This window comes from Mobula hypostoma, chromosome 3 (assembly GCF_963921235.1).
Source record: "Mobula hypostoma chromosome 3, sMobHyp1.1, whole genome shotgun sequence".
Taxonomy (NCBI): domain Eukaryota; kingdom Metazoa; phylum Chordata; class Chondrichthyes; order Myliobatiformes; family Myliobatidae; genus Mobula; species Mobula hypostoma.
In genome coordinates, this window is record NC_086099.1 from 44,350,641 (window position 1) to 44,422,729 (window position 72,089).

At 40.4% G+C, this 72,089-nt stretch overlaps 1 protein-coding gene across 2 annotated transcripts; it reads left to right on the forward strand.

Moving 5' to 3' along the window:
- The first annotated feature begins 502 nt into the window (after positions 1-502).
- On the forward strand, positions 503-50,276 carry LOC134343399 (uncharacterized). 2 transcript variants are annotated; one of them, XM_063042104.1, is made up of 6 exons: positions 503-634; positions 16,884-17,037; positions 29,039-29,151; positions 31,935-32,037; positions 40,624-40,737; positions 49,569-50,276. In XM_063042104.1, the coding sequence occupies exons 1-6, from the start codon at positions 580-582 to the stop codon at positions 49,633-49,635; spliced, it is 606 nt and encodes a 201-aa protein (XP_062898174.1). In that variant the 5' UTR covers positions 503-579; the 3' UTR covers positions 49,636-50,276. The 2 variants fall into 2 exon arrangements, with proteins under 2 accessions (XP_062898174.1, XP_062898173.1); XM_063042103.1 differs by lacking the exon at positions 503-634 and adding an exon at positions 2,440-3,122.
- The last annotated feature ends 21,813 nt before the right edge of the window (positions 50,277-72,089 follow it).

The following is a 72,089-nucleotide window of genomic DNA, read 5'->3' on the forward strand; positions in this document are numbered from 1 at the left end:
ATTTCTACGTGACTGATTCTATGATATTCTCAGTACAGTATAAGCTAGTGCTGAAGATGGTATGCAATAGTTTTCCATTTCTGGCGCACTTTGCAGGAAGAGCAGATTTTGTACTCAGATGAAGAATTTTGTTTGTATCTTCATTGTAATTACTGTAAAACTTAAGTTCGAATTACTGATGTAAAACAATTTGCGGAACTTGTAATGAAAAGCCAGCTGTTACTCAGTGCCTGGAATGCATAATTACAAAGTACTAAGTTTTGGCATTATTATGATAGGCTATTGGATTTAATATGGAGAAGGGGCTTTACCACCTGATGCGGAAACATCGGAGAAAGATTCCACCCCCCCCCCCCACACACACACACACACACACACACACACACACTGCCTTCTCTATTGAAAGCTAAGGTGATGGAGTGAAGGCCCAACTCCGCCTCGTACGCTGTCAGTAGTGATGCCCTGCGAGCGCACGTCGCTGGCTTTCTGCCTAGAGGACGGTCAGTAAGCGAGGCCGCGCGATGGAGAGGCAGTCAAACTCCCGGCAGCAATAAGACTTTGCACCGAGTCCCGGGCAAGATGAGCCTTCGCGTCTTGCTCCTGGCATCCTTGGCACCCATCATGCGCACTGCAGGTAAGTTTCACAACATCAAAATATTAAGTCTCCGAACAAAAAACAACAAGAACTGCGGTAGGGTCCCGTGAAAACAAAAGGGTCGTTTGCCTTTGATTGATGCGCTCTGTGTCTAATTAAACAACGGGCTGCAATGCCATTCGTCACAGCGGACGAATGAGTGTCCAGTAGGCGGATCTTCCTGTAAATGGATGATTTTGAATAGTAATAGCAGATTTTTCAGCGCTATTCGTTTTCAGGAGGATGGTGATAACATTTAGTGGTACGATGGAGGTCATTGTCCATTAATTTTGTCACAGGCTGTAGCTAGAGGGAAAACACGACCTGATCATTGGCCAAGCATTGATTTGTGTGATGGAATTAACTTCTACTGTAATTCTTCATCCAACCTCACCTCACTTGCTCACTTTAGATATATTGTTTCAATATGAAGGTAACTTCAAGTATTTTAAAATAGCGTGGAACCTCCCGTGTGTCGCTGTATTTTAAGACTTTGTAATTAAATTGGCTGATTAAAATGCGACCTACTGCAGCCACCTTCCGAATTCCCAATCCCACCACTCCCCTGAGGCTTCAGTTTCGGGGTACAGGGGGGAGAATACTGCGAATTGAATCAAATAGTTAGGGAAGTAAATGAGTTTAAAATACTGCGGGTTGGTGTTCAGTTATCGATATATTAGGGCAGTAGGGCAAAGTCATGTACGTAGAACTGACGCAACTGGGATAAAAACCAAACATGGGGTTTACGAGTGGTAATGCAGCACTAGCTACTGAAACCTCCGAGCTTTTATCTGTGCTGGTATAAGTAAGGCAAGTAACATCGAACCTTGCCTCTTTTATTGATGACAAGCAAAACTCAACTACTTGCGGTGTACTAAAAGTCATCACTTTAGTTCTACAACGTATACCAACATATTATCTAACACTATCAATGAATTACTTACGTGTATCTGATTGTACACCAAGATTATTTCCCTCTCTGGCTATCCATCCCATAGGATGATGATGGCTCCTTTCAGTCAGTTAGTGGGGTGGTACCCCACTCCTCAAAGGAACAGTGCGTGGCACAGGTCCAGACCCACCCTCTCGACATCCCCTCCCGGATCCAGCCGCATGGTGGGGTCCAAGACGGCTGAAGGAAGTTCTGTTGCAGTGAATGGCCAGATCAAGCTTCGATGCAAGGGATGCCCTTTCCGCGCTTCCCGGCACGTGTTTGCTAGATGGCCGTTGAGCCAGAGGGTTCATCCGCCCTCTGACAGGTCTTGTTTATCGTCCTGCAGGGTGTCTAGCCACTCTCTTCACCAGGCAAGCCTGGTGGGGTAGCCGGGTTACATGGTACCAGTAGGACTCAGACGAGTGACCTGACCATAATAGATTATTTACAGATAAATACTCTGGATGGTCTTGAATTCCACTGATCTTCAGAATTCTTTAATATGTACATAATGACGACAGAACAGCAATGGCTGGAGTTTCTGGGAGCACTTCGAAAGTTGCAGGATAGATGCATCTGAAAAATGAAATATTCTGAAGGGAGGATAATGCAACAGTAGCTGACAAGGGAAGTTAGATGTTTGGGAAGCTTTTAAAACTCACAGAGGGCAACTAAAAAGGAGAGAATAATGAAAGAAGAGGTATAAGGAGAGAAAAGATGAAATATGAAGGTGAGATAGCCAATTATATAAAGGAAGGTGCCAATTTTTTCATATATATAATTAAATATGATGAGAGTGCATATCAACCATTGGGAAAAGACACTGGAGAGTTTGGAAAGGGGAGCAAGGAAATGGCGGACAAACTGAATAAGTATTTTGTCAGTCTTCACTGTGGAAGACACCAGCAGTATGCCAGAAATTCGAGAAGGTCAGAGGGCAGAAGTGAAAGCAGTTGCTATTACTAAGGAGAAAATGCTTGGTAAGCTGAAAGGTCCCAAGTCACCAGGACCAGTGGTTCCAAATGTCACTCCACTCTTCAAGAAAGGAGGGAGGCACAAGAAAGGAAATTATAGGCAAATTTGGTTGATCTTTTGGGAAGATGTTGGAGTCCATCATTAAGGATAAGATGTCCGAGTACTTGGAGGCACATGATTAAATAGGCCAAAGGCAGCATGGTTTCCCTTAAGGGAAGTCTTGCCTGACAAATCTGTTGGAGTTCTTTGACAAAAATAACAGGCAGGATAGACAAAGCAGACAAATGGATGTTGTTTACTTCAATTTTCAGAAGGCCTTTGACCAAGTGCTGCTTGAGATGAGAGCCCATGGTATTTCAGGAAGGATGGTAGAGTGGATAGAAGATTGGCTGACGGGCAGTAGGCAAAGAGGGGATAAAGTGAGCCTTAAACACGAGGAATTCTGCAGATGCTGTAAATTCAAGCAACACACATCAAATTTGCTGGTGAATGCAGCAGGCCAGGCAGCATCTCTAGGAAGAGGTACAGTCGACGTTTCGGGCAGAGACCCTTCGTCAGGACTAACTGAAGGAAGAGCCGGTAAGAGATCTCTTACTAGAATGGACAAAGAAGTGGTAGATGGAATATACTGTAGGGAAGTGTATGGTCATGCATTTTGATAGAAGGAATAAAGGTGTGACCATTTTCTAAATGGGGAGGAAAAATCAGAGGTGCAAAAGGACTTAGCAGTCATTGTGCAATATTCCCTAAAGATTAACTTGCAGGTTGAGTTAGTCGTAAGGAAGGCAAATGCAATATTAGTATTCATTTCGAGGGGACTAACATACAAGAGCAAGGCCATAATGTAAAGGATTTGCAAGGCACTGTTGAGATCTCATTTGGGGTATTGTGAGCAGTTTTGAGCCTCTTAACCTAAGAAAAGATGTGATGGCATTGGAAAGGTTGCAGAGGCGGTTCACAGGAATGATTCTGGGAATGAAAGGGTTAATGTATGAGGAGTGTTTGGGCCTGTATTGCTGGAGTTCAGAAGAATGAAGGGGAATCTCCTTGAAACCTATCAAATATTGAAAGACTGAGATAGAGTAGATGTGAAGAGAATGTTTCCTATAGTGGGGGAGTGTAGGTAGAGAGAGCTTTAGAATAGAGGGGTGCCCATTTAGAACAGAAATGATGAGAAGAAATTTCTTTAGCTAGAGGGTAGTGAATTTATAGAATTCATTGCCACAGGCAGTTGTGGAGCCCAAGTCATGGGGCAACCTGAGGTTGAGAGGTTCTTGATTAATCAGGGCATCAAAGGTTATGGGGGGAAAAGCAGGAGAATTGGGGTCGAGAGGGACAATAAATCAGCAACAATGGAATGATTGACAGATTCAGTGAACCGAATAACCTAATTCTACTCCTACACGTCTTGTCTCCTCCAGGATTTCTATCAACACAGGTGCACCACAGTGCTGTGTTCTTAGCTCCTCTGCTCAACTCGCTTTACACCTGTGACTGTGTGGCTGAGCACAGCTCCAATGCCACATTCTTGTCTGCTGATGACACCACTGTCATAAGCCGAATCAAAGGTAGTGAGAAATCAGCATACAGAAGGGAGAATGAAAATTTGACTGAGTGGTATCATAACAACAACCTCTCATTCAATGTCAGCAAGACCAGGGAACTGATTATAGACTTCAGGAGAGGGAAAACAGGTGTCCATGAGCCAGTCCTCATTGGAGGGTCAGAGGTGGAAAGGGTTAGCAACTTTAAATTCCTGGGCGTTACTATTTCAGAGCACCTGTCCTCGGCCCCGTATGTAAATGCAATTGTGAAGAAAGCACGGCAGTGCCTCCACTTCCTTAGGAGTCTGCCGAGATTCAACATGACATCTAACACTTCACCACACATCTGTAAAAGTTTGTTAGAGAGTATATTGTCTGGCTGCATCATGGCCTCATATGTCAGCACAGATGCCTTTGAAAGTCCTACCAAAGGTGGTGGCTTCAGCCCAGAATGGGTAAAGCCCTCCCAACCATTGAGCACATCTACCTGAAATGCTGTTGTAGAAAAGCAGCATCCATGATCAGAGGTTCTCACTACCCAGGTGATGCTCTCTTCTCACAGCTGTCATCAGGTAAAAGGTGTAAGAGCCTCAGGACTTGCACCACTGGCTTCAAAAACAGTTATTACCCCTGAACCATCAGGCTCTTGAATAGAAGGAGATAACTATACTCACTTGCCCCATCATCGAAATGTTCCTACAGCCAATGGTCTCACATTACGGACTCTTTATCTCATTATATCATGTTCTCATTATTTACTGCTATTTATTTATATTTGTATTTGTACAGTTTGTTGTCGTTTGCACTCTGGCTGATCTGTCATTGATCCTGTTATAGATTTGCTGAGAATGCCCACAGGAAAATTGAATCTGAGGGATGTATATGGTGACATGTGTCCTTTGCTAATAAAATTTACTTTGAAGATGCTTTCTCTTAAGCATCTCAAGGCACCCACTTTGCTTGATTCGCAAGGAGTCATCTCCTCCTGTCTATATGCTTTCTATCTAGTTTTGGGTTTCCACTATTTCAACGTGTAGTACTAAACAGACTAATTCAGCTACAACAGCGGATGGCTCCATTTATTGGTTTTGCAGAGCAATCTTTGAAGTAGCTGGCGCTGGACTGGTTAGCTTCACAGCACAAACAGTCTGTTTGGCTCATGTAGTCCATGCCAAACTGTTATTCAGTGTTGTCCCATTGATCTGCACCTGGACCATAGCTCTCCATACCCCTTCTGCCTCTTAAATGTTGAAACAAGCCATCCGCCACTTCCACTGGCAGCTCATTCCATGCCCGCACCTTCTACTGAGTGAAGATATCCTCCTCAGCTTCCCTTTAAAAATGTTACCTTTTACCCAGCCTTGGAGGAAAAGGTCTGTTTGTATTAACCCTATCTATGCACCTCATAATTTTGTATACCTCAGTCAACCTCATTCTCCTATGCTCCAGGGAATAAATTTCTATCAATCCAACCTTTCCCTATAATTTGGGTCCACAAGGTCTGGTAACATCCTTGTAAACTTCACCTGTACTCTTGCAATCTTATTCATATCTTTCCTGTAGCTAAGTGACAAGAATTGCATGCAATACTCCAAATTGGACCTCACCAACGTCTCGTACAGAGCACCCCAACAACTTTACTCAGTACTTTGATCTATGAAGGAAGTGCACTAAGAATTTTCTTCAGGACCCTATCTAGCTATGACATCACTTTCAAGTAAGGAGAGGAGGAGAAGATGGTGGCGCGATGCAGTGCGCGCGGCCGCTCCGAAATAATATCGTGATATCATTCTGGAGGAACATTGTATCATTTCTTAATGCATGCATTACTAAATGACAATAAAAGAGGACTCTGTGTCCTCATAATCTAAGTTCAAGTTTATTGTCATTCAACCGTCCACGTGTGTTCAGCTAAATGAAACAATGCCCCCCGGGTCTGAGGTGCAAATTGCGGTACATATATCACATACAGCACATTATTTATTTAGAATACAGTGCAGAACAGGCCCTTCTGACCTAATTAGTCACACTGTCCAGCATCCCACCTATTTAACCCTGGCCTAATTACAGGACAATTGAGGATGACCAATTAACCTTCTAACTGGGACGTCTTGGGAATGTGGGAGGAAACTGGAGCACCCACAGGAAACCCATGCGCTCATGAGAAGTATGTACAAACTTCTTGCAGCGGCAGAATTTAGTGACTCTCTGAGCTGTAACCGCATCGCGCTAAAATAATATTAACACAATAATATCAATGGAAAAATTTTTAAAAATCAGTAGATGTACAAGTTGTCATCAAGTGCATATAGGACATATAGTGAAATATGTAACAGTATAATGTTACTAGCACTGTCATAAATAATGTGTACTGGGTGGTAGCAGGGTGTTCAGAAGTCTCACAGTCTGGGGGAAGAAACTGTTATCCAGCCTAACAGTGCATGTTCTTGTACTGCACAGTACTCCTGCCTAATGGCGGGAAGTCAGAGATTGTGGGACAGATTAAGATTGTTTAATGTCATTTCCAGTACACAAGTGTAAAGGAGAATGAAATAATTGTTACTCCAGATCTGATGCTGCACAGAAAAAGTTAGATAAAGATCAGAATAATAAAAAAAACACTATAAATTGATTGGACTGTACATAAAGTAATACTAGATGCAGGAGTGTCTGTACATAAGGTGACTTTGACAGGAAATAATAAAGTAGTGGAGATGGGGGTTGTTGTGAGGTGGGTCAGTTGGTGGAGGTTTTGATTAACGTTACTGCTTGGCGAAAGTAACTATTTTTAAGTCTGATGGTCTTGGCATGGATGCTACATAGCCTCCTCCCTGATGGGAGTGTGACAAACAGTCCATGAGCAGGTTGTGAGGGATCCTTCATGATATTGCTGGCAGCTTTCTGTATGTATGTTCTTGATGCAGGTAGGCTCGTGCTGGTGATGCTTTGGGCAGTTTTGATACCCCTTGTAGAGCCCATCTATCTGCTGCGGTGCAGTTTCCATACCATACAAAGATGCAGCATGTTAGGATGCTCTCTACTGTAGAAGGACGTGAGTATTGATGTGCATACTCCAGCTCTCTTCAGCCTCCCTCCTCAGAAAGTAGAGGCGTTGTTGAGCTTTCTTGATTGTGTAGGATGTATTCTGGACCATGAGAGTTTGTACAAGATGTGTAATTTGCACTGCTGTGCCACCAATGTAAAGAGGGGAGCGAGTGGTGTGAGTTCTGGAGTTGATAACTATCTCTTTTGTCTTAGTGACAATGAGTAAGAGGTTATTTGCCTGGCACCAGGCCTCGAGCTCTTCTACCTCCTCTCTGTAGGCTGTCTCATCGTTGATCGTGGTGAGCCCCATCACTGGTGTGGTAGGGAATCTTGACAATGCTGAGGACTGTGTGAACACAGCACTTCTGGTATACGTTCTCAGTGGGAGAGGGGGGAGAGACCCTGGTGATTCTCTCAGCAGTCGTCACAATCCGTTGCAGGGTCTTGCGGTCAGACTCCTTGCAATTCCCACACCAGATGGTGAAACAGCTGGTCAGGATGGTGCTCTGGTATAATGTGGTTAGAATGGGGGCAGTGAGGCTCACTAATCTCAAACTCCTCAGGAGGTGAAGGTGCTGCTGTCTTTTCTCGACTAGAGGTGTTGTTGAGGGACCAGGTGAGGTCTTTGTGATGGGCACTTCAAGAAACTTAGTGTTAATGACCATCCCCATGGAGGAGCTGTTGATATACAGCAGGGAGTAGTTCAGCCTGCATCTTCCTGAAGTCCACAATCATCCCTTTAGTCTTGTACATGTTGAGACTCGTTGTGCTCAAGGCTCTCTTCCTCCTCCCCGTATGTTGACTTATCATTGTTGCTGATGGTGCTAACCACTTGTGTCGTCAGCGAACTTGATGTGGTAAATGCTGGATCTGGAAGCTGGGTCAGCTATGTGAACAGCAGTAGGCTAAGCATGAAGCCTGGGAAAGAGGGGGTGGGGGTGGAAGCTAGTGCTAAGAGTGATGGAGCTAGAGATGTTCCTGCCAACACAGACTGTCTGAAGTCTTTCCATCAAGAAGTCCAAGGAATTATGGATCAGTATTCCCTAGTGCCCTGCCATTCATTTTGTAAGTTCTAACTTGGTTTGTTGCTCCCAAAGTGCATTTGTCTCACATTTGTCTGTAATAAATTCCACCTGCCATTTTTCAACCCATTTTTCAGCTGGTCCAGATCCTTTTGCAACTTTTGATAGTGTTCCTTGCTGTCCATTATGGCCTCAATCTTGGTGTCATCTGTAAATTTGCTGATTCAGCTTACCACATAATCATCCAGATCATCGATATAGGTAATAAACAGAATAGACTGATCCCTGCAGCACATCACTGGTCACAGGTCTCCAGTAAGAGAGGCAATAATTTACTACCTCTCTGTAGCTTCTCCTGCAAAGCCAACCTCAAATCCAGTTTACTACCTTATCCTGAACACCAAGCAACTGGATCTTTTGACAAACCTTCCATGTGGAAACTTGTTAAAGGCCTTGCTAAAGTCCATATAGACAACTTCTACTACCTTTCCTTCATCAACTTTCATGGTAACCTTAAAGCTCTCTAAGATTGTTTAGACACGATCTACCATGCACAAAGCCATGTTGTCTATCCCCGTCTATCCAAATATTTATATATCCGGTTCCTTAAAATAATTTCCAATAATTTACCAACTACTGATATCAGGCTCACTGGCCTATAATTTCCTGGCTTATCCTTAGAGCCTTTCTTAAACAACAGAGCAGCATTTGTTATCCTCCAATCCTCTGGTACCTCTCCTGTGGCTATGGGTGTTTTAAATGCCTCTGCTAGGGATCCTGCAGTTTTAGCACTGGTCTCCTACGAGGGCCGAGGATACACTCTGCCGGGCTCTGGCTATTTATCCTGCATAATTGCTGCAAGACAGCAAGCACCTGCTCCTCTGTAATCCATATATGGTCCATGACCTACTGCTGTTTTGCCTTAGTTCAATAGACTTTGTGTCCATCTCCTGAATAAATATTCATGCGAAAAATCCATTTAAGATCTCTCCCATCTCTTTCAACTTCATGCATAGATGACCATACTGATCTTCAAGAGGACCAGTTTTGTCCCTTGCTATCTTTTAGCTCTTGATATATCTACAGAAGTCCTCAGAATTCTCCTTCACCTTGTCTGCCCCTTTTCTAGCAACAGTTGAATTCTATTCCACTGTAGTTAGAAAATAACCTGTAATTCCTCCTCTACCTTTCCCACACCATTAGTCTGGATCTTCCTCAGGTTATGCCTTTTACTCTCTCCTTGTTCTTACCCATATTGTGTCCTTCTACAGCATCATCCAAAAACTTTTCAGGTTCCATGGCAGTGCCACGTAAACAATGCTGTCTCCAACAGTTGTTCTTTCTTCAAATAAAGTACTCCTTTTTGTTTTACGTGGGATCTTGGGAAGTTATTGTTAAATGATTTTTCTGAGCTGCACATCCTGCAAAGTTAGTTATCTTCAATCTTAAACAAATCCCCTGACCCAGAAGTATCTGATGCTTACAATTGATTATATACTCACTGGCCATTTTATTAGGTATAACTGTACATTTCATCTATGCAAGTATAGAATCAGCCAATCATGTGGCAGCACCTCAGTGCATAAAAGCATGCAGACATGGTCAAGAGGTTCAGTTGTTGTTCAGACCAAACATCAGATTGGGGAAGAAATGTGATCTAAATGATTTTGACTGTAGAATGATTGTTGGTGCTAGATGTGCTGCTTTTGAGCACTTCAGAAACTGCTGATCGGGGCTTTTCACGCACAACAGTTTCTAGAGTTTATAGAGTATGGTGTGGAAAAACAAAAAAACATCCAGTGAGTGGCAGTTCTGTGAGCGAAAACGCCTTGTTAATGAGAGAGGTCGGAAAAGACTGGCCAGACTAGTTTAAACTGAAGGAACGCAACAGTAATTCAAATAACCACAATGGTGCACAGAAGAGCAACTCTGAAAGCACAACACATTAAAATTTGAAGTAGATGAGCTACAGCAGCAGAGGACCACAAACGTACACTCAGTGATCACTTTATTAGGTTCGGAAGGTCCCTAATAAAGTGGCAACTGAGTGGTATGTGGACATCACACCATCACTTACATCTTTTCTTTTATATTTAGTTATGTGTCCTATTCCAACATTGAAAACAGAGTTTATTCTGTCTTTGTTTCAAAATCCAAAGTACCTAAATATATCTATCTGTACTACAATTTAATGTATGGATCTTGACTGATATCTGCTCTAGATGTAGGTGTTTTAGTTGGTGATTTGTCCCATATATTTGTCACAGGTTGTCATGAGGGCTGGGGTTACCTTCTGGGAGCTCATCGTTGGCTTTGATGTTTTCCATAGCCTTTGTTAGGTGACATCATTTCCTGTGGTGTGTTACTTGCCACTTATCACCATGCTTGAAAGTTGCTGAGGTCTTGCTGGATGCAGGTCTGTACTGCTTAATAGCTGATGAAGTTCACATTTTTCAGGCTTTATTAACCATCCCACTTCTGACTTTATGACAGTAGAAATTTAATTAACAAAGCAGCTGAAGGTGTAATTACAAATGTCCATGTACATAGATGCTAGTGTTGTAACTGTCCTGGGACAACCTGGCTAGAGACACAGATAGTTATAGTTCTGGAACTCAAGACTTCAGTACAGCAGATAGGATGCCTACTGCCTTTTCTACATCCAGTGCTCTCAGTTAGTGATGTGGAGTGAATTGAATTAGTTGGAACTCATGATGATGCCAAGTTCATTCAGTGGCTCAGCAGTTCAACAGTCTCTGTGCACAATCCTTTGCCATTCTAAGTGACTTGGCATGTGTCTGCACCTTTTCACTGGACTGTGTATGGTATGATGTGGATTGTGGAATACCTTTTTTTTCCTGTTAAAGTAGACTATCTAGTCAATTATTATTTTACCGTAACTTCTTGTAAATAGTTTTTTTTTCACCTCAGTCATGAAGAGATTCACTGCTCCTTCACCCAAGGATGCTCTGGCAGGGATTCTTCCTGTTTTGCATCTTTCGTCTATACTCTCATGGGTTCTCTGTTTTGTTACAGTTCCATTTGCTGGACTACATGCAGTTCTACAAAACAACAAACTCTTTATTGTTTTCATTCTCAGGATTTTTCATTTTCAGTTAACATTAGCCCAAGAGTAACTGCAGTGGTACATTAAGTACATACTTTGTCTCTTTAAATTTCATACTAAGTTTTGCACTGCTGCCTACCTCTTCCTTTTATTCTCATTGTAACAAAATGCCGTGTCACGTAATTCATCTATTCTGTTTGCCTGTTCCATTTCTGCCGTCCCCGGACTTTGATTTTGCCATGCTCTTCCAAAGATACCTCCTTTCTCAATGTTTCTCAAATGCACATCTGCATTCCAAACAAAGTCATAAAAAAGTTTATAAAATGTGCCCAAAATTTCACTAGCTCCACAATAGCCATTCTTTGTATAAGTAGTCCATACTGTCAGTTCTTGTGAGTGATTTTTAAGAGATTATGCCTGAGCTCATCACAACCCTACAATAATGTGATTGCACATCAAGGCAATGGACTCAAAGTCAGAATTGTTGGTAGGTATGATTATCATACCACTGAGATTCTGTAATCTCTCCTGCAGCATTCTTCCCTACAGACGAGGAGATTCATGAGAATTATCCTGGGAATGAAAGGGTTAATGTACGAGGCAAGTTTGATGGCTGTGGGCCTGTACTTGCTAGAGTTTGGAGGAATGAGAGGGGGGGTCTCATTGACTCTTTTCAGATATTGAAAGGCCTAAATAGAGTGGACATGGAGAGGATGTTTCCTATAGTGGACCAAAAAGCACAGCCTCAGAATAGAAGGTTGTCCCTTTAGAACGGAGAGGAAGAGGAGGAATCTATTTAGCCAGAGGGTAGTGAATCTGTGGAATTCATTGCTACAGATGGCTATGGAGGCCAAGTCACTGGGTTATTTGAAATAGAGGTTGGCGGGGCCTTGATTTGTAAGGGCATCAAACATTATGGGGACAGGACAGGTGAGTGAGGTTGAAGGGACAATAAATCAGATAAAATGGAAAGGCTGAACAGATTTTTCTGGCCAAATAGCCTAATTCTGCTCCAATGTCTATTGCCCTATCCTCCTCCTTTCTTCACTCCCAGATTATTTATCTATCAGAATCCAATTATGAAGGAATACTACTTATAGTTTTGTCTTTGAGGTGGAAGATGTCTCGCTAGCAGTCTTGCAGTGCCTGCACATTATCTGACTTGCCCTATTTACCAACGAATTCAGTGAAACCAAATATCAAAGTGTTTAAAAGGCGAGTGAGACTATGCTCTTGATTTCAGTGTGACATTTCTATCCCTGCTAAATATCTTAGTGGATTCCTTTAGCATTTTTTTTTGAGTCAGTACTTTGTTCTTACTCTCTGTACAGTAGACTTGGCAGAGAATAATGCTTCAGGGAAGTCTACAATTAGAATCACTAGCAAACAATGCGGGCCCATTCTTCAAATCTGGTATTTCAGGTTTTACTATTGGTGCAGGTTTAACCGTACACTGTAAATGTCTCCAGAAAAATAAGCTAAATCATATTTCAGTGTTATATGGCATCATAGTTAAATTAGTCCACAGACTGTGTTCATTAATGTACAACTCCTAAAAGTTCCACTTGAAAGCCCCACACTGATGCAGAAAAAAATTGAGTGTGTTTTATGTGGATATTTCAACCTCAAGATTATTTATGAATATGTTACTCTGAGCCCACTTTATATATTTTACTTTCATTCCCCTTCAAAATACATGTTTACTGTTCATGAAACAATATCTACAGCCATTTTCACATAGCAAAAACTCCCAAGGCATGTCACGAGAATGAGAACAAAGTTTGTCAGGGAACAACAAAAGGGTGAACACGAGCTTTCTCTATGTAATAGCTTTTAGGATGCATTATAAAGGAGTAAAGAGCAATAACGTTTGGCTTTATTTGTCACATTTACCTCAAAACATAGTGAAATGGTCAGTTTACATTGAAGGAAATCAGCAAGGGTTGTGCTGGGCAGCCTGAAGTGTCACCACACTTTTGATGGCAACATAGTATGCCCACAACTCACTAAGTGTACATCTTTAGAATGTGCGAGGACACTGGAGCAACCAGAGGAACCCATGCATTCCTGGGGAAAATGTACAAACCCCTGGCTGGTAAGACCTGCAAGTTGACAAGTTTCAGTGTGAAAGCAAGTTGTGCAGTCAAACTAGCTGTATCATTGTATGTTCTCTACTGCAGAGAATAGTCCAATTGCACTTGATCAGTTTGTTTCCATGCCCTTTTTAAAAGGAAGAAAAGATGCAACTTACTCCTTGGGGAAGTGCTTCCATTTCAGCATTAGGCATGAGTATAAGGGTCATGGATGAATGCCGAACAATATTGATGTTTAAACTATGTTTATCTTTCTGTGGAATATTTGTTTCAGGCCTCTCTGAGCTCACTCCCTTGACACTTTTTCTGAGACCTTGATAATCTGTGTAGGTGCTGCTTCCTGTACTACTACTTCTGCTACCTATTTTTGTCCTGCTGTCACCTTCTCTGACCCCTTCCCTCTCTGGACCTCTCCCTATCTCAGAAGATAGATTAGCTACTAACGTCTGTTACAAGCCTCTTGAATCTCATAGTTATCTCGATTATTCTTTATTTCATCCTACCTGTTCCAAGGACTTTATTCCATTATTCCTCCGTCTGCATTATATCTGTTCCAGTGCTGAGACTTTTCGTACAGATACCACTTGAATGTCTTTCCCTTTTTCTGAACTGTGGCTTCTCCTCTACCATTGTTAACAAAACCCTTGATTGCATTTCATTCATTTCCTGCGCCTCTGCTCTCAATCTCCCTTCTTCAGGACAGAACAGGAATACAGTCCCCTGGCCCTTGCCTGCCACACCATCAGTTTCCACATTCTCCAGAATTTCCACCACTTTCAAAAAGATTCCACCACCTGACACCATGTCACAGACTCTTCCCTTTGCAACCTGCTTCCTGGTTCATCGATCTACTCCTGCCAACCAACCACCTCCTTTTGACATCCACCCAGGGTGGATACAACATTTCCCTTTCACCTTTCTACCATCCAGGGACCAATCCCCATACAGTATTTCCAGGTGAAGCAGTGATTCATTTGCTCTTACAATCTAATATATTGCGTTTGGTGTTCACAACACGGTCTCTCTCTGTATTGGAGAAACCAAATGTCAATTGAGCAACCACTGCAGAACTCTTGCATTTGGTCTTCAAAGGAGACCTTGAACATCCTGTTGTTCACCATTTTAATAGGTTTAAGGTGAGAATTTAATAGGAACTTGAGGGGTAACTTTTTTTACACCGTATGTGGATTGAGCTGCCAGAGCAAAGTGGTTGAGGCAGGTAAAATAATAACTTTTAAAAGACAGTTGGACAGGAAAGGTTTAGAAGGTTAGGGGCCAAATTGTAGCAGATGATGCATTTTGGTCAGCATGGACCAGTTGGGCCGAAGAGCCTGTTTCCGTGTTGTACGTCTCTCTGACTCCGAAGTTAATGAACTATCTCAATAAGCCAAGAATTAGCAAATGAGGTTCAGCAGAAATGGACTGCTGAATGGAACTGGACATTTTGAATGATATTTTATGACATGAAAGTTACAAGTTCAGGAATAAATGAATTTTGGAATACTAATACTCTGATCGCTGTAAGTTATGCCACAGGACACTGAGGTCATTTTTTTTTCTAAAAAAAGGGCAAAACAAGCAGTAAACTTTATTTCTCAAAATTTAAAAAAAGAACGGGGGGGGGGCGGAAAGGGAGCGTTGTGTTAAACCTGGTTAGACCATATTTAAGAAGACTGCATGATAGTATTTTTTTTTCCACAATATTTTCGAGGTTGGGTGAGAGCACAGAAAAATCCCCCAAATTATATCAGAAATACATTTATCTATACATGGAAAAGTTTCAGTGTTTGATTATTAGAACCTATGCAGATGATTATTCACAGTTTTGACCAAACATTTGGTCACCTACCACATTATAAGTTTATTGGCTGGGTGCTGATTTTTGTCTGATAGTAGCTCCTAAAGGCAGCTTGGATGTTTATTGGTTAAAATATATAAATGCAAGTTTAGGTATTGTAACTAAAGCAAACGCGATGGTAATTTTTGAAACATTATACAGTTGCCTCTTGGGTAAACTGTTTTCCATATTTTTTTGTAAATTTGCTTTATATAGAATCATGGAGCACTGAAGAAGGTTTGTAGCACATTGCCTCTTTACTGGGTATTCAGAAGAGACATAATTAATCCCATTCACCTGGTGTTTCCCCATAGACCTCCAAGTTTATTCTATTTAAAGCTCTATCTTAAAAGGGATTGAATCTTTGAAGTCAATGGGTTCACTCTGTTGTTCTCTATATGCAGTTGGTGAATATTATGGAGTTTCTGATATTAATCAGAGGCCCAGCACCATTGTGAACGCTCAAAGCTGTCAGTCAAATCCTTATGATACAATGACGATCACAGAAAATCTGTTATTTTTGTAATGTTTTTCTTTTTGTCAATACTTAGGAAATTATTACAATTTCAGTTCTTGATTTGAACAAAGAAACAAATAGAAATTTCCTGGGGAAATCAATGATTAACAAATTTTTAATTATCGCAAGGTCATGATGTATTGAAAGTGACGCCATACACTGTGATCATTAAAATTGAGAAAGTGTGGCATTTTTAGAAAGGGCCATACTTCCTCAATTTTATCCCAATGATTACAGTGTAAATCTTCAACAAGTGAAACAAATACTTTACCAGAGGAGCAGGAAGGAGTTCATAGTTCAAAGTAAAATTTATTATCAGAGTACATGCAGGTCACTACATGCAACCCGGAGCTGCTTTTTTCTCGGGGCATATTTCGCAAATCTATAGAGCAATAACTGTAAACAGGATCAATGAGCAACAAACTGTGCTAATGTAAATATAAATAAATAGCAATAAAAATGAAAGCATGACTTAACAAGATAATTAGCCCTTAAAGTGAAATTATTGGTCATGGGAACACCAGAAATAACATGAACGTTGTTGTCCCCTTCCGTTCAAAAGCCTGATGGTTGAGGGGTAGTAACTGTTCTTGAACCTGGTGGAGCGAATCCTGAGGCTCTTGTACCTTCTAACTGATAGGAGCAGTGAGAAAACAGCATAGCCTGGGTGATGAGGATCTCTGGTCTGGGCGGTAAAATGCAATAAAGGTGTTTTATTTCTCTCTCGATAGGTGCGACCTGATTTACTAAGTACTTCCATTAATTTCTGTTGTCATTAGAAATTTTCAGCAATTACGATGTTTGGCTTTTGAAGTAGGTGATGGATAGCTGGCATACTGTGAGATGGTAGAATTCCGGAGGAAAGTAGAGAATGGTGTTGAGCTCAGCAACATGTATTGAGCCTGAGAGTACATGTAAAGGGGGTTGCTGTTAAGTGATTACCAATTAGAGCTGGTTTATGCATGATTAATAAAAGTGCGATTTAACGTTGGTGTTCAGAGGAAAGATGTGGTGTATGAAGGTTTTCAATGTGAGACAATTCTTGCCTTAGATTATTAAGTCTTTTTGTATGCTTGTAGCCCCCTGGTGATTTGGTAATTGTGTCACGTTTAAAAGAAGAGTATTTGCCAGAACTTATCAGCTCCATACCTGTCTTATAAACTTGGAAACTGAAGAAGTTAAACTAAGCTCAATTATTAATCTTGTATGTTACAGGAGTCACAGAAAAACGTGTTGATGTGCAGTTGGAAGTGGAAAACTCTACTACCCTCCAAATTGAGTGGGATTCACATCTGTTTTCTGTATTTGAATGTGTTCTCCTTGTCTTTGTAAAAGGAAGAAAGGAAGATGAAATATTCTTATTGCCAAGGTAAGATAATGACTTAGTAGGGGAATTAGTGTCATAGAATGCTACAGCACAGAAACAGCCCCTTCATCCCATCTAATCCATGCTAAGCTATTAATCTGCCTAGTACGATCAATCTACACCTGGGCCATGACCCTCCATACAACTCCCATCCATGTTCCTATTTAAATTTCTTTTAAATGTTTAAATCATACCTGCATGCACCACTTCTGCTGGCAGCTCGTTCCACACTCTCACCACCCTCTGAATGAAGAAGTTTCCCCTCACATTTCTCTTAAACATTTCACCTTTCACCCTAACCCATGACCTCAAGTTTTAGTTTCACTCAGCCTCAGTGGGAGAAAACCTGCTTGCACTTACCCTATCTAATACCTCTCATAATTTTATACACCTCTATCAAATCTCCCCTCATTCTTCTACACTCAATGGAATAATGTCCTAACCTGGTCAACCTTTACCTAATATTCGAGTCCAACAGTCCTGGACTGTTTTCTCTGCAATCTTTCATTCTTATTGATATCTTTCCTGTAGGTAGGTGACCAAAGCTGCATGTAATACTCCAAATTAGGCCTCAGCGACATCCTATACTACTTCAACATAACATCCTATCCCCTGTACGCGATACTTTGATTTATGAAGACTACTGTAAATATGTGACGGGCAGCACTCAGTGCGATGACAAGGCAGTGTGTGTGTGAATGCATTTACTGAGTGTGTGAATTTCAATGTCTTCCTCCCCTCTATATGTTTTATAATAGGTTGGCTTTATGGTGCCCCGCCTGCCATACATGGAGTATTCTGTTTCTGTAGTAATGGGCATGTGTAAATGATGTGTACACATTTGTATACTGCATTTGAGGTAGATAATTCTGTTTATTTTGTAATATGATTGTAATTACATCGTGGGATGCATCATATTCTGATTCATATGTAAGTTAACTTCGTGGCTATTTAAAGAGGGTATGTCCTGGTGCTAAAAAAAAGTGTGGATCGCTCTTGGTACGAGAGAGGGAGAGATTGAGCTGCCAGGAGTTCACATAGGATGAAATAGTATGTAGCTATAATTCTGTTTTCGCTATTTTTGCTAATTTTCCTGAGTTGGATTTTTGACATACTGAATAAACAGCCTTGCTTGGAAGTGCTAAGCGACTCCAGCTATTTTCTTTCTTTGGTCAAAACCCACAACTCATAGGAAATTCCTTTCCTGCTTCGTTCTCCCAAAGTGCAACATCTCACACTTGTCTGCATTAAATTCCATTTGTTATTCTTCCGGCTGCTCCAGATCTTGCTGCAAGCTTTGACAGTCTTTCTCATTGTCCACCACACCCACAATCTTGGTGTCATTCACAAATTTGCTGATCCAGCCAAGTTGCCACATTATCATGTGCCACACTTGTGGTGACTAGTGGGGTACCGCAAGGCTCAGTGCTGGGACCCCAGTTGTTTACAATATATATTAACGACTTAGATGAGAGAATTAAATGCAGCATCTCCAAGTTTGCGGATGACACGAAGCTGGGCGGCGGTGTTAGCTGTGAGGAGGATGCTAAGAGGATGCAGGGTGACTTGGATAGGTTAGGTGAGTGGGCAAATTCATGGCAGATGCAATTTAATGTGGATAAATGTGAAGTTATCCACTTTGGTGGCAAAAACAGGAAAACAGATTATTATCTGAATGGTGGCCGATTAGGAAAAGGGGAGGTGCAATGAGACCTAGGTGTCATTATACAACAGTCATTGAAAGTTGGCATGCAGGTACAGCAGGCAGTGAAAAAGGCGAATGGTATGCTGGCATTCATAGCAAGAGGATTCGAGTACAGGAGCAGGGAGGTACTACTGCAGTTGTACAAGGCCTTGGTGAGACCACACCTGGAGTATTGTGTGCAGTTTTGGTCCCCTAATCTGAGGAAAGACATCCTTGCCATAGAGGGAGTATAAAGAAGGTTCACCAGATTGATTCTTGGGATGGCAGGACTTTCATACGATGGAAGACTGGATCGACTAGGCTTATGGAAACCATAGAAAAACTACAGCACAGAAACAGGCCTTTTGGCCCTTCTTGGCTGTGCCGAACCATTTTCTGCCTAGTCCCACTGACCTGCACACGGACCATATCCCTCCATACACCTCCCATCCATGTATCTGTCCAATTTATTCTTAAATGTTAAAAAAGAACCCGCATTTACCACCTCGTCTGGCAGCTCATTCTGTACTCCCACCACTCTCTGTGTGAAGAAGCCTCCCCTAATGTTCCCTTTAAACTTTTCCCCCCTCACCCTTAAACCACGTCATCTGTTTTTTTTTCTTCCCTTGCCTCAGTGGAAAAAGCCGGCTTGCATTCACTCTATCTATACCCATCATAATTGTATATACCTCTATCAAATCTCCCCTCATTTTTCTATGCTCCAGGGAATAAAGTCCTAACCTATTCAACCTTTCTCTGTAACTGAGTTTCTCAAGTCCCGGCAACATCCTTGTAAACCTTCTCTGCACTCTTTCAACCTTATTTATATCCTTCTTGTAATTTGGTGACCAAAACTGAACACAATACTCCAGATTCGGCCTCACCAATGCCTTATACAACCTCATCATAACATTCCAGCTCTTATACTCAATACTTTGATTAATAAAGGCCAATGTACCAAAAGCTCTCTTTACGACCCTATCTACCTGTGACGCCACTTTTAGGGAATTTTGTATCTGTATTCCCAGATCCCTCTGTTCTACTGCACTCCTCAGTGCCTTACCAATAACCCTGTATGTTCTACCTTGGTTTGTCCTTCCAACGTGCAATACCTCACACTTGTCTGTATTAAACTCCATCTGCCATTTCTCAGCCCATTTTTCCAGCTGGTCCAAGTCCCTCTGCATGCTCTGAAAACCTTCCTCACTGTCTACTACACCTCCAATCTTTGTATCATCAGCAAATTTGCTGATCCAATTTACCACATTATCATCCAAATCATTGATATAGATGACAAATAACAATGGACCCAGCACTGATCCCTGTGGCACACCACTAGTCACAGGCCTCCACTCGGAGAAGCAATTCTCTAAAACCACTCTTTGGCTTCTTCAATTGAGCCAATGTCTAATCCAATTTACCACCTCTCCATGTATATCTAGCGACTGAATTTTCCTAACTAACCTCCCATGCGGGACCTTGTCAAGGGCCTTACTGAAGTCCATGTAGACAATATCCACTGCCTTCCCTTCATCCACTTTCCTGGTAACCTCCTCGAAAAACTCCAATAGATTGGTCAAACATGACGTACCACGCACAAAGCCATGTTGACTCTCCCTAATAACTCGTTGGAATTTAGAAGATTGAGGGGGGATCTTATTGAAACATATAAAATCCTAAAGGGATTGGACAGGCTAGTTGGAGGAAGATTGTTCCCAATGTTGGGGAAGTCCAGGACGAGGGGTCACAGTTTGTGGATAAAGGGGAAGCCTTTTAGAACTGAGATTAGGAAAAACTTCTTCAAACAGAGAGTGGTGAATCTGTGGAATTCTCTGCCACAGGAAACAGTTGAGGCCAGTTCATTGGCTATATTTAAGAGGGAGTTAGATATGGCCCTTGTGGCTAAAGGGATCGGGGATATGGAGAGAAGGCAGGTACAGGGTTCTGAGTTGGATGATCAGCCATGATCGTACTGAATGGCGGTGCAGGCTCGAAGGGCCGAATGGCCTACTCCTGCACCTATTTTCTATGTTTCTATGTATCATGCAGATCATTGACGTAGATGACGAACAATAACGGACACAACACCAATCACTGCAACACACCACTCACCACAGGCCTCCAGTCAGAGGGCAACCATCTACTACCACTCTGTGGCTTCTCTTGCAAAGCCAATATCAAATCCTTCTTACTACCTCTTTTTGAATGCCAAGCGGCTGAATGTTGATCAACTCCCCATGGAGGACCTTGTCAACGGCCTTGCTAAAATCCATGTAGATAACATCCACTGACTTGCCTTCATCAACTTTCCTGGTGTTTCCCTCAAAGCTGTATAAGATTGTTTGCGAATTGGTAGAGAACTCTATAAGACTGGTAAGAGAAGGAATCATTAAGATTTCACACAAAATGATTTGCCAAGAGGCGATCTCCTTTCTCCCTACACAGGTATTGACTCAATTGTTGAATATCTCCTTATTTCTATTGATCAGGATGTTATGAGTGTTTATTGTTTCATTAGAATTGCATTTTCCTTTATTAAAATTTCAATTAGGAAAGCATACTTAAATTAGTAAATAGTGTACATGTATGGATGTATAAAAGGCAATAGTGGTATTTTACGACTAACTGACTTTGAAATAGCTAAACCAAATGAATAAGAATTAATTGTTGGATTCGACTGCTTAAGTTTAATTGCCATTTTCTTTGCAGTTTAACAATTCATTATCTGCTTGTATTTTAAGTGGCCTTTATATGCAATATTCCTCTATTGTCTATACAAAGTATAATTCTGAAAGCCTCTCTGTACTACTTTAAGTGAATGAGTACTTTGTCATTGGTTATTTTTGACTACAGTATTGACTAACTGCTTTCCAATTGGTTCACCTTTATCTATTGATTTGAATGGTATTTTTCTTAACTTTGGGCTTAAGCTAGGCACCATCTCAAGTTGCTCTCTTTTTCAAGTAGTAAAACCCTCTGAGCATGTTTGTTTCACCATCCTTTTGTTCCATCAGCTCTCATGACATAATCATGAAGCAATGAGTTTTTATGCCTCTTTTCTGACTTCAAAAAGAACTTTAGATTTAAATAACAGAATCCAACACAGTACAATCATACAAGTATTTTTCACGTCTAAAAGGGATGGTGTTATTGTTGGGTCTAATTTTATAATAGAATATGTCAAAGAGAGCATCATCAGAAAATCAATAACAATTCTGTGGGGATGTGGTGATTATTGGAGAGGAAAGTGAATGGCCTAGGAATGAGCTCACATTTTCCTCGGAGTGCTAAGACTAGGTTGCATTATTCACTGGTAGAAGAAGAAAAGAAGAAAGCCCTTAACTCTGAGTGGAGTCACCGGGACGCCGTCATGACAACATTTTTTTTAGCAGGCTTTCTTATTTTTACGAGGCCGAGTTGCTAGCTCGATGCTCAACCCAGCACGGATGGAAAGCGTGCAAGAGAGCCGGCTGGATTCGAACTCAGGAGCCTTCGCTCCGAAGTCTGGTGCTGATGCCACTACGCCACCAGCTGGCATTTATTATTCACTGGTACCCCTCTCAAAAGAAATCTTAAATTAATCAAAATTCACAAAATTAATCAAAAAATCTCTCCACCAAGAAAAATGGTAGAGAGAGAAAAATATATTGTTATATTCTAAAGATTAATGACCCACTGAAAGAAGAAATTTATTTTCATCCTCCTTGAATAGGTGATTCCTTATTCTGAATTAATGTTCCCTCTTTCCAGATACCTTCGCAAGGAGAAAATTAATGCTACAGCAGTGACAGAGTACTGAACATGAAGGAGGATGAATGTGGCCATATATTTTTATACTTCATATCTTAGAAAAGATGTAATGGGGGGAATACTACTGAAGTCAATGGAACTAATTTACAGCAGTCCTGAAGAGAGGCCATTGACCTGTAATCTTGACTCTGTTACTCTTGCCACAGAGATGGTCTGACCTGGTCTGAATTTTTAGCTCTGCCTGTCAGAAGTAGTATCACACAGATGCAGTAAAATGCAACCTTCCTAAATTCATCCTTCTGCTTCAAAAATCAAAATATTGCAGATATTGGAAATCTGAAATAAAAGTAGAAAGTGGTGGAAACCCCTCTGAGTTTGTCAGCATCTGTGGAAAAAGAGACAGCTGGCATTTCAGGTCAACTGGAAGAGAAAACAATTAGCAGCAGGATAATGAAATAAAGTAGAAGGCAACAGGAAGCTCATGGCCACCCCTAAGGAATGAAAGGAGATGCTCCACATGGCGATCACCTAGTGCCTCTTAGATTTCTCCAGTGCAGTGGAAACCACGTTGTGAGAACTGATTACAGTGAATGGGATTGGGAAGAAAGGCGAGCAAGTCTCTGTTTCACCTGAACAAACTGTTTGGGATCCCAGGTGGTAGGAAGAGAAGATGCAAGAGGACGAGTTTTTTCCCTTCTGCAGTTACAAGGGAAAGTACCTTGAGAAGTGTTTGATTTTGGTGATTTGATCCGAGGTTCTCTCAGAAGTCAAGAATAAGGCATAAAACTTGTTGCTTCATAATTGTTTTAAGGGCTACTACAAAGGAATTGGGAAAGGAAAGAAGATGATGGCAGGAAAGAACAAAAAAGAAAAGAGATAGCAAGCTAACCTGCTTTGCATTTATTCCATAGATAACGAACATTCCATTCAAACTTGTACTAATCAGATACATACTGACGACTGGAAAACATACTGAAAAATTGCATATACATAGGTAATTATATAAAAAATTTAAACTGCAAAGAAATAACAATTATGCAGTCTAATCTAATGCAAGGTGGAGATGGAAGAGCAGATGAAGGCACTGTGATTGGAATGCTGAAAGGGTAGGAGACTAAAGGTTTTAAAGCTGTTCTATAGTATTCTTAGAACAGCCACATCCGTATGCATTCAAATGATGTTGAGAACACAGGTACACAGGTGAATCACAGGTTGGTGATTCTATTCTATTCTAAATAAAATGCCCACTGGTCTGTCATCTTTGCTCTTGCACATCCAAAAGTGAAATGCTGTTTTGGGAATTTAACATTAGTTTCCAGTCATCATTCAACCTTTTCATAGGTTATGAATGCATTTCAATTAGATTTAGACAGTGTTTTCTTTTAAAATATTAGTTTAGAAAATAATAGTTTTTTGTTTTTTTAAAAAAAACCCCAGCATTTAGTTAGTATAGTAGTAATTATATCCCATTGAAGCCTTCAGTAACCTTTATCTGCACATGCTCCCCCTGCCCCCCATCTCCACTATCATTTGGGAAAGAGCTGAGAGATTTTTCACTTATTTAAAAAAAATCTATTTTTTCATGAAAAATGGTGGAGCGGGAAAAATGTCTTATTAGAGGGAATTCCAATGATTCACGGCCAATTGAAAGAAGAAATTTCTTTTCATCTGTCTTAAATAGGTGATCTCTTATTCTGAATTAATGTTCCCTCTTTCTAGACCCCTTGCAAGGGGAAAATGCCCACTCAGCACCCCTTCTGTCAATTCCTTTCAGTTTGACCTGAGCAGAAGCAAGCAGGACAGAAGTTTAAGGACCAAGAGTGGGATGAAATATTTTCATCCAGTCCAAAAAAAAATCAGTGATTTACTGTCCTGTTTCTCTTCCCATAAGCTGCTGTCCTATTGGGCAAGAAGTTGTCGAAAATGAATATCTGATCATTTGTCCTCAACAAATTCTATCATAGATGTGAAAACTTCATTTAGCTGAGATCTTCTTTCACTGGGATCTCTGAAGTCAGCACTCGGCAGGGTGCTAGGAGTGCTCAAATCTCAACATCGGACTAACAAACAGCAGATGTAAACAGTCCTTTTATTTATATATATATATATATATATATATATATATATATATATATAAATAAAAAAAATTTCTTCTATATAACATGGGTGTATGGTTTTGACATCTTTTCTGAACAAGTACTGCACATTGTTAGACACTCCAGTTTCACAAATAATATTTTATTGATATACAGCACAGAATAGGCCCTTCCGGCCCTTCGAGCCACGCTGCCCAGCAATCCCCGATTTCATCCCAGCCTAATCACGGGACGATTTACAATGACCAATTAACTTACCAACCGGTATGTCTTTGGTCTGTGGGAGGAAACTGGAGCACCCAGAGGAAACCCACGCAGTCAACGGGAGAATGTGCAAACTCCTTATAGGCAGTGTCAGGAATTGAACCCAGGTCACATGTACTGCAAAGCGTTGTGCTAACCACTACATTAGCATGCCACCCTAGTTCTATGTAGTCTATTAGGAGGGGTGATTGATAAGTTCATGGCCTAAGGTAGAAGGAGGAGTCAATTTTAGAAAACCTCGCACGTTTATTTTTCTTACATTTACACACTTAGTCCAGCAGTCGTGGAGCATACGGATCCCTTTTTTGTAGAAGTTGGTGTCTTGGACCTCCAGAAGTGGTCTACAGCGGGGGTGATTGATAAGTTCGTGGCCTAAGGTAGAAGGAGATAAGTTATTAACTTCAAACTTCCTGCATTTTCACTCAGAGTTCAACTGCACGTGCATGTAATGAGAGCGGTATAACTCATCTCCTTCTACCTTAGGCCACAAACTTATCAATCACTCCTGCTGTGGACCACTTCTACAAAGAAGGGATCCGTATGCTCCACGACCGCTGGACTAAGTGTGTACATGTAGGAGAGGACTATGTTGAAAAATAAATGTGCTGGGTTTTCTAAAATTGACTCGTTCCACCGTAGGACACGAACTTATCAATCACCCCTCGTACTTGGTGAAACGTATCCAAGCATGATTCTGGAATTGACTTAGAAGAATACACCACCATGTCATGCACTATATCGAATAATGTGTAGGCAATGTCATTAGCAATAAAAACATCCGTCTATTCCTGAATCAGAAGCCACGGCTGAAGAACAAAGTTTGGAACCTGCACAGGGCTCGGGCTGCTGCTTACAGATCCAGTGACCTTGCAGCATACAGTGAAGTCAAGTCAAACTTTAAAAGAGGCATTGAAACCGCCAAGTACAGATGCAAACAGGGAGGTTGGGTGGAGATTCATCTCTACAAAAGAAGATGTAAGGTGTTCCTTATCTTTGCTGGCCTACAGGTCACCTTGGGCAAGGTGTAGCACCTGCCTAGTCCCCCAGTCAGTGTGAGGTGAAACCGTGGGAGCAGGTGGTGGATGGTCATACGAGCAAGCTCTAGTTACGTGACCACAGACACCAGGCAGACAATCTCTGAAGAGTATTGGTAATGACTTGGGTCACCCGTCTTGTAAAGACACTGCCCCGATGAAGGCAAATGGCAAACTACTTCTGTAGAAAAATTGCCAAGAACAATAGTGTTCATGGAAAGACCATGATTGCCTATGTCATATGACACAGCACATGACAGACAAACAGATACTGTACCATCAACAGACAGAGACACTCTTCAGTAACACCACTAACCCCTGCCATGTGTGGCCCTGACCCCTGACCCCTGACATGCATCGGGCCCATCATTTGATATAAAGGAAAGGTCTTTTGCCCTGCAAACAGTGACACCAAAGACAGTCAGACTAGACGAGTACACATCGACCTCTCTGACCCTGAACGCTGGTACACCACAGGGATGTGTACTGAGTGCACTCCTTTACACTCTTTTCACCCATGACTATGCCACCAACTCCATCACCAAATTTGCAGATAGCAACACAGTGATTGGATTAATTACAAATAACAATGAAACAGCATTCAGAGAAGAGGTGGAGAAACTGTCTGAATGGTGCAATTACCATAACCTTTCACTCAACATTTTAAAAAATCGAAGAAATGATTATTGACGTCAGGAGATCAAGAGGTATGAACAACCTCCACTACGTAAACGGTGAAGCAGTGGAAGGGTCTCCAGCTTTAGGTTCTTGGGAGTGAACCTCGCAGAGCAGCTCTTTGGACCACCAACACCTCCCGAATAGTAGGGAAGGCTCAATGGTGCCTATACTACCTCAGAAATTTAAAGAGAGAAAATCTGCTGGTAGGCCTTTACCGATGTGTAATCGAGAGCACACTGACCTACTCCATGACAGCATGGTACAGTAGCTGCAACAAGGTCGACCTAAAAGCTCTTCAATGAGTGATCAGGATTGTACAGAACATCACTGGGGCACAACTACCAGATATGGAAACCATCTATAATTGACCCTGTCTACACAAAATCATGATAGACTCACCCTACCCCAGTAATCACCTGTTTGATCTCCAACCTTATGGCAGGAGATACAGAAACATCTCTGCAGAGACATCCAGATTGAAAAAGAAGTCTTTCCCCCACCAGGGTTGTCGTGCAACTGAACAATGTTCCCTTCCACCCTCCCATTGTCCATAGGTACTTTGATTTCAAAGCCCTTTATTTTTTTAAAATTTCAGTTTTAATTCTTGATACTACTTTGATTATTGTATTTTATAACAAGGGCAGGTGCAATACTTGAATGGGGTAGCCATTGTTTCTTTTCATTTTAGAGTTATTTATTTTTAATTCAGTTGTAACTGAGATGCCACTCTAAATAACTCAGACATTATTTTAATATGTTTTCCGTGACTGAATTGCCAGTATGCTGCTTTGCACTGAATGGAGTGGCACTGCAATCTTGTTGCCTCAGCAACGACAGTAAAGCTTTAGCTAACTATCATTATTGCAATATTCTGCTTCATGCATTCATTACTTTATAATTTCACTTTTCAAATGTAAGCTTTAAAGTGCAATAAAACTCTGCTGGCCCGGCAATCAATTGTTCATAAATCTTTATATTTTGGCATTTGACTCTCTCGTCGGGATTCAAGAATGTGAACAGAATGTGCAACCAACTCCTGGATGTCTACATGGAGGGCTGGAGTCTAGAATGCTCATGTATTTCTTGCTTCTTTTAAGCTCACTGTGTTCACTGGATAATTTATTACATTACTCTGTAACAAGTAAATAAAGTCAAATATATGTGTTGTAACATTAAGAGTAATGTCCATTAGTTTGGCACTATAGGATACTGGATTATTGGGGTTGCTAAATGTTAATTCTTGTAGTTGATCAGTAGATGGCGCCACTACCCTTTCTATGACTAGCTGAAGCAGGGTGGAAAAGCGAGCGTAGGGATTTCGAGGCATTAATCTCAGAATAAATAAAAAGTAATTAAATGTGTATCCTGAATTTAAGGTGATCCCTATGGAGAAGAGCAGATTCTAAGCTTGGCCCCTACAAGAAAGAAATGAAGCAAATTCATTGAGATGTATATAAATTAGTCAAAGCAAAATAATTTATAAGTAAGGTAAACTGAAGGAATAAACTACTGGTGCTGGAAGCACAGGTGCTTTGAGTTTCAGACTTCTCTCTGAGGTACTTTGTGTTTTCCTAGCCCATTGGATTTTGCTGTGTCTGAATAAATGACTGAAAAAGACAGAATAAATAAGACACGGTAGTATTTTTAAACATGCAATGTTACAAATACGGGTTTAGGAGAAGGATGCCAAGGTGTAATCAAAATGTAAGTCATTTGGAAAACTGACAGAAAAAGATTAAAAATGGTAATATTCCAGAGATTAGAACATTATCTGTCAGTTTAGATTCCTTGATTGTTTGGAATTATTGATCCTCACCAATGCTGTCCATTTTTCTTTGAGGAGAATGATATAGCTAATATATTTAGAAGGTTCAAGGTGGGTGTTGATGAGCATTGTTGTTTTGGAGAAACTAGTGGATTCCAGCCTGTTGTATTCATGTAACATTGAGTAAGTTGCTGGAGATGATGACATTGAGGTTCTGATCTGAGCCCCAAGAGCAGAATGTAACCAGAAAGTGCTGGGCACTGAATTGTTTTGAGATTAATAATCCATGTACCATTTAATTTCATTTTGGCTAAATTGTGCTGATACTGGATGTCAATTATGCCAAATGATGTCACCATACTGTTTCTGCACGGGAAATCAAACTAAAACCCTTATCAAATAATCAAAACGCAAACCATGGTAATATTCTGAATAAGAACCGTTTCTTCTGAAATGTTTTCTCTTTCATATTATTAATTTACTGTCTGGTGTGTTTTCATAATTGCAGTTAGTTCTGCGTGGGACTTGAGGGCGCTGAGACCCCAGTGTGTCATTTGCCACAATTTAAGATAACAAGGCATGAAATTAAGAAAGCTTGATTTGTCATCAAATTCTGCATGATGAATCACCATACCCATCACGTGTTGCTTTCATGTTAAAATCCATGTTTTCAGCACTTTACAGGTGTTTGGTAGCATGTCTGTATATTCAATTAAACTCCTTAAAATTTCAGAAATGGAAGCCTGAAGCTAACAGATCGAAAACCGGGGACACTTTACACCATCAGCTTGACCTGTTTTAATGGAGAGACGGTTCTCAAATCTTCAAATGTCACCATTGATACAGGTATCCTATGTAATGTTTAACAACTGTTTACAAGGGAGATCTGTTTTCTTCAATAAAACAGAAAATGCTAGGAACGATCAGTATTTGTGGAAAGGAAAGCAGTTACGTTTTATTTGGAACACTAAACATTATCACTGTGCACCTCTCAACAGATGCAGCCATGTGTCCTGAATTTTCTGCTCTATCTGATTTCCAACATCCATGGTATTTTGCCTGTAGTTTGGTAGTCATGTTTCCAGATCTTAGCTATATCTTGTGTATAGCTATCACAGCAAATAAGACAGGCATTAGAAGAACTTTAGTTCATTAAATCTAAAGAAAGAATGAACTCAAAGACTGGTGAGTTTGCACTTGTGATTTCTATGGGTGTATGTGGCTGCAATAGAGCTTGTGGGTCCAGGATAGGACTTGTATAGTCATCAAAGATCTCACCGTTAAAGGAGTGGACATCGTCATCGGATTTCGATGGACAACCGAAGAAGAGGAGAAGAAGAGGAGATATATTTTGTAGAGATACAGCAGGGTAACAGGACCTCCTGCCCAACAGGACTGTGCTGTCCATTTACACCCATTTGCCCAAGTAACCTCCTAACCTGTCCATCTTTAGAAAGTGGGAGAAAGCCAGAGCATCCTGAGGAAACCCACGTGGTCACGCGGAGAATGTACCAACTCCTTAAAGTACAGTGGCGGGAATTGAACCTGGGTTGCTGGTGCTGAGACAGTGTTATGCTAACTGCTATAAATAGCAGAAATGGATCCTCTCTATTTCAGGGCTTCTAGAATATTTTAGTTCAATAATCTATAATCTAATCTATGACAAAGCACATCTACTTTGTAACACTGCTAGAATCTGTGACAAAGTTAGGAGTGGAAAAAGTAAACTGACTTTTTAAATGGAATCATCCCCAAAGATGTGGCGTGGATACCGAGCGTTCCCAGTACTTTGTTTTTATTGTAGATTTCCAGCCAAAGCAGTTTTATAAAAGTACTATTACTGTACTTTTGCATGTTTTTTTGCTTGTAACCTTTAATCCCCTGATACAATATTGTGATTCTATGGTATGCCTTGTGTCGTCTCTGGGCCATTGTGAACTAATAATAGTATATGCATCTACCAGTATTCAGTAACAATTAACCTAGCTGCCAATAGTGATAACTTGTATGCATTTGTCAAAGTCAGAATAGGAGGTATTCTTGTCATTACTGCCTAGAGAAATGGAAAATATTGAATAATAGTTACCAGTAGAAGGGCTTGAGGAGCTACAATAACAATATTAAATGACATTTGGGTAAGTTTATAAATAAGAAGGGGGTTAGCTTGGTGGGTACCCTGGTGAGCATGGGAGACTTGGGCTGTTTCCATGCTATGTTATTCTACTCTATAGAACTAAAAGTAGGCTTTTAGCTTAGTATGTTGGCCCAATGAGATAATTTTAGCCTATATCCTTTAACACGTTTGGTTAATGAGAATTTATAAGTCAAAAAAGTAAAATTGACCCAAAATAATGTGCAGTTCAAGGCAGTGGTAACAAGCGTTTATACTATGTTGTCGAAATAATTCCTTTCCACTGAGATTGTTGTTCTCCACTAATACTTCCAAAACTTTGCTGATCTCATTCTCCAGAGCTGGACGGGTGACTATGGGAAGTGAGGGAAGAGATTCCTGGGCCATTGGTAGAGTGGCCCAATACCTTTTTCTCAGAGTGGCAATGGCCAATACCAGAGGATATCTATTTAAGATGAATGTAGGAATGTTTAGGGGAGATGTTACAGATGCTTTTTTTATACAGAGTAGTGGGTGCCTGGGGTGGACTGCTGGACTGATAGTGGAGACTGATACAACAGGGGCATTTAAAGGACTCTTAGATAGGCAGTGGACGGTAGGTGGGAAAGGTTAAATTAATTATGGTTTAAGTTAAAAGATCAGCACAACATTGTGCCCCAAAGACTACATACTATGCTGCAAGTTAATTCCTTAAACGAAATAAATCACAGAGGATCACTCCTAATTTAATGTTGGAGTCTAGGTACCATACAGGCAAGTTTATTCATAACTCCTACCATTGCCAAAGCTTCCTAAGGTATCCAGATCTGCCTTCCAGGTGTGATCTAGTCATGCTTTCTGACTGTAGACCCCCAACCCACTCTACTGTGTTTATTGTGTACTCTTGATTTGTTTCGTTTATAACCTTTTAACTCAAGTGCAATTTTTTCTTTCCCTACACACAGACGTGTATTAAACATTGCAGCTCTTGTCAAATTTGAAATAATAGTTATCTCAAGGTTATGAAAATTACTGCATATATTAGAGATACGTAGCAACATTTCTCCTCTGCACTAAACTACCATGTTGATTGAATTCCCAGCGTTACACTTTGTTCACAGTGCATTCTGTAGACCAAATGAACCAACAATAAATCGGCCTATTCAGGTTGAGTGTAAACCTGTCGTCATTTTAACAAGCCCCATAACATTTTCCATTGATGTCATCTTTTAACTTGGTGACCCAGAAATCCAGATTGGACTTTCTCCTGGGCCACATTCGTAAGTTGATGAGAACTGTTTAAATCTTCCTGTCAACATCATTTCAGTACCATTCTTCACTTTGAAGTAAAAAAAAAAATCATATTTCACACAGAATAACATACTCTGGTGGTCTTTAGGAACCTTATCAATCCAACATGGAAAAAAGTGCCTTCATTGTAGCTTTTAAAGTTACGAAGAGTAAATGTTAATCAGCTTTGGTACCTATTATTTTAAAGTGCATTTTTTTTGCATTTCAGGAATGGAACCAAGTATTCAACCTTTAACCTCTCAATCCATATCAAGAGCAAAAGCACAGTCCAATTCTGATGGCCGCTGGAACCACGCCAAGCTACTCAACTCGTATGTAAACCTTAGATATTGGTGTTTCAAAGTGGGATTATGTGTAACTGATCAATTCTAACTATGTGTATTGGCGTTTTTGGTCAACATTGCATAAAATTGGTTTAAGTATTTTACAGTAGCAGGGAAAATGTTGAAATCAAACGTAGAATTTGGTGGTTAAAGACATTTATCAATTGCATATACAGGGGATTCTGAGACACAGCAGGACCAGTACATTTTGGCCCAAGTAAACAGCTGCCCCAATTCGTCGAAGTTTCATAGAATTAGTTAAAAAGGTATAAAAAAGACAAACTACCATTTAACTGAGTAACAAATTAGGTATTTAAGTAAAATACAAAACAAATTAGAACATTACCAATACTGCTACAGTACCAGAAAACTGTGCATTAGTTCCTAATAGTTATTGACCGAGGAATTCATCCAGTGTATGCTGCCGCATTCTTTTGATTGATTGTAAATGAGCAAAATCAGCGGAGACACCGAGTACAGATGATGGACTGCCTTCATGCAATGAGTTTGATGACTGCATCGTCCAAATCTTCATTTTCATTGTAACATTCAAGATTATTGCTGATGCCTGCAAATTCTTAATTGTTCCTAACGAAGTAGAGGAATCATTTCATTTTCACTCCCAGCTGTTTCTGACATCTCCAAGACTCACACTTGAAACCGCAGTGAACAGAATAGTTCTGAGTTGTCTCACTGCTTATTTCTTGCCATCCTTCAGTGACAAAAATCATTACTTTTGAACACAAACACACATAACTGACGCTATTTAAAAACTGTTCGCATGAAACGCAATGCAGTGCTTAATGTTCACGTGATTTCTATATATATTAGAAAAAACCACCTGATTTTGCATTTTAATGACATGCAACTGATGCTAGTTAGAAATTATTTGGCAACAGTCTCCTGTCCCAATAAAGCGGCATAGTGTCCCAAATAAACGAAGAGAATTCTGGCTATTTTCTCAATTAGTTTTTGTTTCTTTAAGGTGTTAAGGGAAAATCAATAATCTGCTTAAGTCCTGCTGAAGGGTTTTTGCCTGAAACGCTGACAACACTCTTTTCCGTAGATGCTACCTGGTCTGCTGAGTTCCTCCATCATTTTGTGTGTGTTACTTTGATCTCCAGCATCTGCAGCTTTTCTCTTGTTTGTGATCTGGTTTAGGAGATTGGTTCTGAGATAGATGAAAACAGAAGTGATGGTGTGTCTGAATAGTAGGAAGTGACAAGTGGCGTCCCAGAGGGAAGTGATCTCTAGCATCTTCTTTATTAACTGATGAGTTGTTATTAGACATATACTCAAGTTTACTCATGGCATAGAAGTTGATGGTTGTTAGAAAATGACGAGGAACATTAAATTACAAGAAAACATTGACATTCATTGAAAATGGCGTCACAGGTCATAAAGCTTTTGGCACATTGGCTTTCATAAATCAATGTATTGAGTACAGGAGATGGAATGTTATATTGAAGTTGTATAAGACACTGGTGAGGCCTAATGTGAAGTATTGCATGAAGTTTTCAAAGGTTCAAAGGTCGAATTTAATGTCAGAGAAATGTATACAATATACATCCTGAAGTGCTTTTTCTTTGCAAACATCCACGAAAATAGAGGTGCCCCAAAGAATGAAGAGAGTTAAACATGAGAACCCCAAAGTCCCCCCCCCAGTTCCCCCTCCTACATGTAAGCAGCAGCAAGTACAATCCCCCCCTCCCCCACCAGCAAAAAAAAAAGTGCATCGGTACCGTCACCGAGCCCAAGCGTGTGCTGAGCAATAGCAAAGACACAGACCAAAGTTACCCCAAAGGCTTCGCATTTCATCTGACATTTGACGAAGCACAGGTTCTCTCTCTCCCTGGCAAGGGAGAGGAAGGTGACCCCATTTTCACAGCGAGCAGGAGACATAACAACAACCCGCTGATTTACGAATGTTAAAAGTCCGTTTCGTCACTTTTTTCGAGCTCTGTGTCCCAAGATCGCAAAGACTTTGGGGCTTTGGGCCAACAGTGAAAGATTTTCCAGCCTCCCCGACGACACATGAGTCTCCTGCCATGACACTGACCCTCGATCCACCCGTCTCCAGAGCCTTGAGATCTTAGGCTTCCGAACACAATCGAGACTCTCAGGCCAAACCCTTGGCATGTCGAACAATGGCCAGTCGTGGAACCACGAGAACGGGTCCCATTCCCACAAAGAACCGAAGCCTGCGTGTAACTCCAGGTTAGGGTCTTCAAAAGAACCCTGAAACGGAAAAATAAAGATATTAAAAGTGCTCACCTACCTACAAGAAAGATGTAAATAAGGCTGAAAGAGTACAGAAAAAATTTACAAAGATGTTGCCAGAACTAGAGGACCTGAGGAAAGATTGAATTAATTAGGACTTCATTCCTTGGATCATAGAAGATGGAGGGGAGATTTGATAGAGTTGTAGAAAATTATGACGGGTATAGATAGGGTAAATGCAAGCAGGCTGGCTGGGACTGCAACTAGAGGTCATGGGTTAAGGGTGAAAGGTGAAAAAGGAGCTTGGTGGCGGGAATCTTCACTCGGAGGGTACTGAGAGTGTGGAACGAACTGCAAGCACAAGTGGTGTATGCAAACTCAACTTCAACGTTTAAAAGGAGTTTGGATAGGTACATGGATGGTAGGGGTTTGGAGAGCTATGGACAGGGTGCAGGTTGATGGGAGCAGGCAGTTTAAATGGTTCTGCATGGACTTGATGGGCCAAGGGGCCCACTTCTGTGCTGTACTTTTCTATGACTCAGAGTAGTGACAGATGAATTACCATGAAGATAGATGTATACTTCAATCTAAGTATTTTCTTAAACTGATGAATTTTGGAGTAATGGAGCTCAAAATTTGAGAGTCTATGTAGCCAATTTACTTGAACATTGCTGTCAAATACAAGAATATTCAAGAAGCAATACCACTCACTGTAAGAGGAAGCTTTAAGGAGGGAGTGATCCACTACGGCTGAAAAACTATCCCCGCTTCGATCACACTAGGAGTATTTGCATTGTTCCTGCTCTGGACTTCAGGATAACTGGCCTTTAAAGGAGAGAGATATCAGATTCAGCAAAATATTATCGGAAAGCCAAGGGTAAGGTTATGTTTTGTGATAATGTAATGCAGGGTTATATTGACTGACATAAAAAGGGTAAGAAGTTATAAGATGTTAAAAACAATTGTAGAATCTTTTTTGTACAGGTATGAAATTTAACATTTAAATGATTATTTGCGAGAGAGTTCAGAAACTTTCTTCCTCAGTAAACAGTTCCTACATTTGTCTGTAGGAACTGTTACCATCAGGTAGGAGGTGCAGAAGCCTGAAGGCACACACTCAGCGATTCAGGAACAGCTTCTTCCCCTCTGCTATCTGATTCCTAAATGATCATTGAACCCTTGGACACTCCCTCACTTTTTAAAAATTATATAATATTTCTGTTTTTTGCACGATTTTTAATCTATTCAATATACATATACTGTATAAAGTATACTGAATAAGATTTACCTATTTATTAATTATTATTATTTTATTTTTTTCTTCTATATTATGCATTGTGTTAAACTGCTGCTGCTAAGTTAACAAATTGTACGTCACATGCCGGTGATAATAAGCCTGATTCTGATTCTGGTCCAAGAGAGGGCATGAGGTGATGAGAAAGGTCCTACTCAATCTAATTTCATTGGTCATTTTATATGTTTATGGAGACTCTTTAAAACCACTTTAAAGTTTAATTTTTAAGTTTTCTCTGCTATTTTTCATTTGCTGTTGAATAACATTGACAGCCTACAAGTTCTTTAGCTTTCACCAGTAGAGGCCAGCAAATCATTACCTTTGAAATTTCAATCCATATTATCATAAAAAAAATGGAAGACTGTTTTGTCCCATGCCGCTATATTGAATCGTGTTTCTATAAATCAAATTAGGGCTCTCCAGCTGCCATCTCGTTCACCTTCCAACCTGTACGAATCTTTTGATTGGTTCCTATCACAGTCATGGGATGCATATTGATGTATGAGTGAATTACACATTAAATATATTCAAGCAATATTGTCATTGGATAAACAACCCAGCTGCTCACTCAATTGGAATTTAATGTGACTGAAAAGAACACTGGAATAATTAGCCTGATTTCTGAATTGAGGGAATGTGACACCATTGTAAATGAGTTGATTTGATGAGTATGACAGCTAATTATGGTCCTTTAGTATTATATACGGTTCGGTATGCTGCTTCTGCTATTGTATATTTAGTCTGTATATTAGTATTTAGTAACAGCTGGGATATATTTGCATATGAAAAATTAGTAATTGAGAAGGAAAGGAAAGAGCACATGAGCATCAAACAATGCTTTATTTGAATCTCAACTCCTTTTCAAAGATTCTCTGGGGACTAATTGGAATAATATACTCAAAGAAAAATAAATATTAGGGATAGAATATTGCTGACAATGATGGTTGGGGCTTGCTTTAAGATGTGCAGATGTTCATTTATACATATTTATAAATTGGTAGAATAGATTAACTGTTGCTTTTGTTGTGTATCATATTTATGCAGATTCTTTGAACAGTCTTAAATATCAGTTTAAAAGTCACTGCAACTTGTACTTTATAGATATGTAGTTTGACTCAACCTGCAGTATCTCATGATTTTTTATTATTTCAAAGTTGTGCATATTGGGCATGGATTAGCATTCAAAATGAGAGATCTGGCAAATGTTTTTGGATTTCTGTTCTGCTTGAAAATGTGGTATGGTACAAAGGTATTCCAGAATTAATCTAATTTTTGCAGTGATACAGAATTCCTTTTGCATAAAATAAATACATGTCACAGTTTTATAATTCACATTGACAAATGGTAATTTTAAAGTTTCATTATTTGTTTTCCATTTCTTTATGGTGGCACACAAAAGCTAGCAGCAAAACATGAGTCATTTTCAGTGGCTTAGTCACGTGTAAATAGCTAGTCGCTATACAAATGACATGGAATGATTTTACTGATGTTTGTGTAATTCGTTCTAGTGGTTAAATTGCAAAACCATTTCTCAAAGATGAGCTGTGCTTCTTGATTAAAAAATTTAAGTGTTTCCTGTAAATTGGAGGGATGTTTATGAAATTCATGTGGAACCACATCTGTTTCAGTTCAGATGAAGTATGATGCATTATGTTCAACAATGAGTGTATGTTGACACTTTTAGATTGTGCAGTTGGTGTTCGTGTCAGCTAAGTGGGGTTGCACTGTGTTCCCTTTGCTTTGAAAAGTGCTGTGTGCTTTGGGCAATGTCATGATGAACTTGGTCATCAGGAGCTGGAACTAAATATGTGCAAGGGTACTGGCTGTTAGGTGTAATCACCCTCGCATGAGTTCCGTTGTAAAGCAGCGTGTAAGGAGGTGTGTGCAACTGGTAGCTGATACTCTCCCGTTGATTTAACACCGTCCACAAACGACAGACCCCCATTAGTCCCTCTAGTGACTATTTCAAAATAAGTACAATGATACAGATTCAGTCTTCAAAAATGTCAAAGATTTACACCCATGCTGCAGCAACCAGTTGTCCTTTATAAATAATTCGTCTGTTTGCTTCTTTCACATTTCTATCCAGGAGTCTGGTCAGTCACCGATTTCACCACCACACCCCACCCCTTCCCCGGCCCTCATATCTAAATTTCCTCTTAGTGTGTTCACTTTATACCATCCCAACAATTTAATATAATTTTGCAGGTTCATTACATTCCTACTGTTTAAATATTTCTCCAGTGCTGCTTTCTGACTCCTGGATGCCAAAACTGAAAATCAATGTTCTTCTTTGAAAGATTAATATTGGACTTTAGCTGTGTGTCTCCTCTCTGCCATGTCTATACAGTATGCCCCGCATTGAATATGTATCCTGAGTAACCAGTCCTCAAGTTATGTTCTGCATATTACTTTTCCTGAACAGTTCTACTTGTGAAACTTGGCAGAAGACTAGAGTAGGCTACCACACTGGGAGCTGTGTCAAAGTTCAAAGTACATTTATGATCAAAGTATGTAAATTATGTACAACCTTGAAATTCATCTTCTTGCAGGCAGCACAAAACAAGCACAATATAACCCATTAAAACACACACAGACAACAAAGATCATCAAACACCCAATGGTGACAAAAGAGAACAAACTGTACAAGCAATAAAAAAGTAAACAAATAACACACAGAACATTAACTGCAGAGTCCCCGAAAGTGAGTCTACAGCTAGGGACACACATAAAAGTTGCTGGCGAACGCAGCAGGCCAGGCAGCATCTATAGGAAGAGGTACAGTGGACGTTTTGGGCCGACACCCTTCGTCAGGACTAACTGAAAGAAGAGCTAGTAAGAGATTTAAAAGTGGGAGGGGGAGAGGGAGATCCGAAATGATAGGAGAAGACAGGAGGGGGAGGGATGGAGCCAAGAGCTGGACAGTTGATTGGCAGAAGAGATATGAGAGGATCATGGGACATGAGACCTAGGGAGAAAGAAAAGGGGGGGGGATGCCCAGAGGATGGGCAAGGGGTATAGTGAGGGGGACAGCGGGAGATGGATGGGGTACGAGGGGGAGATGGGGCATTAGTGGAAGTTTGAGAAGTCAATGTTCATGCCATCAGGTTGGAGGCTACCCAGACGAAATATAAAGTGTTGTTCCTCCAACCTGAGTGTGGCTTCATCTTTACAGTAGAGGAGACCGTGGATAGACATATCAGAATGGGAATGGGAGGTGGAATTAAAATGTGTGGCCACTGGGAGATCCTGCTTTCTCTGGTGGACAGAGCGTAGGCGTCCAGCGAAACAGTCTCCCAGTCTGCGTCGGGTCTCGCCAATGTATAGAAGGCCACATCGGGAGCACCGGACGCAGTATATCACCCCAGCCGACTCACAGGTGAAGTGTCGCCTCACCTGGAAGGACTGTCTGGGGCCCTGAATGGTAGTGAGGGAGGAAGTGTAAGGGCATGTGTAGCACTTGTTCCGCTTACACGGATAAGTGCCAGGAGGGAGATTGGTGGGGAGGGATGGGGGGGATGAATGGACAAGGGAGTTGTGTAGGGAGTGATCCTTGCAAAAAGCAGAGGCGGCGGAGAGGGAAAGACAGCTAGGGAGGTGAGTGAAGATGGTCCAGGAGACTGATGGCTACAGACCATAACCATGGAGCCGGTTCAGCACTGAGCCTAGTGTTGATGGTTGCAGGCAACAGCTACAGAGTTAGTTCAGAGCTGAAATGAGTAAACCTGGCAGAGAAGTGAGCTGAACACTGGTTTGTCCTTCGCCCTTGATGCCTTGGACAAATCGAGTAAACAGTAAGAAAAAAGTAGACCAAGAAAAAGACGTGGAACATGAGCTGCAGAGTCTCTGGAAGTGGGGCCTGTTCAGTGCTGAGGTGAGTGAAGCCCATCCGGGGGCCTGATGGCTGCAGGGCAGCGACTGCTTCCAAAACTAATGCTGTGGGACCTGAGAGAGAGAGTGAGAGACCAATCAAACCCAGGCAGAGAGCATTGATCGCCTGCTCGTTTTCTGTTTTCATCCTCAGCTATTTTAATCTTGCTTGATGCTTTAATCAACACAGAGCCGACAACAGGTTTGTTTTCTGTCATCACACCTTGGTGCAGGGCCTACTCCCCAGTGAAGGTCACCCTGGCCACACCTGCAGTCCCGAGAGTCTAGTTTGCTGAATCCCCCAGGAGATCACAAAAGTGCCACCATTTAGTCAGTTAAAAGGTACATCCTTAAAAAGGAAATTACAGGCTGCAGACTGCAGCAATCGCAGATCAGAAGAAGGATACCTTGTAGAGTTTCTAGCAGTTTTGTGAGCCCCATGAAAATGCCTCTGTTGGTCACTGGCACCATCTTGTATCTTTATCAGGAAGAACACTTGTGAAAATGAGGATACAGTTGTCCAGGAGATATTGATTGGTGGGTTAGTGCAGTGGGCCCCAACCTCCGGGCCACAGACTGATACTGGGCCGTGAAGCATGCAGGGGTGCAGTGGTAGCCAGGATGCACCCAGCACATCTTTAAGAAAAAAGCTGAAATAAGCAAATTAATTAATTAGGTGCCACCCGGCACGTAAATGTTGGCCCAGATCAGAGGTGATTGCTGACATTTATGTGCCGGGAGGCACCTAATTAAATTGCTTGTTTATTTTGGCTTTTTTCTTAAAGATGTGCTGGGTGCGTCCCGGCCACCGCTGCACGCTTCGCGGCCCGGTATTGGTCCGCGGCCCGGAGGTTGGGGACCACTAGGTTAATGGAGCAATGAGGAGCTATCTGAAAGCTGGTGATTGGCTCTGTGAGTTAGAGGTCAGCTTGCCTTGCCACAACGGCATCACACTTGGGGAAATGAGGATGCAATTGTCCAAGAGACAATGACCTGGTATTCATTGGTGAGCTAATGAAACCTTTTCAGAAGTTGTTAGTTATAATTTGATTTAATGCAGTTTAATTTTGAAAGGTTTTCTTAGCAAACCCAAAGTAGGACTTTGTTATGCTGACATTTCTGTTTAGTACAGCAGCATTTAAGTGTAATTTCATTGCCTCAGTGGATATTTTGTTTTCTTCTCTGGGTAGTGATGTGCTGACTGGAGCTGTGTTTGGTTGCATTGGTGGAGTAATCCTGATGTACCTGTCCTATTCCTTTTATAAAAAGTGGAGACGAGATGAGCGATTACGGGCATTTCTAAGGTAAGGTGTCTGGATTATTTGAATTTTACATTATTTTAGTAAATTATGGATCATGATTTCTTCTATCTGGCTGAACTTAACATTGCTTGAGGTTGTAGTTAATTTACCTAAACATATTTTCTGAACAGGGTTATTCCCTATAATGCCACAAACTTTTTGCAACAAGAGGTTTCCATTTATTATTGCAGCTTGTCATTTGGTTTCCTTGATGTCAAAATGTGCTGAATTTTGGGAGACCAATGTTTATTTTTTTAATCTAAATATGGCCACATTTCTGTTTCTTGCATTTCTGTCTTGCTACATGTATATATAATGCGCTTGAACATGAAAGTTAAACTGAAAAATACAAAATAGTTACAAAACAGCAACATGTTTAGGACTGGGGTGAAATCTGGGCAATCTCACTAGCTCCAATTCTAGCCACCCGCCTTTCAAGGGATCAAAGGCCTTCTCCCTTCCAACCAATCTGCAAATGGTTCCAGTTTTTCCCGATTTTCGTTTGGGTGTAAAGGAAACTGGCAAACAAAGATCTGACACCTTGCATCTTGGGTGCTGCTGAACTTAACTGTGGTGAACTCAGAATCGAAGTGATATTTGGAGTGCTATGTAACAACACTACTAAATCAGCAGGTGATTTTTTAGGCAATATGTCAAAATGTGTCGCGTTTCTCACTATGGAAATGACGTAACAATTTTATTGGGCATTGATTTTGTTAGAATGAACCAGTGACTGAGGACAAAGTGTTCATATAGCAAGCTGGCATATGAATTGCACGCTGTATGATGAACAGTAATGCAATAAATGTCTCATGGGCCAAATAAGCCATCTTGCTTCAGTTACTCAAATGTAGGGAAGGAACTTAAGTGATTGGGATAGAGAGAAATATTTAAAGACAGAGATAGTATTAGACATGACCATATAAATGCAAAAATATAAAACCTTACAAATTGGCTTTCAGTAGCTGTTTCTGCCAAATAATTTCATTTTGAATAGAAGTTCATTTACATGTAGCAGCTAAGCTGTGTTCTTTGCCTTATTGGATATCTGCTTCATGCAGCTGTAGAAAATTATGGACCGGTGATAATGAATGCCTATTAGTGACAGGAAGCATTAAGTATTGTTCATCTGCTTATTGGGCAGAAGGAGGCTTGATTTGAAATAAAAGTCAAATATAATTGGACTAACCCTGTCTTTACAGCTTTAGTTTAAGAAATAAACATGCAGAGCACTTCATTATTGAAATGCATTCCATTATTGTTGCATCAATTTAACTTTTTTTCATGCTGATTTTCAAAGTTATTAAAATAACAAAGGAAGGAAAGTTGGGCATATGTGTAGCAAAGATCTAGATTTCTGGCAAAGCTTTGGATTTGTGGAAAAGCTTTGATAAATTTAGTGCATTAATTTAACAGTTTTATAATATTGCTTTCATTTGCTGACATTTGTTCCAATCACTTGCTCAGTATTTGCAATGCTAATTTTAAGATGAGGCAATTTTGAACATTTTTCTGGTTTATTTTGCATTTCAATCTTGAAAATGCATCCTTTTCATTTTGAATAAACTAAAATGCATGTACAAAGACGATTTGTACAAAAATATTTTTTCTGATAATTTAGTGAAATAGAGTAACTTTATAAGATAGTTAGTTTTGTCATAATTGTGAGATTGTTGTGTAAAGTATTCCTGTGTGCTCTGTAAATGCGTAGGGGTAAAACCTGATCTAATTGCTTGGGGTTAAAACCCCATTTAATTGCTTGGGGTTAAAATGGTGGAGGAAGTAGTGAATCAACTAGAAAATAATGTTTGAATGCAATATGCTCATTCTAATAAAACAACATAAATGTCGGAAATCCCAGCAGGATCGAGAGCACTTAAGGTAAGAATTTAACAAAAAAAATGGTGCAATCAAAAGAAACTCAGTTAGGATTGAGGTCATGACAAAATCTGAATGGTGTGGGCTTCCAAATAGTTTAGGGAAGAAATAATTATAGCAATAATGATTAAAAACATGAGCCTCAGCAATGTGAATTTAGCCAAAGCACTGCAGGGTGGAAAATGTTCTCCCCTCTTCAAAAAAAAAAGAGAGACTGGAAAATTACAAATCAATTAGCTTTGCCTAAAGACTCGATGTACGGGTGAAATTTGTGAACATTTGGAAGGGCATAAGTTAATCTGGGACAGCTGGCATACATCTGGAAAATGAAGGTCATGCTTCATTTAAAAAACAAAGTGATAGCATCTAAAAAGTGAGTGTCCTGTGATGTGTATTAAGTAGCATATCAGAGTAGTTATGAAAATGAAAGCAAATGGTATTATTGCTGTGGTTAAATGAATGGATCGAGATAGTGGACGAAAGTAGATATTTTGAAGTTGGTAGAATGGGAAATGTGGTGCGCCTTGCGGTATTGTTCATGTATATATGTAAGACAGGACAAAGTTAACAGTTTTTGATTCCTAGGTATTTGCGAACTTTGGAGATTATGTGAATCTATAGGCAGGATGGCGGATTGGACAGTTAGATGACAAATGATGTTTAATGCTGTAGGAGGGTAGAATGTCTGGAGAAGGGAGAAAAAGAACATGGAATAGAGGTGTGCTCCAGATAGTAAGATCTTGGGCCAAAATTTACTAGTACAGAGACGCAGGAAAACTGATGGTACTTTCGCACTGTTCAGCGAGAGCTCGATGGAGGTCAACTGAAAGTATGACTGGAAGAGTTGCAACCTAGATGCTAATTCAATCCTGTTAGTTTCTTGATGGTCATAGCATCATGGTCATACTGCACAAGAATGGGCTCTCCAGCCCATTGTGTCCAATCCCAACGTTTCTGGCAATCTTCAGTAATCGCATTTGCCTGATTACATCTGTATCCTTCTACACCTTGCTTCGTCATGTGCCTGTCTTTTATGACCCTTAAACAAAGAGGTATCTGATTCTAAAAGTGCAGTCCATATCTCATCTAAACTTTCTCCTTAGATCATATTTAAAACTCCTTCCCCTCTCCTAATCTTCTTCCCTACTGGTTTTATAATCATACAATTGGAAAACTTGACTCTCCACCTATCTGAACGAATTACATTATCATTTTATATACATCTATCACTCCTCCGCTTTCTTCACTCTGGGGAAAACAAGCCCAACCTATCTAATCTCTCCCTATAACCTTTAACTATAAAGTCCTCCAATCTAGATAACATCCTGCTAAATTTCCTCTGCACTTTCTTCAGCAGAACCATATTCTTTCTATAATGTGACGACTAAAACTGTATACAATATTCCCAGTATGGGCTAATCATTATTTTGTAAAGTTGTAGTAATGTCCCAACTTTTATATTCAATGCTTCAACCTGTGAATGTTGGATTCACCTTAAAGCAATCCTCAATTTACCTTCTGTAGCTGTGTACTAGAGAGTGTATTGACTGGCCTAGTATGGGAACACCAATGCCTTTGAACAGAAAATCTGACAGAAGGTAGTGGATCACGGGTAAACCTCTCCCAACCATTGAGCACATTTACATGAAACATTGTTGTAGGAAAGCAGCACCCATGATCAGAGATTGCCACTACCCAGGTGATGCTGTCTTCTTGCTGCTGTCATCAGGTAGAAGGTGCAAGAGCCTTAGGACTCACAGTACTAGGTTCAAGAACAGTTACTACCCCCCCCCCCAATCATCAGGTTCTTGAATAGAAGGGATAACTACACTCATTTTCCCAGCAATAAAATGTTCCTACAACCAATGTTTCACTTTAAGGACTCTATCTCATTATCTCATGTTCTCGTGATTTATTGCTATTTACTTATATTTGCATTTGCACAGTTTGTTGTCGTCTGCACTCTGGTTGATCTTTCACTGATCCTATTATAGTTACTTCTCTATACATTTGCTGAAGTATGCCCACAAGAAAATGAATCTCAGGTTGTATATGGTGTACTTTGATAATAAAATTTACTTTGAACCTTCATGGCTGCTTTTATGTGATTTCTCATTGTTTAAAGAGAGCAAGAGTTCTCCCGGTTATAAGAAAAACTGAATATAAATGATTGTGAATTTACAATTAAATAGTGACTTAGTGAGAGGACTAAATACTTTTGCTAGAAGAAACTAAATATTTCCTAGTAGTTTCCTGAAACATGATTATTCATGTAGAGACTGTAACAAAAGTACTTTCAAAAAAGTATTTGGAAAGAAAAAGTGAAGAAAGATATGGAAAAGGGGCAAAGAGCCTGGATTGGAATTGGAAACAGCAGGTAGAAATCAAGCAAAAATAATGTTTTCTGTGCTATAACTTGAAAAGTTGACCTGCACTCAATTGCTTTTCAAAGAAGGATATAAAAAAATATAAAATAGCATGTGTATTTATTTGAAGAAATTTGGGAAGTCTTTGGCTGTGTGTGTGAAATTGATTGAAAAAAGTTTTTGTGTATTTTGGGAGAAGTTATGATTAGTCCAGGTTGTGAATTTCCTGCTATATGTTTGTGTAATTACACAAGAAATTGCCTGTGGTTTCAGTTTGGACTCTGGCACATATTGATGGGTTACTGTCTGACCAAAAAGTGTTGATTACCAGTAGAGATGCGTCACATTTATGTAATTCAGGCAATATGTGGGTGTACCATTTTAAACATCCAGTTTACTTATAAAGCTGTGTGTTAGCGTCATCCAGTCATTGTTATTGGCAAGTAAAGATACTACGTTAATGTTTGCTCCCAAAACTGCTTTGCCTTCATTAACCATGGAGTATAAAGTTTTGGCTTCTACTTGTGTGCTTAGTAAAAAGAAAACATCAAACATTCTGAATGTAGGCTGTAAGCTTTCTAGTCAATAATAAAGGCGAATCCTGAACTTCACACTGCCGAATAAGACTGCTTAGAAGCACAATTTTATCAGACTTGTTTAAGTTTCTGGGAATGAACATCACTAAGAAGCCAGTCCTGGTCATTGCATGTAGAGGCCTTAAGAAAGAAAGTGCCCCAGTGTCTATACTTCCTCAGGAGGCTAAGGAAATTTGGCATGTCCATTTTGACCATTTTTATAGATGCACCAAAGGAGGCATCCTATCCACAGACACCACGGCTTAGTACGACGTCTGCTCTTGCACGAAACTGCACAGAGCTGATACCAGCCTCTTCCCCGTGGACTCTTTCTATGCTTCTCACTGCCTTAGTAAAGCAGCCACATAATCCAAGTTCCCATCCACCCTGGACATTGTCGCTATTTGCCCCTCCCACTGGGCAGGAAATGGAAAAGCCTGGAAGTACGTACCAGCAGTGTCAAGGTCAGCCTCTGTCCCACTGCTGCAAGATTGTTGAATGGCTGCCTAGTACGATAAAATGGAGGGTAAGTCTTGCAATCTACCTCATAATGACCTTGCATTTTATTGTCCACCTACATCTGCACTTTCTCTGTAACGAAACCACTTATTCTGCATTCTGTTATGATTTTCCTTTGTACAACCTCAACATGCTTTGGGAACGATCTGTATGGACGTCATGCAAAACAAAGATTTTCACTCAATCTCGGTGCATATGATGATAGTAAAGTAATTTACCAGTGTTAACATGCTTACTTTAAAGTGAGAGGATAAATTTAAAATAAATAGAAATCTGAAACAGAAAATGCTAGCAGTACTTAGCATGTCAGGCAGAGACACAGCTTTTCAGGTTAATGATTGTTCATCAGAGCTGTTTCAGATTTCCAGCAAAGATTAAGCCCTGTCTATCGAGACACAGGTTAACACCTCTATTTGTATTTCTGCAGAGACTTTGAACAAAAGGTTTAATCTATTAATTCAGCAGATTCTAGCTATATTATCTGATCTTTTATTTTGAGGGAAGGACAAGTACTCATTATAAAATAAAACATCTTATTTCAGGGACATATGCTTAAATGTGCCAAATTTAACTATTACACCATACTTGCTGGTCAATTACATCAATTTTCTCAGTAGATTACAGAGACATTTTCCCATTTCTTGGGCAGTGATGTATGCTTTGTATCTTATCATTTTAATTCCATTGTCATTTAGCATCAAGTTGGCTTTTAGTTGCTTGTGTGTCAGGTTTAGGTGTTCACAGAATCTTCAAATATTTATAGGTATCCTGTCACAACACAGGATGGCCTTGGAATTAGAATAATTAGCACTGTCTGCTTCACTGCAATGTGATTGAGAGTGTATTTAACACAGTACAGAATGCAGTGCCGACAAACACAGGTCCTTCCAATTCATTTGGGAAATTCAATCAAGCACTTCACGGCACGGGTCACAATTATATGCCTGAGATGAATTCAACAACAGATGGGCTTCTGGTGAAATGCTCCTTTCAGAGCAATACAAGGGAGGTTAGGCTATTTATCCTTGACATTGACCATCATTGAGCACTCCCAGGAGAACCAGCTGCTCATATTGCAGCATTGGACTGGGGATTTGATAGCTAAATAATATGCACATATATGATGTTAATCATCTCCACTGCTGCTGATATCTCGAGCCCTGTCCCTTCACTCTCATTAGGCTCCCACTACCCCAAATCTGCTCAAGCCTCCACCTCTTAGGTTGGGTCCATGGTCATTCATGTTTTCTCTCCTCCAGAGCAGACTTTGGTCCCAGTTGGCCAACCTTTGGCCTGAAGAAGGTGGTGCAACCTCTTCAGCACCACATTTAAAATGGCAGGCTCCTGCCCCAAATTATAGTTGGCAGACCTCTAATCTGGCCATTTAATGCACTTGTCAATAGTGCACTCAAATTTCTGTGTCTAAGTGGAATATTTGTTCTTCAGCTTTTTAACAAATTATTTAATGAAGGATTACCTATAACTGAACAGTTTAATGCATTTTCCCTCTGTAGTAATGGTAATCGTCATTGGTACCTAGGCCAATAGAGATAAAATGCTTGGTTGTTTTAGAACATTTTTTCTCTTACTAAATGATTGCAGCACATGTCTGAGAAATGAAAATCCATCTTTTTCGTTCCCTCCTTCTAAGTGGATCATAGAAAGTGATCTATGTTTTGTTCAGGATACAAGGTTTTGTATCGTGCCCTAATTATCACTTGAACTAAGAGCCACTGAGTCCTTTCAGAAGAGTTATCTGTGTTGATTAATGTAAAATCACATGTAGGCCAGGACTAGTTAAGATTGGCAGATGTCCCATCCTGCATGTTATTTGTAAATCTGATCGTTTCTTTTTATGAAAATCTAATTCTTTCAAGTTGTTCATTACTGAAACTGCTTTTTTATTCCAAATATATATAATTTTTAAAATTAAATTTCCCAGCTGCTGTGGTAGGATTCAAACTTGTGTTTTCTGATCAGTAGTTCAATCCTTGGCTACAACTGCAGTTGTATCTATTGCAACTTCCCAGAAGTATTTAAAGGGTAGAGCTATTCTTTTCAAATTTGAACGTCATTATGTTGTACATAGGCACAGCAACTGAAATGATATAGATTAGTTTTCCTCAAAGAAAATGATAGATTTTTAATGACTTGTTCATTCAAGGGATGTGACTTTCGTGGGCTGGGCTAGCATTTAATCACCCTTGAGAAAGTAGTCTGGAGCTCCCTTTGTGAATCATTGCGGTCCTTGAGTTATGGGTTTACCCACAATGTTTCGGGTGAGAGAGTCCCAGAATTTTGACCCAGCAAAGCTGAAGGAATGGCGATTCTATTTTCAAGTCAGGATTGTGTGTGGCTCAGAGGGCAACTTCCACCTGGAGGTGTTCCCATGTTTTTGCTGTCCTTGTCCTTCTAGCTGGTGAGGTTGTGGGTTTGGGAGATGCTGCCTAGGAGTCCTGGTAGGCTTTTGCGGTGCAAACCGCTGCTACTGTGTGTCGATGGTGGAATGAGCGAACAGTTGTGGATGGGGTGCCCATCAAGTGGACTGCTATGTCCTGTGTGGCTTTGAGCTACTTGAGTGTTGTCTTTGAATGTGCCCAATCCAGGTAAGTAGGGAGTATTTCATCACACTGCTGATGTGATCCTTGTAGGTGATGAGTAAGTTTGGGGTGTTATGAGGTGATTTACTCAGCATGGTCTCGGTCCTGCTTTTGGAGCCACATTGTGTATATGACTACTTGATGGTCATGCCATAGAATTTCAGTGTGTGATTGCTGGGCTTTCTAGTTGGATATTATTGGCTGGAACGTGTGCACTGTACCTCTTTCTTCTAGTTTTTTGTTAATTCTGTACCAGGTTCGACTGTAACTTATCAAACCAATGCAACAGATCTATGAATTGAAAACATGAACTGAGATCTAAGCTCAAAAGACCTTGTGTTGTGTTTCCATAATCTTTGACATTGAAGTTCTAGGCTGCACTCAAACTCGCAACATACCCTAAATGAAATTTATTACAGTGAATCAGTCAGGGTGTTTAAATTGTGCTAATTTTGTTTGCTGTCTAACACTAGTGGCTACACTTTAAAATTCACTTGGACCAAGTGCAGAATTGTGTACTGTGGCAAGATCTGCAAAGCTTCAGTGCAGTTCTTTTTGAAGTCTTTTTCAGTGCCTTTAAATTGGCTTCCTCAGAGATAGCAGACTTGGTACCCAACATTAAGTGTAAACCTCCTATTTCCGGCTGCCTTGCTAAAACTTCTTGTTACTATTTCCAAATACACAAGGTATAATTTTAAACACAATGAAAATTAGCTTAACCTCAAGCACTTCCAGTTTCATTTTCAGCTAGTGTCAGTATACCGTATATATGTTTTCCTGATGAAAATTGTGTGGAATTTGGAATAGGATTTGTCGTAATTTTTAAGGAATTCATTGCATTGGTAAAACAAGTGTTAAATGTGAAGACTAACAATGTGGTTCTTTTTCTTATCTAGACTCCATCGAAATGCAGAAGTTGCTCCTTACTTTATTTTTGGCATGAATGAAGAAAATGCTGGGTGAACTATCAGAGACTGTTGCACAGAAGAACTTTGATGCCTTATTTGCACATGTTAGATTTTTTGATTGTTATTTTACTTAACAGAGAGAGCCTGTTCTTCACATATCGTAAAATAAATGAAGTGCCTATCTATGTGTGAGCGTAGTGAATCAGCTATCATCCAGCATAACCTTTTGAAGACTGATTTCATTCATTGCCCAATTGATGATAAATTTTGTACTGAAAAATTTCATCTTTAAGTAGAAGTAGGTTTCTTTCTGTTGAGAATTAGAGCAACCGTTATGAGTCATTTTTGCATCTCAGTCACTCTGTATTCATTCAAAATGTGTTTCATTTCAATTATTTGACAGTAATTCAAACCTACAGTATGGTGCAAAAGTCTTCGGCACATTTATACATAGCTAGGGTTTCTAAGACTTTTGCACAGTACTGTAGTAATTTTACGTATTGCACTGTAATGCTGCCAGAAACAAAAGACAAGTCTCATGACATGTGTGCATGATGATAAACCTAATTCTAATGTGGGTCTTTGTTGTGGACTGAGAGTGGGAAGGAGGAGGGAGAGGGTTGGTTGGGAAAAGGGGATGGAAGAAGGAAGGGATCTGGAAGCACCAAAGAGACATCCTGTAATGATCAATAAACCACTTGCTTGGAATCAAATGACCTTGCCTCGTGACTCAAGATTGGGTGTGCCTGCACGTGCGCCAACTCCCGTCCCTGGAACTCCTTCTCTGCCACCTGTCCCACACCTCTACCGTGGCACCCTCACCATTCTAAACATCCTTTGCCCCTGCTAGATTTACAAACTCTCTCTCTGCTCCACATTGGCATACAGTACTGTGCAAGAGTTTTAAGCATCCTAGCTGTATACTGTAGATGTACCTAAGACTTTTGCACAATGCTGTATATCCTTTCATATTTTTACACTATTATATCTTTTCTAAAAGCTTTTAAATGATGGAACTAAATGGAAGTATATTAACTGTTAACTTTATAAATAGGATGTCACATTGACAGCGATAGGGTGCTGATTGAGTCCCTTGCTGAGGAGATTTGGTTTTGTTTGGTATTGTGTAACATAAATATTTTTGTGGTTCCATCATATTTTCTGCTAAGTTAAAGAGGTTTTACCTGGCACAATACTTGGGTCTCCAATCGTTCTGTTACAGTATTAGGAAGAGCTTCAGCTCCTGTCAGGTAATTTGATGTGGTACCCATTTGGTTGGGTGAAAACGGAGAAATTGCAATTGATCTCAATTCCTTAGAACAAAGGAAAACAGCTGACAATTTTGATCCGATCCTGATTGCCACTTAGTGGTGGACTTTAAAAATAAAAAGCGCATATAGAGAACATTCTTGCACTTGAAAATGAGTAATTCCAGTCAGGAACTTAAAGCTGGTATTGAGGATTGATGAATTTCCTGAGAGGATTTTTATGTCCCAGACAAGCACTTCCATTCCATATAAAAATGGAGAGAGGAAAGGGGGCTTGGATGCTTTCCAACCTGTGGGGGTGTGGAATGGCAGCAAGTCTATAGAAGCCTGTTAGGAGGAAGCCTGGAATCAACCTGCAAGCGAGTAGTTGGATGGGGAATGTTAAAATTCAGAAATTTTAAAAGTAACTGCTTCTTAAAGAACTTCCTAGCAGTCAGCTTTCTGAAAAATGCAGTTCTTGAAAGTTAACCTTTTAAATCATAGACTTCATTGTTAAAATATATATTAAGAACAGTCCCTACTCAATCACATTAGAAATTTCTTAACCCATCCACATTTAGAACATTCAGTCCAAAATGCTGTGCTGTCCTTTTAACCTACTCTGAGATTAATCTAAACCTTCCCTCCCACATAACCCTCCATTTTTCTATCATCCATGTGCCTATTTAAGAGTTTCCTATATACCCCTAATGTGTCTGCTCCTACCACCACCACTGCACACACCCACCACTCTCTGTAAAGTACTTATCTCTGGCTAACATCTTGTACAAGTCTATCAAGTCACCTCCCATCCTCTCTTGCTCCAAACAGATAAGCCATAGCTAGCTCAACCTATCTTCATAAGACATGTTCTCTAATTTAAGCAGCATCCTGATAACTCCCTCTAAAGCTTCCACATCCTTCCTATAATGAGGTGACCAGAACTGAACACAATATTCCAAGTTGGTCTAACCAAGGTTTTGTAGAGCAGCTCTTGAACTTAATCGCTTGACTAATGAAGGGCAACACACTATATGCTGCCTTAACATCTCTATCAACTTGTGCGGCAATTTTGAGGGATCTATGGATGTAGACACCAAGATTCCTCTGTTCCTCCACACCACCAAGAATCTTGCCGTTAACCCCATGTTCTGCCTTCAAATTTGACCTTCCAAAATAAATTCACGCTTTCCCAGGACTTGGGAAGACTGACATTTCATAGGATTTGCAAAACATTTTAGTAGAAATATATAAATTTCAAAAGTGGATTTAAAAATGGTTTACTGAAGTGCTAATGCAGTGTGCTTTTTGCTTTATAACTTTTATTTAAAAAAAAACTGCTTTTCATAATTTTGTTCCTTTACCATACTACTGTGCTGTGTCTTGGAAAAACTCATGGAATATTGGGTAGCATCCAGCCATAAAAAAGGGCTGTACATTTCCAGTGCTTGCATATTTTATCAAGTCAAATGAATCTTGTTCAGCAGATCATAGGCATCCCCTAATTGGCATTAATGTTACTAAGACCTCATATTTTTTGGCAAAAGCAATTAAGACAATAATGAATGCTGCATCATAGATGTAATGCCTTATAGCCTGTACTCCTTCCTCTCCCCCACCACCTTAATCAGGCTCCTTTCCCCTTCCAGTCCGATCCTGATGAAGGGTCTCGGCCTGAGGCTTCGACTTTTTATTCCTTTCCACAGATGCTGCTTCACCTGCTGAGTTCCTCCAGCATTTTGTGTGAGTAACTCTGGATTAGCAGCATCAGCAGAATCTCTTGAGTCAACAATTTTAAATCAGTGGGCGAGTTAAATAAAATGCAAAACACCCACTGATTAAATGTGTAAGCGGGTCAAAACGCGGAAGGCTGAGAGATGATTGCTGTCTGCACACTCTGAACTAAAGCAGGGGGCTGCAATGAAGATGAATGTGAATAACAAGAGGAAACGTTGCCTTCTCCTGCAAGTTCTACCTGCCTCTGAGGGCTTTGAGACCAGTCACCAGAGAAAAGAAGTTCTGCCACAGTCTATAAGGAGTTTGTACATTCTCCCCGTGACCACGTGGGTTTCCTCTGGGTGCTCTGGTTTCCTCCCACAATCCAAAGACATACCAGTCAGTAGGCTAATTGGTCATTGTAAATTCTCCCATCATCAGGCCAGGGTTAAATCGGGGGTTGCTAGGCGACACAGCTTGAAGGGCCTAATTTCTCACTGTATCTAAATAAATACAATAACTAAATAAATGAATAAATAAAAAAGCATCATCTAAATATCTAACAAAAGCATGTAGCTCTCTGATGTGTGACATATCAAACTGAGTTCGCAACTGTGAAAAGTTAGCCACAATTCACTTTGCAATTATGATCCTTCAACACTTCTCAACTAGCCAATGAACCGGTTAGTCTGTATAATTATTAGTTTGATCAGCTATTAATAGAATGCAGAGTTGTTGAATAAAAATGTGCAAATGATAACAAATAGAAAGCTCAGTTGGCTCAGGGTCCTCGCATGCCAATGAGTCCAAAACATTTCAGTAGAAATGCATAAATGTCAAAAGTTGAGTAGTGAGCTATTTGCCTTGCAACTTGTATCTTAAATACCTCATTTTATGATGTTACTGCTTTAAGTTTTGCATTGACTTGGAATATTAGGTAGCATTTTTGTTGTTTGGGAAGGACAGTGTTGTAACCTGTGAAAAAGACATAAATTCAAGGCCATTCAAAGGGAGGAATCAACCTTTTCACATGTTTTCTCTAGCTGAGTAAGGAAGAGTAGTGGAGAGCTCTAAGTGGCTGCACAGGGCAACTGCGGGCTATTGTGTTGCGCGGGCTTTTGGGGGAGAAGGCACGATGGGGACAGAGAGAGTGGGCGCGATGCTGTAAGCTGGCCGACGGGATGGACCCCGAGCGGGAGTCCGAGGCCCAGGGTCTTTGGTGAGGAGAGGGGACGAAGACAGACTTGTGTGGAGCATCTGGTCAACCACCGTGGTTGGTCCCAGGCGGCAGGTCGAGGGGGTCGGAGGGGATGGAATGGTGGAAAGAGGACCCCGTTACTTGAGCTCCAATTGTTGTGCATGTAGTCGTTGAACTTTGGTAAGTTTGGCACCTTTTACTTTCCTTTTATATTTAATCTCCATTAATTACATAGTTCCAGTAATATCTATAAATTGTAATCATTTAATCGCATATGATATATTGTATGTTATTTGGCGGGGTGGGGTACATCACACAGCATCCACACAAACTTAATTACCCAGTTTGGCGGGGCTGAAGGCTGCTTCCCCTACATGACAGCGAGTTGAGTGAGCCTGAGGCTTACCAGGGGGGCTAAACTTACTCCTTGTGAATGAATGTAGTCATACTGTTGACTATTGGTGTTGTTTTGAGGAAGCTCTTACACTACTTCAGGCATTTTGCTGCAGCAAAGTGAGAACACAGAGGTGGAACTTAGCTTCTCTTCCCACAGAAGCTGTGGGACCTGTTGAGAGTTTGAAATAATTTCTGCTTTTAATTCAAATTTCCACTATTTGCAGTTTTTAAAAAAAAAATCCTACAGCAGCATACTGCTTATGTCTATTTAGCGCATAATTTAATATTACATTCAAGTTTACAAGCAGCTCAGGAAATACAATTAACTTTTGAAAAGATATGTGTGAATGAGACTCGTATGGTTGGACACCCATGAATTCTCCTGCAGCTTGAGCTGAAATAACATTGTTGTTGCCCCAGTTATATAAAATCTGCACCATATTTTCCTGTGGATCAAATATCATGAAGAGAATATTTATTTAGTTTTTAAATTTTAATAAACCCTTTTCCCTAACCTATAGGGATGTGACAATAGTGGGGGAAAATGTTTCACACATTTTTATTTTTTTATTTATTTTTAATATTTTAATTAATTATGCTTCTTTATTTGCACAATTTGTCTTCTGTTGCACAATGGTTGTTTTGTTTATGTATAATTTTTATAAATTCTATCATTTTCCTTTATTTTTCTGGAAATGCCTGCAAGAAAATGAATCTCAAGTAAACATATATGGTAATATATGGCAACATATATATGCACTTTGATTATAAATTAATTTTGATTGATTCTATCCCTATTTTCATTAGAGGAGAAAGGAGGGAATATTAGAGAGCTGCTTTCGGATGTGCCAGCGATAGAACCCATCACTTTTTTTCTTACACTTACAGACACTAACAGATTTGTCAGAAGACTTTTCCTGAGAAACTCTGGATATTCAGTGAGATCAAGACTGAGGTGGGCCAGTTCCTGCAGGGAAGGAGACAGCTAATGTGTACTTTAGGGCTAGAACTGCCAGTGCAATGTAATTTCAGCTGCGGTTTCTGCCGCTACCTTCTTGCTGGCAAGCTGCATTGTTGTTTTAAAGGGAAGTCGCCTTGGATCAACAAACAAGGCCACCGATACTTTTTGCAGTAGCTCATTCATTTTATCAGCTATTAAGCAGACCATTCAAGTATTACGCCACTCCATCACTTCATCCTTTCCTGTCTCCTTATTTATTTTGGTAGCAAATGGATTTTGGCAGTTATTTACTACTTAAATAGCCTTCGCAAAGACTGAAATAGACATGAAAATATTTGGCTGTAACAGCTATAAATTATTTTTAGCCATATATGTGCTTGCTTGTCATTGATGGCCATATCCTTTTTCTATTTGTTCCTATCGCTGCTTACAGCCTGTCAGAGGTCACTGAAGATCATTCAGACTATCCCATGCATAGAAACCAATGGATCCATCTAGATCAGTTCTTGCATGACTTGTGTGGTTTTGTCAGCAATCACCTTTCTGGTAAATTATTCCAGTTGTTCATCAATAATAATAAGGATTCTTGATGTGCTTTCTGAACCAGTCAAAGGAACCACAGTAGTATTTTGGAGACAGCTGTACTTCAAGGATCCAGTTCTAAACCTGTCTCTTACTCATTTGTCCCAATACTACCCACTGCTTATCAAGTTTGAAATAATGTTCCTTTTTCTGTTCCATTTACTCTTGTATGAATCTCCACATATACCATTTTTGACCCCATTTCATTTGGTAACAGATCCGTGCAGTTTCATATAGCACATCTCGGACAATGTCAATGTTACAAATGCTTTATACTTTAGTATCTGTAAGTAGGAAGTGGAGAGAGAATATTACATGTTTTCCCTCATAGACAATGGATTCCAGTTAATTGGTCCATCGGTTAATCGGGGAAGCTGCTTATTTGGGACAACTCTTACAGAACAAAAACTAATCAAGAAAATAGCCAGGATTCCCTTTGTTTATTTGGGACACTATACCACTTAATTTGGACAAAGAGACCGTTACTGAACAATTTCTAATTGGTGTCAGTTGCATGAACTTGTGTGGCTGCTAGACAGGTTAGATTGAACAGTGTTTAAATAGCAACAGTTGCGTATGTTTGTGTTCAAAAAAAGTGATCTTTGTCACTGATGGTGAAAATAAGCAGTAAGGCAATTGTGAACTGTTTTGCTCACCGTAGTTTCAAGTATTCAGGCTCGGAGATGTCACAAACTGGTGGCAGTGAAAATAAAATGATTTCACTACTTCAAGTTAGGAACTACAGTATTATGCAAAAGTCTTAGGGGTGTATGTGTATATAGCTAGGATAACGAAGACTTTTGCACAATACTGTATATATTATGACTTTCCAGTTACCAAATACCACTTAATACTACTGAGCTAATACAAAGATAAATACTCTTATTTCTGTTTCCCAGCCACCTTCCTATTTTACAGTACTGTGCAAAAGTTGTAGGCACCTTAGCTATATATATGTACCTAAGACTTTTGCACAGAACTGTACAAAGAATTTGAAGATATTGACAATCATCTTGAATGTTACAATAAAAATGAAGATTTGGAGGAAGCAATTGTCTAAAACATTGTATGAAGCTGTTCATTATCTTCAGTAGGTGCACTAATGTTGTTCAGTTACAGTCAAGCAAAAGAACATAGCAATGTGTTGGTTGTCCATCGTATCCAATGACAACAGTGAAACCTGTGTGGGAGAGCTTTCAAAGAGGAAAGGAAAGCTGTTGCACTGGGCCATTTCCACTCTCTCCACCTCAGAAGTTCAGATCTAGTGGAATGAGTAGTTGGTACAAAATGGGGTCTTCCTTGGTTGCAGCGATAACCATTACTACATCTGTGACTTATCACGCCCTTCGCTCTTCATGAAGCATTGCAGAACCATCTTCTGGCCATTGGATCTTGCTGTTGATCTCATCTGCTCAGTCTGCTGCAGCTGACTTCATGTGCTCAGACAGGCATGTCCCTATTTCACTGGGGTATGAGGCCTGCCAGCTACCCTCACCTGGTTTAGCCTACCTGTCGAAGTGGTGTAATGGGGTATGGCTGTTGTCGCACACAAACAGCTACTTGGAGCCACAAGTGAGAGCTGAATATTCAGTGGGGAGCAAAGGTGATTGAACTGCCCCAGAATGGGCACAAGAAGTCCCTTCACCAGAGGTGCTACTGCTCCCTAGACACTCCATACACGGCAACATACACTTGTTGAATTACTCTGTCAAAAACTATTAGGAACTAATACTTTGTTTTATAGTACTGTTGTCACATTGGAAATGTTCTAATTTGTTCTTCATTTTATTTCAATATATAATAGATTACTTACTAAAATGGAAGTTTGTCTTTTCTATACATTGTTAACTATTTCCATGAAACCGGCTAATTGGGGCAGTTGCTTAATTGGGTCAAAACGCACTGGTCCTGATGTGCCCCAATTAATCAGAATCCACTGTATTTTAAAGTATAAAGTTTACTTGTATTAGAATTTACAACATAGACATATATCATCTTTGAATAAATGAAAATGGAAGTATGTAAATCCCAGAAAAATATCAATTGTGTTTCTAGCTTTCTGCTAATTAGATACCATGTTCTATATTACATTTCAAAAGTGCTTGTAAAATATGAAATATTTTGATTGCAAAATGCTTTGAGAGGTCCAGATAATATGAATATATTTTTTATGTTCTCCCAATATTCTATCTATATTCTCATGGTGAAGGCATTAAGTACAGAGCAACAGTCTTTGGGAGTAAGTAAACTCTGGAAAATTCTTTTCCAACGCCTGTAGGCAACCTGATGATCTCCCAAGGAATTCTTTCAGTTACCACAGTTAACTCTATACCATCTGCAACTCCTAATTTTTGCTTGCAGTAGTTTGTTCCTTTCCCTTTGAACATCTACAATGAATCCACAATGTAATAAAAACTATTTTGAAGACTGAAGACTTCTCACACACTATGTGCACCCAAGCAGCTGATCTAACTCTCTGCTTTCACAGCTTGTTCCAGTGCCCAGATCTTCCCTGTTAACCTGTGTCTCCAATTAAGTTCTGATCCTTACATTATTTTGGATACTTATTTTATACTTGTTGATATTTAGTCATGACCAGTGAAAGAGAAACCTGCTCTTTATGGGAAAGAATGGCCAAGGTGTTTTCTCAACACTTCCCAAAACCTTGAAACTTGCATGTCTCCAGAATTTATCAAATCCGTGTTAATTTCATAAATAAGAAAGCTTTCTATTTTGTTCATCACTGTATGTCTCAGGATGTCATGTTTTGCATGAGAAATATTGAATTATTTTGAAATGTGTTTACTCTTCATATATGTGTAATGCTGGGTATGAATGATAACTTTCTTTTTAAGGATTCTGTCACATCCTAACAATGACTAACTCCTCTCTGGGTTAGAAAAGTTAGATGTTATTGTAATTTAGCTGTCCAAAGCCAATCAAACACCAAGGAAGATCACAATTAAATTTAATTACAGCATAATTACTCCTGTATCTCCTCCCTGGGGATACTAAAGGAGAGGGCATGTCCCGAGTGGTGAATGTCCTTTAATGATGGATGCCATCCTTCTGAGGCACTGCATTTTGACGACGTCCTAGGCGCCGGGAGGCTTGAGTCTATGATGGAGCTGGCTGAGCTTATGAACCTCTGCAGCCTCTTTTAATCCTGTGCATTGGAGACGCCACTCCCAATGGTGATGGAACCAGCCAGAATGCTCTCCACAGGACGTCTGTAGAAATTTGCTACGTCTTCTCAGATTCAGCTTCAGATTTATTTATCACATGTGCATCTAAACAATACAGTGAAATGTGTTGTCTGTGTTCACAACCAACACAGCCACAAGTGTCGCTACTCTTTCTGGCTGCTAATGAAGCATAGCTGCTGACGTGCCTTCTTTGTGATTGTATCAATGCGTTGGGACTAGGTGATATCCTCTGAAACGGTGATAGCCAGGAAACTGAAGCTGCTCACTCTTTCCACAGGTGACCCCTCAATGAGGACTGGTGTGCATTCTGCAGACTTCTCCTTCCTGAGGTCCACGATCTTTTCTTGCATGTTGCTGACGTTGTCTGCATCACGTAACCAGCTGATCTATCTCGCCTCTGTACACCACCTTGTTGCTTCTGAGATCCTGCCAACACCAGTGGTGTAATCGGCAAATTTATAGATGGTGTTTGAGCTGTCCTTAGCACATAATCATGGGTGTACAGAGAGTACAACAGTGGGCTAAACACATATCCTTGATTGCTAGTGAGGAGATGATTTTTTTTCCCAACCTGCACTGACTGTGATCTCCTGATGAGGTCAAGCATCCAGCTGCAGAAGGAGCTGTAGATGGCCAGGTATTGAAACTTATTACTGAGGGATAATGGTGTTGTATATGAAGCTGTGCTTGATAGCCTGACATAGGTATTCCTTCTTCCAGATGGTCCAGTGAAGAGCTAGTGAAGAGCATCTGCTGTAGACCTGGTTTGCTAGTAGGCATATTGCAGCAGGTCTACGTCCTTGCTCAGGCAGGAGTTAACCCTTGCCGACACCAACTTCTGAAAGCATTTCATCGCAGTAGATGTGAGTTATAGTTGCTGGGGCATCTCATCCTGCTCTTCTTCGGTACTAGTATGACTGATGCCCCCTTGAAGCAGGTGACTGCAGCAGTGAGAGCTTTAAGATGTTTTTGAACATTCCAGCCAGTTGGTCAGCACAGGTTTTCAGTATGTTGCCGGGTATGCCATTTGGGGCCTGGCACCTTCTGAGGGTTCAGCCTCTCAAACGCTGTTCTGATGTTGGCCTCCGACACAGACATCGCAGGCTCCTTTGCATAAGAATAAATTTACTAAATAAAGTTGTTGTTCCCAGGCCTGACAGCAAGGTGAGACCCAAGGTCTGATCGATTTAAGTCCCAGGCCAAATTGGAAAAGTCGGGTGCAGGCAGAATCAAGGTGGTGGGGCCTGGGGTGAAAAGCGTATCAAAGCGGCAAGGCTTTGGTCTGAGAATGAGGAATGACCCAAAGTTTTGATGATTTTAGCACCAGGCCAGATTGAAAAGGTCAGGGTGCCAGGGCAGGAGGTGAGGAGTAGGCCAGTTTATCCGGCTGCTTCGCGAGGTTTACCCATCTGTGCACTGAACTAAGGCTGTGGCCTGCCTGCAACAAGCGGACACCTGGATCAGCTACGGTGATGACTGGCTTTGTGACTGTGGACTCACTTCCATGAACTTCAGTTCTGAATATTATTTGCTTACTTTTATTGTTTGCGCGATTTGTTCTCTTTTTCTGCACGTTGCATGTTTTACGGTCTTTTTAAAAATGGGTTCTATTGGGTTTGTTTCGTGGCTGCCCATAAGGAGACAAATCTTAAGGGTGTATATAGTATACATATGTTGGTAATAAATATAACTATGACGCAAAAAAATATCCATGGTGGTCTGAAGTTGTCAAAAGCAAGTCTCTGTGTACAGCTTAAATTAAATCTGGAACGTAATGGGCAAGCCCTATGGCATCCATGTCAACACTGAATCTCCCCCACTCTCAGCTCTAGCACAGACCTCACCTATTCTCTCTTTTCCAGTCTACTTTTCACATTTTTAAGCTTGTTTTTGCTCTAACTTCTCCCAGTTTTGAAGAAAGGTTGCCTGGGCTTCCTCAAATTGCTGTTGTTTTTTTTTCCAATATAAGCTGTCTGTCTTCCAGCTGGAACACACGGACGAGACCTCACTGGGATGATTTTCATAAGTCAGAGACGCACTTGTGAAATTAACTTCAGTTTTTCACAGTAGCAGTGACAAAGCAAAGTCAAATGAGATGATTTTATACATGGTCATAGAAATGAAGAATTAATTTGGCAGTAGAACAAAGTGGAAGCACCAAGAATCAGCATATAGCAAGCAAATAACCATAACCAAGCCATGAATCTCCAATATTCATTTGCCCAGTTATGCTTTTCCTGGCTATAGTCCTGTGGTTGTTTTAATATTTTTTTTCCTTTTAAGCAATTTCTTAGTCTTTGGCATCTATTACTTTTCCATTTCATGTATTTATGTCAGCAGGCTTTATGAATTTTCATGGAGTAATCATAAAGTTTCATTAAATTTCTTCAAAACAGTAGAGGTAGAAACCTTTGGTTTCTACTGAAACAGGTAGGAAGTGATGGAATGATTTCTCCTCCATTTCACAGACATTTGCCCTCGCCCCTCCTTCCCACCACCTTAACAGGAAAAATAGGAAAACAGATTATTATCTGAATGGTGGCCGATTAGGAAAAGGGGAGGTGCAACGAGACCTGGGTGTCATTATACACCAGTCATTGAAAGTGGGCATGCAGGTACAGCAGGCGGTGAAAAAGGCGAACGGTATGCTGGCATTTATAGCGAGAGGATTCGAGTACAGGAGCAGGGAGGTACTACTGCAGTTGTACAAGGCCTTGGTGAGACCACACCTGGAGTATTGTGTGCAGTTTTGGTCCCCTAATCTGAGGAAAGACATCTTTGCCATAGAGGGAGTACAAAGAAGGTTCACCAGATTGATTCCTGGGATGGCAGGTCTTTCATATGAAGAAAGACTGGATGAACTGGGCTTGTACTCGTTGGAATTTAGAAGATTGAGGGGGGATCTGATTGAAACGTATAAGATCCTAAAGGGATTGGACAGGCTAGATGCGGGAAGATTGTTCCCGATGTTGGGGAGGTCTGGAACGAGGGGTCACAGTTTGAGGATAGAGGGGAAGCCTTTTAGGACCGAGGTTAGGAAAAACTTCTTCACACAGAGAGTGGTGAATCTGTGGAATTCTCTGCCACAGCAAACTGTTGAGGCCAGTTCATTAGCTATGTTTAAAAGGAAGTTAGATATGGCCCTTGTGGCTACAGGGGTCAGGGGGTATGGAGGGAAGGCTGGGTTCTGAGTTGGATGATCAGCCATGATCATAATAAATGGCGGTGCAGGCTCGAAGGGCTGAATGGCCTACTCCTGCACCTATTTTCTATGTTTCTATGTTTCTATGTTAACAGGGATAGAGTTCTTCTTGCCCTTACCTACCATTCCATGATCTCCACAAGCTGCACATCATTCTCGCTCACCGCTGCAGGATCCTACCACTAAACATATCTTTACCTCCCTGCACAGATTGCTTTTTGTGTGATCCCCTTGTCCATTCAATCCCTCTACACTGATCTCCCTCCTGGTACTTACCTCTGCAAGTGGAGGAAGTGCTATATCAGCCCATTCACCTCCTCCCTCACCTCCGTTCAGGGCCTCAAACAGTCCTTCCAGGTGAGGCAACACATCACTTGTGAGTCTCTCCGGGTTATCTACTGTATCCGGTGCTGCCAACGTGGCCTTCTCTACATTGGTGAGCCCCAACATAGAAAGAGCGACTGCTTTGGTCAGCACCTTCACTCTGTCTGCGACAAGGAAATTTTCTAGTGGCCAATCATTTAATCCCAATCCCCATTCCCATTCCAACATGTCGGTCCATGGTCTTCTACTGCCATGATGAGACCACTCTCAGGTGGGAGGGGCAACACCTTGTATTCCGTCTGGATAGTCTCCAACCTGGTGGCATGAACATCAACTTCTCTAACCTCTGGTAATTTTTCCCATCTCTCTTTTTCTATTCCCCATCTTGAACCTCTCTTACCTCTTCTCCTCATCTGTCTATCACCTCCCTCTGCGGTCCCTCCTTCTTCCCTTTCTTCCATGGTCCACTCTCCTCTCCCATCAGACTCTTCCTCTTCAGCCCTTTACCTTTTCCACCTATCACCTTTCAGCTTCTCACTTCACTCCCCCCGCCCCCCACCCAACTTCCTTCCCCCTCATCCGGTTTCTCCTATGTCCTTCCAGCTTGACCTTCTTCCCCTTCTCCCACCTTCTTATTCTGGCTTCTTCCCCTTTCATTTCCAGCACTGATGAAGTGCCTCATCCTGAACTGTTGACTGTTTATTCCTCTCCATACAAGCTTCCTGATCTGCTCATTTCCTCCAGCATTTTGTGTGTGTGTGTTACTCCGGTTACACCTTCTTCCTGGATCAGGCCGCTTTGTTGTTTGTTGCCAATGAACTGCAAGCACTAGATGGCGCTCCACTGCTATTGGGAAAAGTGCTAGTTTCCACATCTCGCTGGCCAGTTGCTCAACCGTGGCCTGGCAGAGATAAAAGATAAATCTGGTGTGGCCTGGTTGTTTTCGTGCTTTGCTTTCTAGTTTGACGAAATTTGGTCTGTCGCCAAAGACTCTTGCAAATTTCAACAGAACCATTCTGACTGGATGGATCACTGCCTGGTATGGAGGGTTTAATGCTCAGGAAGGAAAGAGGCGGTGGAGGGTGTAGATTCAGCCAGATCCATCATGGGACCACGTTTCCACACCATTGAGGACATCTTCAAATAGCAGTGTCTCGAGAAAGCGACATCCATCATTAAGGACCCTCACAACCCAGGACATGCCCTCTTCTCATTACTACCATCAGGGAGGAGGTACAGGAGCATGAACGCTGACACATAGTGTTTTAAGAATAGCTTCTTCCTTTCTGCCTTCAGGTTTGTGGTCGGTCCATAAACAATACTTCACTAGTCCTCTTCAGCAGTACTTCTGTTATTTATTTAGAGATAGAGCATGGAATTAGCCCTTCCCACCTAACGAGCCACACCATAACATACAAGGAAACCAGAGCATCTGGAGGAAACCCACACACTCACAGGAAGGACGTTCAAACTTCTTACACCTGGTTAATACTCAGTGCAGAGGTTTGAGAATTTAAATTCATTTAAAGGAATGTTATCAGGAAAAGAAATAGTTAAATTAATCAAAGGAACCCAGCTGGTTCACATATGGACCCAGAAAGGAAATTTGCTATTCTCCCCTGGTCTGGTTCATATTTGGCTGCATTTGTACATTATGTGATTGACATTCATTTCAGCTCTGAAGTTGCCTCATATGCCACCCAGCTGAACTGCAAGGTAACCAGATGGACAATGAATGCCAACAATGCCAGTAACACTTGCATCCTGAGAATGATTTATGAAATGAAATTACTTAATACTTTAAATGTGAAATACTATCATCCCCTGAGGGAACCAAAATGATTTTTTTTAAACTACAGCAAGAAGCTGAATCAGAACCTATAGTCTCTACCAAATGCATCTTTTACTTTATGTAAAGGACTTGAATAAGCACAGAAACTCACTGTCAAAGCTGCGCTGACATATTCAAAGTAACCTTTGGAAACAATGGTCCTGAGACTGGTGGGGCAACTTGTAATGTTTGTGACGGTCCTGAATTACCCCTATTAACTGTGCTTTTGAAAAGAGACAGAGAGAGAGAGTTATTTAACACCAACATCTTGTTTTGAAAGAGAGAGAGAGAGACGAAGATTAACTGTTGGACTGTCACTTTAAGGCATGAGAAAGAACTGGTTAACTTTTGGATTTCTGCTGAGTTGGAGAGAGGGATGGCACCGAGCAGCTCGAAAGTTGCTCTGGTGACCGAAGACAGGTTGTTGATACTTCTCAAGGACAGTTCGCCTGCTTGTGCCTTTCTTCACAGAGAGAGGAAGGAGGAGTTATTTGAATGACAGTTGATGCTCAGCACAGGAAGATAAAATAGGAGGTCAGATGATAGACCTCAGACACATGTTTGGACACTGAATGAACATTGTTGTGCCCGCAGGAAAAGTGGGTTTTGGAGGATCGATCAGGCGGATCGATCCGTCGCTCTTGCAGTGGAAAGAGAAAAGGGGTTGACTGGTGGGGAGTTGTCCATGTGTCCACCCTCGCTTGGGGGATAGCTCCACCACAGAAAACCGGTCCCCTTTGTTAAAGTCACAGTCAATGGCTTTTAAAGGATTTCGAAGGACAACAAGAAGATTAATGGCATCAGCTCACCTGAAGACTCAGATCTCTCCCTCTCTCTCCATCACTACTCAACTCAATATTACGAACTGAAATGAACTGAACTTTACTCCTCATTGTAAGACTATATCTTTTTACCCCTAGACTTAAAGAAGCTTGGTTTTTCATACATATATTTGCACACTTACTGAAAAACTTACTTTATATATATATATATATATATATAAAATCATTGCTAACCTGTTTGATTTATCTACATTTTTATTACTGTATTGCGTAGTTACTAATAAATATTATTAGTCAATAGCAGTACTGGACTCCAAAGTGTTTTCCATCTCTGCTGGTTCTTTATTCCTGTCACGGGGTCCGTGACATGTTATACTGAAGTATTAAATGGAATGTTCATGAATGTGTCCAAATTATGCAAGAATATTTGTATTTTTAAATCCAAGTGCCTTATAGCTACACATTTTTATTTGTTATTTAAAATAGAAAATGTGTTAAAGAGGAAATAAAACAGAAATTACTGAGGATATTTCAGACTCCAATATCTAGAGATTCTCACTCTTCAACCGACTGAGTGGACTGGTTTCAGTTAATACTGAAAGAAAGAGGAATACGTGGTGGTTGACTCAGATTCGATGGGCTGAAGGGTCTGTTTCTGTGCTTTATGACTCTGTGTCTCTTTGATTGTAGTGCAATTTTGGAAGCTGAAAACATAATAAAGGAATTTTAACGATTTCAATAAATTCAACACCTTGTTAAAAGTGTTATGTTTTGGAACTCGTGATTATGCATGAGGTAGAGGTTAACTACTAGTCACCTTGCATGCTCATTTGGAATAATGAGCTTCCGAATGGTCAGCTTTTTTTTTAACCTTACAGACTCTGGATTAATTACCATGCATTATTTAATGGTGCCATACTGCAATCAAAACACAACAATTTTGCGCTGTTGATTTGCGAATGCCCTGAGCTACCCTCATTAATCAATTCCCTCAGCATACGCCTAGGCTGTAACAAGAGTCAGAATAATATAACCACGTTGATTTATGTACATATAAGGCTATTAAAACCACAATTTACGTCTTTAGGAGTGTATATCATCTTGAAAATTAATCCTTGCGCAACTACTAGAGATGTACAGTGTATTATTTTGTATTTCAGCAAACCCATTAACAATCCACAAAAAACTGATATCATTGTTAGTATATTATTTTTACAGTTGTCAATAAATTAAAGTAAATACATGTGATTATCGCAAAGTTAATTAAAAATATATCTTAATTGAATGCGGTCGTTAAAATCAAAGAGAGCTTGACCTGGATTTTCTTGTCAGTAGAAAACATAAACACTTTCTGAATTTGTGAGGATTGGCCATTTAGAACTTCCCACCTAGAGAGGGGCAGTAGGAAGCTGCAGAAGTCCGACCCACGAATATAACCGTGAATAAAATTTGACAAGTTTTTAAGCAATAGATACATCTTGGAGGATGTTCAAAATACAATGAATTTTTCTGAATATTACCAATGTTCAGGAGTAATCAAATTTAACTGTATTGAAACCATTAGAAGTTAAGTTATTAGAAATTTTAAATATAAAATAAAATGTATTTAAGTATACTTAATTTTTTCAAAAATGATACCTAATGACATTCTAAAAATAAACTCTTCCTGGGCTTCCAGCTGAGTACAGGCATTGATTATAATCAACATTTCGATGACAAACGTTGCCATCTTCATCAGCGATGACGCCTGGACATGTCTTGACCAGTTGTATTTATACCCCTGTTGTCCTTCCCATCATTCAATCAGGTTTCTGCTGTTCCACCTTGTTTACAATAACATTCTACTATTAATGTTGTGATTCAAATCACAACTATTTCACAACAATTTTTAAAATATCTTGCCTGCTCTATTTCCCAGCATTATATTTAGGTAATTTAATTTTGTAGGTACTGAAACATAGAAACATAGAAAATCTACAACACACTACAGGCCCTTTAACCCACAATGTTATGCCGACCATGTAATCTACTCTAGAAGCTGCCTAGAATTTCCCTAATGCATAGCCCTCTATTTTTCTAAGCTCCATGTATCAATCTAAGAGTCTCTTAAAAGACCCTATTGTATCTGCCTCTACCACCTTTGCTGGCTGTGCATTCCACACACCCACCACTCTGTAAAAAACTTACCCCTAACGTCCCCCTTGAACCAACCTCCAAGCACCTTAAAACCATGCCCCCTCATGTTCACCATTTCTGCCCTGGGAAAAAAGCCTCTGACTATCCACACAATTAATGCCTTTCATCATCTTATATACCTCTATCAGGTCACCTCTCATCCTCTGTTGTTCCAAGGAGAAAAGGCCAAGTTCACTCAACGTATTCTCATAAGGCATGCTCTCCAATCCAAGCAATATCCTTGTAAATCTCCTCTGCACTCTCGCTGTAGTTAATCAAAGTTAATCAAAAATGCTAAAAGTCGTCAAGTAAAATGAAGGGTCTCAATCTGAAATAACTATTGTCTGTTTGCCTTCATGCAACCATTGTCTGTACTCCTCACAACCATTGTCTGTACTCTACACAACTATTGTCTGTACTCCACACAACTATTGTCTGTACTCTACACAACTATTGTCTGTACTCCACACAACCATTGTCTGTACTCTACACAACTATTGTCTGTACTCCACACAACTATTGTCTGTACTCTACACAACTATTATCTGTACTCCATATAACTATTGTCTGTACTCTACACAACTATTGTCTGTACTCCGCACAACTATTGTCTGTACTTCACACAATTGTTGTCTGTACTCCACACAACTATTGTCTGTACTACACACAACTATTGTCTGTTTGTCTCCACACAACTATTGTTTGTACTCCACACAACTATTGTCTGTTTGCCTCCACACAACTATTGTTTGTACTCCACACAACTATTGTCTGTACTCCGCACAACTATTGTCTGTACTTCACACAATTGTTGTCTGTACTCCACACAACTATTGTCTGTACTACACACAACTATTGTTTGTACTCCACACAACTATTGTCTGTTTGCCTCCACACAACTATTGTTTGTACTCCACACAACTATTGACTGTACTTCACATAACTATTGTCTGTACTTCACACAATTGTTGTCTGTACTCCACACAACTATTGTCTGTACTACACACAACTATTGTTTGTACTCCACACAACTATTGTCTGTTTGCCTCCACACAACTATTGTTTGTACTTCACATAACTATTGTCTGCACTCCACACAACTATTGTCTGTACTCCACACAACTATTGTCTGTACTCCACTCAACTATTGTCTGTACTCCACACAACTATTGTCTGTACTCCACACAACTATTGTCTGTTTGTCTCCACACAACTATTGTCTGTACTCCACACAACTATTGTCTGTACTCCACACAACTATTGTCTGTTTGTCTCCACACAACTATTGTCTGTACTTCACACAACTATTGTCTGTACTCCACTCAACTATTGTCTGTACTCCACACAACTATTGTCTGTTTGTCTCCACACAACTATTGTCTGTACTTCACACAACTATTGTCTGTACTCCACTCAACTATTGTCTGTACTCCACACAACTATTGTCTGTACTCCACTCAACTATTGTCTGTACTCCCCACAACTATTGTCTGTACTCCACTCAACTATTGTCTGTACTCCACACAACTATTGTCTGTACTCCACTCAACTATTGTCTGTACTCCACACAACCATTGTCTGTACTCTACACAACTATTGTCTGTACTCCACACAACTATTGTCTGTACTCTACACAACTATTGTCTGTACTCCATATAACTATTGTCTGTACTCTACACAACTATTGTCTGTACTTCACAGAACCATTGTCTGTACTCTACACAACTATTGTCTGTACTTCACACAACCATTGTCTGTACTCCACACAACTATTGTCTGTACTTCACACAACTATTGTCTGTACTTCACACAACTATTGTCTGTACTTCACACAACTATTGTACTCCACACAACTATTCTCTGTACTCCACACAACTATTGTCTGTACTCCACTCAACTATTGTCTGCACTCCACACAACTATTGTCTGTTTGCCTCCACACAACTATTGTCTGTACTCCACACAACTATTGACTGTACTTCACATAACTATTGTCTGTACTCCACTCAACTATTGTCTGCACTCCACACAACTATTGTCTGTTTGCCTCCACTCAACTATTGTCTGTACTCCACACAACTATTGTCTGTACTTCACACAACTATTGTCTGTACTTCACACAACTATTGTCTGTACTTCACACAACTATTGTCTGTACTTCACACAACTATTGTACTCCACACAACTATTCTCTGTACTCCACACAACTATTGTCTGTACTCCACTCAACTATTGTCTGCACTCCACACAACTATTGTCTGTTTGCCTCCACACAACTATTGTCTGTACTCCACACAACTATTGACTGTACTTCACATAACTATTGTCTGTACTCCACTCAACTATTGTCTGCACTCCACACAACTATTGTCTGTTTGCCTCCACACAACTGTTGTCTGTACTCCACACAACTATTGTCTGTACTACACACAACTATTGTCTGTTTGCCTCCACACAACTATTGTCTGTACTCCACACAACTATTGACTGTACTTCACACAACTATTGTCTGTACTCCACACAACTATTGTCTGTACTTCACACAACTATTGTCTGTACTCCACACAACTATTGTCTGTACTACACACAACTATTGTCTGTTTGCCTCCACACAACTATTGTCTGTACTCTACACAACTATTGACTGTACTTCACACAACTATTGTCTGTACTCCACACAACTATTGTCTGTACTTCACACAACTATTGTCTGTACTCCACACAACTATTGTCTGTACTCCGCACAACTATTGTCTGTACTTCACACAACTGTTGTCTGTACTCCACACAACTATTGTCTGTACTACACACAACTATTGTCTGTTTGTCTCCACACAACTATTGTTTGTACTCCACACAACTATTGTCTGTTTGCCTCCACACAACTATTGTTTGTACTCCACACAACTATTGACTGTACTTCACATAACTATTGTCTGCACTCCACACAACTATTGTCTGTACTCCACACAACTATTGTCTGTACTCCACTCAACTATTGTCTGTACTCCACACAACTATTGTCTGTACTCCACACAACTATTGTCTGTTTGTCTCCACACAACTATTGTCTGTACTCCACACAACTATTGTCTGTACTCCACACAACTATTGTCTGTTTGTCTCCACACAACTATTGTCTGTACTTCACACAACTATTGTCTGTACTCCACTCAACTATTGTCTGTACTCCACACAACTATTGTCTGTTTGTCTCCACACAACTATTGTCTGTACTTCACACAACTATTGTCTGTACTCCACTCAACTATTGTCTGTACTCCACACAACTATTGTCTGTACTCCACTCAACTATTGTCTGTACTCCCCACAACTATTGTCTGTACTCCACTCAACTATTGTCTGTACTCCACACAACTATTGTCTGTACTCCACTCAACTATTGTCTGTACTTCACACAACTATTGTCTGTACTCCACTCAACTATTGTCTGTACTCCCCACAACTATTGTCTGTACTCCACTCAACTATTGTCTGTACTTCACACAACTATTGTCTGCACTCCACACAACTATTGTCTGTTTGCCTCCACAGATGCTGCGTGACCCACTGAGTTCCCCTAATACTTTGTTTGGTGCTACATTTTTGAGCAACTTCAGCCTCTTGTCTCTCCAAAAGTCATCAAAAGTTTGCTTTGCAAAGGACACTTTAGCACTTCCACCAGTCCCTATAACTTAACTGGTCAAAACCTGAATTTGCTAGATTGAATCCCACCGACATAAATCTATTTGCTGATAGGTAGGAGTGTAGAATCAGATGTACAGAGAAGCATTCTGGAGGAGGGGACATTCTCCACTCTGTATGAAAACTTACAGAACATCCAAAACAAATCTGACTCGGGAAGAGCCCATTGCTTACATATCAAGATAACTGGAGATGCGCAACATATTTGTCTTACTATCAAAAGCAACCTCCAAGAATTAATTAAAAATGTTTAATAAATAAAATCTTTCAGTAGTTTAACAGTTCCTGGAATACAAAAATGTTTGTAAACATCTCTATCATTACAATTTGGAATATCCTGTTTAAGTATTTAAACAAATATTCAAAATAGGGCATGAGGAAAACTTTGCGCAGTTAGTGCTTACTGCTGAGAGTGAGTCACAAAGCACGATGATGGCAGAAAATACAATTCTTCAGTTCTGAAGAGAGCAGGACAAATATCCAGAAGGAAAGGATACACAGGTCTATGGGGAGAGGACAGGGATTAATCTCCTGAGAGATCTCTGTATAAAACTGACGTGCCAAATGCCATTTATTTATGTTGTAATCATGAATGATTTTGTGAAATTGGTCAGGCTTCCATGTAGTTGTTAGGATTTTTTAATCAAATGAATTTGATAACAATATACGTTTACCCAGGGTATCACAAACACAAAAGCGAGCCTACAGATGCTGAAAATCCAGAGCAACACACATACAAAGTGCTAGAGGAACTCAGCAGGTCAGGCAGTATCTATGGAAATGAATAAACAGTCAACGTTTTGGGCCAAGCCCTTCCTCAGAGCTGGAAATGAAGGGGGAAGAAGCCAGAATAAGAAGGTGGTGGGAGACCCATTGTAACTTTGGAAACTGCTTTATCACTTCATCTGCTATAAGCAGGATTTCCTAGTGGCCAACAATTTCATTTCCAATATCCATTCCCATTCTGACATGCCAGCCCACGGCTTCCTCTGCTGCCATGATGAAACCACTCTCAGGCTGGAGGAGCAACACCTCATGTTCCGTTTGGATAGCTTCCAATCTGATGCCATGAACTTCGATTTCTCTATCGTCCGATAAATTCTCCCCCTCCCCTTTCTTCGATTTCCCACTCGGGCTCCCCTTTTACGTCTTATCTTCTCCTCACCCACCTGTTACCTCTATTT

What these genes read in the sequence shown, in the direction of transcription:
- LOC134343399 (XM_063042103.1), top strand. Translation starts at nt 2,828, where the DNA reads ATGGATGTTGTTTACTTCAATTTTCAGAAGGCCTTTGACCAAGTGCTG. An exon ending in GAAATATTCTTATTGCCAAG is followed by an intron (nt 17,038 to 29,038) that starts GTAAGATAATGA and finishes TTAAAATTTCAG; the next exon opens with AAATGGAAGCCTGAAGCTAA. An exon ending in CGATTACGGGCATTTCTAAG is followed by an intron (nt 40,738 to 49,568) that starts GTAAGGTGTCTG and finishes TTTCTTATCTAG; the next exon opens with ACTCCATCGAAATGCAGAAG.